The 72,089-nt window shown below is 39.1% G+C and overlaps 1 annotated feature.

Moving 5' to 3' along the window:
- Positions 1–72,089: part of a centromere (Linear centromere model derived predominantly from reads generated in PMID: 17803354. This region does not represent an actual centromere sequence, as long-range ordering of repeats and unmapped WGS contigs is not provided by the model. For details of model production, see http://arxiv.org/abs/1307.0035.) that runs on past both edges of the window.

Consider the following 72,089-nt stretch of genomic DNA (forward strand, 5'->3'; position numbering starts at 1 on the left):
CTTCGTATAAAAACTAGACAGAATGATTCTCAGAAAATCTTTTGTGATGTGTGTGTTCAACTCACAGAGTTTAACTTTTCTTCTCATAGAGCAGTTAGGAAACACTCTGTTTGTAAAGTCTGCAAGTGGATATTCAGACCTCTTTGAGGCCTTCGTTGGAAACGGGATTTCTTCATATTATGCTAGACAGAAGAATTCTCAGTAACTTCCTTGTGTTGTGTGTATTCAACTCACAGAGTTCAACGATCCTTTACACAGAGCAGACTTGAAACACTCTTTTTGTGGAATTTGCAAGTGGAGATTTCAGCCGCTTTGAGGTCAATGGCAGAAAAGGAAATATCTTCGTATAAAAACTAGACAGAATGATTCTCAGAAACTCCTTTGTGATGTGTGCGTTCAACTCACAGAGTTTAACCTTTCTTTTCATAGAGCAGTTAGGAAACACTCTATTTGTACAGTCTGCAAGTGGATATTCAGACCTCCTTGAGGCCTTCGTTGGAAACGGGATTTCTTCATATTCTGCTAGACAGAAGAATTCTCAGTAACTTCCTTGTGTTGTGTGTATTCAACTCACAGAGTTGAACGATCGTTTACACAGAGCAGACTTGAAACATTCTTTTTGTGGAATTTGCAAGTGGAGATTTCAGCCGCTTTGTGGTCAATGGTAGAATAGGAAATATCTTCCTATAGAAACTAGACAGAATCATTCTCAGAAACTGCTCTGCGATGTGTGCGTTCAACTCTCAGAGTTTAACTTTTCTTTTCATTCAGCAGTTTGGAAACACTCTGTTTGTAAAGTCTGCACGTGGATAACTTGACCACTTAGAGGCCTTCGTTGGAAAAGGGTTTTTTTCATGTAAGGCTAGACAGAAGAATTCTCAGTAACTTCCTTGTGTTGTGTTTATTCAACACACAGAGTTGAATGATCCTTTACCCAGAGCAGACTTGAAACACTCTTTTTGTGGAATTTGCAAGTGGAGATTTCAGCCGCTTTGAGGTCAATGGTAGAATAGGAAATATCTTCTTATAGAAACTAGACAAAATGATTCTCAGAAACTCCTTTGTGATGTGTGCGTTCAACTCACAGAGTTTAACCTTTCTGTTCATAGAGCTGTTAGGAAACACTCTGTTTGTAAAGTCTGCAAGTGGATATTCAGACCTCCTTGAGGCCTTCGTTGGAAACGGGATTTCTTCATATTCTGCTAGACAGGAGTAATTCCCAGTAACTTCCTTGTGTTGTGTGTGTTCAACTCATAGAGTTGAACTTTGATTTACACAGAGCAGATTTGAAACACTCTTTTTGTGGAATTTGCAAGTGGAGATTTCAAGCGCTTTGAGGCCAAAGGCAGAAAAGGAAATATCTTCGTATAAAAACTAGACAGAATCATTCTCAGAAACTGCTCTGCGATGTGTGCGTTCAACTCTCAGAGTTTAACTTTTCTTTTCATTCAGAAGTTTGGAAACACTCTGTTTGTAAAGTCTGCACGTGGATAACTTGACCACTTAGAGGCCTTCGTTGGAAACGGGTTTTTTTCACGTAAGGCTAGACAGAAGAATTCCGAGTAACTTCCTTGTGTTGTGTGCATTCAAATCACAGAGTTGAACGTTCCCTTAGACAGAGCAGATTTGAAACACTCTATTTGTGCAATTTGCAAGTGTAGATTTCAAGCGCTTTAAGGTCAATGGCAGAAAAGGAAATATCTTCGTTTCAAAACTAGACAGAAATCATTCCCACAAACTGCGTTGTGATGTGTTCATTCAACTCACAGAGCTTAACCTTTCTGTTCATAGAGCAGTTAGGAAACACTCTGTTTGTAAAGTCTGTAAGTGGATATTCTGACATCTTGTGGCCTTCGTTGGAAACGGGATTTCTTCATATTCTGCTAGACAGAAGAATTCTCAGTAACTTCCTTGTGTTGTGTGTATTCACCTCACAGAGTTGAACGATCCTTTACACAGAGCAGACGTGTAACACTCTTTTTGTGTAATTTGCAAGTGGAGATTTCAGCCGCTTTGAAGTCAAAGGTAGAAAAGGAAATATCTTCCTATAAAAACTAGACAGAATGATTCTCAGAAACTCCTTTGTGATGTGTGCGTTCAACTCACAGAGTTTAACCATTCTTTTCATAGAGCAGTTAGGAAAAACTCTGTTTGTAAAGTCTGCAAGTCGATATTCAGACCTCCTTGAGGCCTTCGTTGGAAACGCGATTTCTTCATATTCTGCTAGACAGAAGAATTCTCAGTAACTTCCTTGTGTTGTGTGTATTCAACTCACAGAGTTGAACTATCCTTTACAGAGAGCAGACTTAAAACACTCTTTTTGTGGAATTTGCAAGTGGAGATTTCAGCCGCTTTGAGGTCAATAGTAGAAAAGCAAATATCTTCGTAGAAAAACTAGACAGAATGATTCTCAGAAACTCCTTTGTGATGTGTGCGTTCAACTCACAGAGTTTAACCTTTCTTTTCTTAGAGCAGTTAGGAAACACTCTGTTTATAAAGTCTGCAAGTGGATATTCAGACCTCTTTGAGGCCTTCGTTGGAAACGGGATTTCTTCATATTCTGGTAGACAGAAGAATTCCCAGTAACTTCCTTGTGTTGTGTGTGTTCAACTCACAGAGTTGAACTTTCATTTACACAGAGCAGATTTGAAACACTCTTTTTGTGGAATTTGCAAGTGGAGATTTCAAGCGCTTTGAGGCCAAAGGCAGACAAGGAAATATCTTCGTATAAAAACTAGACAGAATCATTCTCAGAAACTGCTCTGTGATGTGTGCGTTCAACTCTCAGAGTTTAACTTTTCTTTTCATTCTACAGTTTGGAAACACTCTGTTTGTAAAGTCTGCACGTGGATATTTTGACCACTTAGAGGCCTTCGTTGGAAACGGGTTTTTTTCATGTAAGGCTAGACAGAAGAATTCCCAGTAACTTCCTTGTGTTGTGTGCATTCAACTCACAGAGTTGAACGTTCCCTTAGACAGAGCAGATTTGAAACACTCTATTTGTGCAATTTGCAAGTGTAGATTTCAAGCGTTTTAAGGTCAATGGCAGAAAAGGAAATATCTTCGTTTCAAAACTAGACAGAATCATTCCCACAAACTGCGTTGTGATGTGTTCGTTCAACTCACAGAGTTTAACCTTTCTGTTCATAGAGCAGTTAGGAAACACTCTGTTTGTAAAGTCTGCAAGTGGACATTCAGACCTCCTTGAGGCCTTCGTTGGAAACGGGATTTCTTCATATTCTGCTAGACAGAAGAATTCTCAGAATCTTCCTTGTGTTGTGTGTATTCAACTCACAGAGTTGAACGATCCTTTACACAGAGCAGACTTGAAACACTCTTTTTGTGGAATTTGCAAGTGGAGATTTCAGCCGCTTTGAGGTCCATGGTAGAAAAGGAAATATCTTTGTATAAAAACTAGTCAGAATGATTCTCAGAAACTTCTTTGTGATGTGTGCGTTCAACTCACAGAGTTTAACCTTTCTTTTCATAGAGCAGTTAGGAAACACTCTGTTTGTAAACTCTGCAAGTGGATATTCAGACCTCTTTGAGGCCTTCGTTGGAAACTGGATTTCTTCATACTATGCTAGACAGAAGAATTCTCAGTAACTTCCTTGTGTTGTGTGTATTCAACTCACAGAGTTGAACGATCCTTTACACAGAGCAGACTTGAAACACTCTTTTTGTGGAATTTGCAAGTGGAGATTTCAGCCGCTTTGAGGTCAATGGTAGAATAGGAAATATCTTCCTATACAAACTAGACAGAATGATTCTCAGAAACTCCTTTGTGATGTGTGCCTTCAACTCACAGAGTTTAACCTTTCTTTTCATAGAGCAGTTAGGAAACACTCTGTTTGTAAAGTCTGCAAGTGGATATTCCGACATCCTTGAGGCTTTCGTTGGAAACGGGATTTCTTCATATTCTGCAAGAAAGAAGAATTCTCAGTAACTTCCTTGTGTTGTGTGTATTCAACTGACAGAGTTGAACTTTCATTTAGAGAGAGCAGATTTGAAACACTGTTTTTGTGGAATTTGCAAATGGAGATTTCAAGCGCTTTGGGGCCAAAGGCAGAAAACGAAATATCTTCGTATAAAAACTAGACAGAATCATTCTCAGAAACTGCTCTGCGATGTGTGCGTTCAACTCTCAGAGTTTAACTTTTCTTTTCATTCAGCGGTTTGGAAACACTCTGTTTGTAAAGTCTGCACGTGGATAATTTGGCCACTTAGAGGCCTTCGTTGGAAACGTGTTTTTTTCATGTAAGGCTAGACAGAAGAATTCTCAGTAACTTCCTTGTGTTGTGTGGATTCAACTCACAGAGTTGAACGATCCTTTACACAGAGCGGACTTGAAACACTCGTTTTGTGGAATTTGCAAGTGGAGATTTCAGCCGCTTTGAGGTCAATGGTAGAAAAGGAAATATCTTCGTACAAAAACTAGACAGAACGATTCTCAGAAACTCCTTTGTGATGTGTGCGTTCAACTCACAGAGTTTAACCTTTCTTTTCATAGAGCAGTTAGGAAACACTCTGTTTGTAACGTCTGCAAGTGGATATTCAGACCTCCTTGAGGCCTTCGTTGGAAACGGGATTTCTTCCTATTCTGCTAGACAGAAGAATTCCCAGTAACTTCCTTGTGTTGTGTGTGTTCAACTCACAGAGTTGAACTTTCCTTTACACAGAGCAGATTTGAAACACTCTTTTTGTGGAATTTGCAGGTGGAGATTTCAAGCGCTTTGAGGCCAAAGGCAGAAAAGGAAATATCTTCGTATAAAAACTAGACAGAATCATTCTCAGAAACTGCTCTGCGATGTGTGCATTCAACTCTCAGAGTTTAATTTTTCTTTTCATTCAGCAGTTTGGAAACATTCTCTTTGTAAAGTCTGCACGTGGATATTTTGACCACTTAGAGGCCTTCGTTGGAAACGGGTTTTATTCCTGTAAGGCTAGACAGAAGAATTCCCAGTAACTTCCTTGTGTTGTGTACATTCAACACACAGATTTGAACGTTCCCTTAGACAGAGCTGATTTGAAACACTCTTTTTGTGCAATTGGCAAGTGGAGATTTCAAGCGCTTTAAGGTCAATGGCAGAAAAGGAAATATCTTCGTTTCAAAACTAGACAGAATCATTCCCACAAACTGCGTTGTGATGTGTTCGTTCAACTCACAGAGTTTAACCTTTCTGTTCATAGAGCAGTTAGGAAACACTCTGTTTGTAAAGTCTGAAAGTGGATATTCTGACATCTTGTGGCCTTCGTTGGAAACAGGATTTCTTCATATTCTGCTAGACAGAAGAATTCTCAGAATCTTCCCTTGTGTTGTGTGTATTCCACTCACAGAGTTGAACGATGGTTTACACAGAGCAGATTTGAAACACTCTTTGTGTGGAATTTGCAAGTGGAGATTTCAGCCGCTTTGAGGTCAATGGTAGAAAAGGAAATATCTTCGTATAAAAACTAGACAGAATGATTCTCAGAAACTCCTATGTGATGTGTGCGTTCAACTCACAGAGTTTAACTTTTCTTTTCAGAGAGCAGTTAGGAAACACTCTGTTTGTAAAGTCTGCAAGTGGATATTCAGACCTCTTTGAGGCCTTCGTTGGAAACGGGATTTCTTCATATTATGCTAGACAGAAGAATTCTCAGTAACTTCCTCGTGTTGTGTGTATTCAACTCACAGAGTTGAACGATCCTTTACACAGAGCAGATTAGAAACACTCTTTTTGTGGAATTTGCAAGTGGAGATTTCAGCCGCTTTGAGGTCAATGGTAGAAAAGGAAATATCTTCATAGAAAAACTAGACAGAATGATTCTCAGAAACTTCATTGTGATGTGTGCGTTCAACTCACAGAGTTTAACCTTTCTTTTCATAGAGCAGTTAGGAAACACTCTGTTTGTAAACTCTGCAAGTGTATATTCAGACCTCTTTGAGGACTTCGTTGGAAACGGGATTTCTTCATACTGTGCTAGACAGAAGAATTCTCAGTAACTTCCTTCTGTTGTGTGTATTCAACTGACAGAGTTGAACTTTCATTTAGAGAGGGCAGATTTGAAACACTGTTTTTGTGGAATTTGCAAGTGGAGATTTCAAGCGCTTTGGGGCCAAAGGCAGAAAAGGAAATATCTTCGTATAAAAACTAGACAGAATCATTCTCAGAATCTGCTCTGTGATGTGTGCGTTCAACTCTCAGAGTTTAACTTTTCTTTTCATTCTACAGTTTGGAAACACTCTGTTTGTAAAGTCTGCACGTGGATATTTTGACCACTTAGAGGCCTTCGTTGGAAACGGGTTTTTTTCATGTAAGGCTAGACAGAAGAATTCCCAGTAACTTCCTTGTGTTGTGTGCATTCAACTCACAGAGTTGAACGTTCCCTTAGACAGAGCAGATTTGAAACACTCTATTTGTGCAATTTGCAAGTGTAGTTTTCAAGCTCTTTAAGGTCAACGGCAGAAAAGGAAATATCTGCGTTTCAAAACTAGACAGAATCATTCCCACAAACTGCGTTGTGATGTGTTCGTTCATCTCACAGAGTTTAACCTTTCTTTTCATAGAGCAGTTAGGAAACAGTCTGTTTGTAAATTCTGTAAGTGGATAATTTGACATCTTGTGGCCTTCGTTGGAAACGGGATTTCTTCATATTCTGCTAGACAGAAGAATTCTCAGTAACTTCCTTGTGTTGTGTGTATTCAACTCACAGAGTTGAACGATCCTTTACACAGAGCAGACTTGAAACACTGTTTTAGTGGAATTTGCAAGTGGAGATTTCAGCCGCTTTGAGGTCAATGGTAGAATAGGAAATATCTTCCTATAGAAACTAGACCGAATGATTCTCAGAAACTGCTTTGTGATTTGTGCGTTCAACTCACAGAGTTTAACCTTTCTTTTCATAGAGAAGTTAGGAAACACTCTGTTTGTAAAGTCTGCATGTGGATATTCAGACCTCCTTGAGGCCTTCGTTGGAAACGTGATTTCTTCATATTATGCTAGACAGAAGAATTCTCAGTAACTTCCTTGTGTTGTGTGTATTCACCTCACCGATTTGAACGATCCTTTACACAGAGCAGACTTGAAACACTCTTTTTGTGGAATTTGCAAGTGGAGATTTCAGCCGCTTTGAGGTCAATGGTAGAATAGGAAATATCTTCCTATAGAAATTAGACAGAATGTTTCTCAGAAACTCCTTTCTGATGTGTGTGTTCAACTCACAGAGTTTAACCTTTCTTTTCATAGAGCAGTTAGGAAACACTCTGTTTGTAAAGTCTGCAAGTGGATATTCAGACCTCTTTGAGGCCTTCGTTGGAAACGGGTTTTTTTCATGTAAGGCTAGACAGAAGAATTCCCAGTAACTTCCTTGTGTTGTGTGTGTTCAACTCACGGAGTTGAGCTTTCATTTACACAGAGCAGATTTGAAACACTCTTTTTGTGGAATTTGCAAGTGGAGATTTCAAGCGCTTTGAGGCCAAAGGCAGAAAAGGAAATATCTTCGTATAAAAACTAGACAGAATCATTCTCAGAAACTGCTGCGTGATGTGTGCGTTCAACTCTCAGAGTTTAACTTTTCTTTTCATTCAGCGGTTTGGAAACACTCTGTTTGTAAAGTCTGCACCTGGATATTTTGACCACTTAGAGGCCTTCGTTGGAAACGGGTTTTTTTCATGTAAGGCTAGACAGAAGAATTCCCAGTAACTTCCTTGTGTTGTGTACATTCAACTCACAGAGTTGAACAGTTCCCTTAGACAGAGCAGATTTGAAACACTCTTTTTGTGCAATTGGCAAGTGGAGATTTCAAGCGCTTTAAGGTCAATGGCAGAAAAGGAAATATCTTCGTTTCAAAACTAGAGAGAATCATTCCCACAAACTGCGTTGTGATGTGTTCGTTCAACTCACAGAGTTTAACTTTTCTGTTCATAGAGCAGTTAGGATACACTCTGTTTGTAAAGTCTGTAAGTGGATATTCTGACATCTTGTGGCCTTCGTTTTAAACGGGATTTCTTCATATTCTGCTAGACAGAAGAATTCTCAGAATCTTCCTTGTGTTGTGTGTATTCAACTCACAGAGTTGAACGATGGTTTACACAGAGCAGATTTGAAACACTCTTTTTGTGGAATTTGCAAGTGGAGATTTCAGCCGCTTAGAGGTCAATGGTAGAAAAGGAAATATCTTCGTATAAAAACTAGACAGAATGATTCTCAGAAACTCCTTTGTGATGTGTGCGTTCAATTCACAGAGTTTAACCTTTCTATTCATAGAGCAGTTAGGAAACACTGTGTTTGTAAAGTCTGCAAGTGGATATTCAGACCTCTTTGAGGCTTTCGTTGGAAACGGGATTTCTTCATATTCTGCTAGACAGAAGAATTCTCAGTAACTTCCTTGTGCTGTGTGTATTCAACTCACAGAGTTGAACGATCCTTTTCAGAGAGCAGACTTTAAACACTCTTTTTGTGGAATTTGCAAGTGGAGATTTCAGCCGCTTTGAGGTCAATGGTAGAAAAGGAAATATCTTCGTATAAAGACTAGACAGAATGATTCTCAGAAACTCCTTTGTGATGTGTGCGTTCAACTCACAGAGTTTAACCTTTCTGTTCATAGAGCATTTAGGAAACACTCTGTTTGTAAAGTCTGCAAGTGGATATTCAGACCTCCTTGAGGCCTTCGTTGGAAACGGGATTTCTTCATATTCTGCTAGACAGAAGAATTCTCAGTAACTTCCTTGTGTTGTGTGTATTCAACTGACAGAGTTGAACTTTCATTTAGAGAGAGCAGATTTATAACACTGTTTTTGTGGAATTTGCAAGTGGAGATTTCAGCCGCTTTGGGGCCAAAGGCCGAAAAGGAAATATCTTCGTATAAAAACTAGACAGAAATCATTCTCAGAAACTGCTCTGCGATGTGGGTGTTCAACTCTCAGAGTTTAACTTTTCTTTTCATTCAGCAGTTTGGAAACACTCTGTTTGTAAAGTCTGCACGTGGATATTTTCACCACTTAGAGGCCTTCGTTGGAAACGGGTTTTTTTCCTGTAAGGCTAGACAGAAGAATTCCCAGTAACTTCCTTGTGTTGTGTACATTCAACTCACAGAGTTGAACGTTCCCTTAGACAGAGCAGATTTGAAACACTCTTTTTGTGCAATTGGCAAATGGAGATTTCAAGCGCTTTAAGTTCAATGGCAGAAAAGGAAATATCTTCGTTTCAAAACTAGACAGAATCATTCCCACAAACTGCGTTGTGATGTGTTCGTTCAACTCACAGGGTTTAACCTTTCTTTTCATAGAGCAGTTAGGAAACAGTCTGTTTGTCATTTCTGTAAGTGGATATTCTGACATCTTGTGGCCTTCGTTGGAAACGGGATTTCTTCATATTCTGCTAGACAGAAGAATTCTCAGCAACTTCCTTGTGTTGTGTGTATTCAACTCACAGAGTTGAACGATCCTTTGAGCAGACTTGAAACACTCTTTTTGTGGAATTTGCAAGTGGAGATTTAAGCCGCTTTGAGGTCAATTGTAGAAAAGGAAGTATCTTCGTATAAAAACTAGACAGAATGATTCTGAGAAACTCCTTTGTGATGTGTGCGTTCAACTCACAGAGTTTAACCTTTCTTTTCATAGAGCAGTTAGGAAACACTCTGTTTGTGAAGTCTGCAAGTGGATATTCAGACATCTTTGAGGCTTTCGTTGGAAACTGGATTTCTTCATATTCTGCTATACAGAAGAATTCTCAGAAACTTCCTTGTGTTGTGTGTATTCAACTCACAGAGTTGAACGATCATTTACACAGAGCAGACTTGAGACACTCTTTTTGTGGAATTTGTAAGTGGACATTTCAGCCGCTTTGAGGTCAATGGTAGAAAAGGAAATATCTTCATATAAAAACTAGACAGAATGATTCTCAGAAACTCCTTTGTGATGTGTGCGTTCAACTCACAGAGTTTAATCTTTCTTTTCATAGAGCAGTTAGGAAACACTCTGTTTGTAAAGACTGCAAGTGGATATTCAGACCTCTTTGAGGCCTTCGTTGGAAACGGGTTTTTTTCATATAAGGCTAGACAGAGAAGATTCTCAGTAACTTCCTTGTGTTGTGTGTATTCAACTCACAGAGTTGAACTTTCATTTACACAGAGCAGATTTGAAACACTCTTTTTGTGGAATTTGCAAATGGAGATTTCAAGCGCTTTGAGGCCAAAGGCAGAAAAGGAAATATCTTCGTATAAAAACTAGACAGATCATTGCTCAGAAACTGCTCTGGGATGTGTGCGTTCAACTCTCAGAGTTTAACTTTTCTTTTCATTCAGCAGTGTGGAAACACTCTGTTTGTAAAGTCTGCACGTGGATATTTTGACCACTTAGAGGCCTTCGTTGGAAACGGGTTTTTTTCCTGTAAGGCTAGACAGAAGAATTCCCAGTAACTTCCTTGTGTTGTGTACATTCAACTCACAGAGTTGAACGTTCCCTTAGACAGAGCAGATTTGAAATACTCTTTTTGTGCAATTGGCAAGTGGAGATTTCAAGCGCTTTAAGGTCAATGGCAGAAAAGGAAATATCTTGGTTTCAAAACTAGACAGAATGAATCCCACAAACTGCGTTGTGATGTGTTCGTTCAACTCACAGAGTTTAACCTTTCTGTTCATAGAGCAGTTAGGAAACACTCTGTTTGTAAAGTCTGTAAGTGGATATTCTGACATTTTGTGGCCTTGGTTGGAAATGGGATTTCTTCATATACTCCAAGACAGAAGAATTCTCAGTAACTTCCTTGTGTTGTGTGTATTCAACTCACAGAGTTGAACGATCCTTTACACAGAGCGGACTTGAAACACACTTTTTGTGGAATTTGCAAGTGGAGATTTCAGCCGCATTGAGGTCAATGGTAGAAAAGGAAATATCTTCGTATAAAAGTTAGACAGAATGATTCTCAGAAACTCCTTTGTGATGTGTGCGTTCAACTCATAGAGTTTAACTTTTCTTTTCATAGAGCAGTTAGGAAACACTCTGTTTGTAAAGACTTCAAGTGGATATTCAGACCTCTTTGAGGCCTTCGTTGGAAACGGGATTTCTTCATATTCTGCTAGACAGAAGAATTCCCAGTAACTTCCTTGTGTTGTGTGTGTTCAACTCACAGAGTTGAACTTCCGTTTACACAGAGCAGATTTGAAACACTCTTTTTGTGGAATTTGCAAATGGAGATTTCAAGCGCTTTGAGGCCAAAGGCAGAAAAGGAAATATCTTCGTATAAAAATTCGACAGAATCATTCTCAGAAACTGCTCTGCGATGTGTGCGTTCAACTCTCAGAGTTTAACTTTTCTTTTCATTCAGCAGTTTGGAAACACTCTGTTTGTAAAGTCTGCACGTGGATATTTTGACCACTTAGAGGCCTTCATTGGAAACGGGTTTCTTTCCTGTAAGGCTAGACAGAAGAATTCCCAGTAACTTCCTTGTGTTGGGTGCATTAAACTCACAGAGTTGAACGTTCCCTTAGACAGAGCAGATTTGAAACACTCTATTTGTGCAATTTGCAAGTGTAGATTTCAAGCGCTTTAAGGTCAATGGCAGAAAAGGAAATATCTTCGTTTCAAAACTAGACAGAATCATTCCCACAAACTGCGTTGTGATGTGTTCGTTCAACTCACAGAGTTTAACCTTTGTTTTCATAGAGCAGTTAGGAAACAGTCTGTTTGTAAATTCTGTAAGTGGATATTCTGACATCTTGTGGCCTTCGTTGGAAACGGGATTTCTTCATATTCTGCTAGACAGAAGAATTCTCAGTAACTTCCTTGTGTTGTGTGTATTCAAGTCACAGAGTTGAACGATCCTTTACACAGAGCAGACTTGTAACACTCTTTTTGTGGAATTTGCAAGTGGAGATTTCAGCCGCTTTGAAGTCAAAGGTAGAAAAGGAAATATCTTCCTATAAAAACTAGACAGAATGATTCTCAGAAACTCCTTTGTGATGTGTGTGTTCAACTCACAGAGTTTAACCTTTCTTTTCATAGAACAGTTAGGAATCACTCTGTTTGTAAAGTCTGCAAGTGGATATTCAGACCTCTTTGAGGCCTTCGTTGGAAACGGGTTTTTTTCATATAAGGCTAGACAGAAGAATTCCCAGTAACTTCCTTGTGTTGTGTGTGTTCAACTCACAGAGCTGAACTTTCATTTACACAGAGCAGATTTGAAACACTCTTTTTGTGGAATTTGCAAGTGGAGATTTCAAGCGCTTTGAGGCCAAAGGCAGAAAAGGAAATATCTTCGTTTCAAAACTAGACAGAATGATTCTCAGAAACTCCTTTGTGATGTGTGCGTTCAACTCACAGAGTTCAACCTTTCTTTTCATAGAGCAGTTGGGAAACACTCTGTTTGTAAAGTCTGCAAGTGCTTATTCAGACTTCTTTGAGGCCTTCGTTGGAAGCGGGATTTCTTCATATTCTGCTAGACAGAAGAATTCTCAGTAACTGCCTTGTGTTGTGTGTATTCAACTCACAGAGTTGAAGGATCCTTTACACAGAGCAGACTTGAAACACTCTTTTTGTGGAATTTGCAAGTGGAGATTTCAGCCGCTTTGAGGTCAATGGTAGAATAGGAAATATCTTCCTATAGAAACTAGACAGAATGATTCTCAGTAAACTCCTTTGTGATGTGTGCGTTCAACTCACAGAGTTTAACCTTTCTTTTCATAGAGCAGTTAGGAAACACTCTGCTTGTAAAGTCTGCAAGTGGATATTCAGCCCTCTTTGAGGCCTTCGTTGGAAACGGGTTTTTTTCATATAAGGCTAGACAGAAGAATTCCCAGTAACTTCCTTGTGTTGTGTGTGTTCAACTCACAGAGTTGAACTTTCATTTACACAGAGCAGATTTGAAACACTCTTTTTGTGGAATTTGCAAATGGAGATTTCAAGCGCTTTGAGGCCAAAGGCAGAAAAGGAAATATCTTCGTACAAAAACTAGACAGAATCATTCTCAGAAACTGCTCTGCGATGTGTGCGTTCAACTCTCAGAGTTTAACTTTTCTTTTCATTCAGCAGTTTGGAAACACTCTGTTTGTAAAGTCTGCACGTGGATAATTTGACCACTTAGAGGCCTTCGTTGGAAACGGGTTTTTTTCATGTAAGGCTACACAGAAGAATTCCCAGTAACTTCCTTGTGTTGTGTACATTCAACTCACAGAGTTGAACGTTTCCTTAGACAGAGCAGATTTGAAACACTCTTTTTGTGCAATTGGCAAGTGGAGATTTCAAGCGCTTTGAGGTCAATGGCAGAAAAGGAAATATCTTCGTTTCAAAACTAGACAGAATCATTCCCACAAACTGCGTTGTGATGTGTTCGTTCATCTCACAGAGTTTAACCTTTCTTTTCGTAGAGCAGTTAGGAAACAGTCTGTTTCTAAATTCTGTAAGTGGATATTCTGACATCTTGTGGCCTTCGTTGGAAACGGGATTTCTTCATATTCTGCTAGACAGAAGAATTCTCAGAATCTTTCCTTGTGTTGTGTGTATTCAACTCACAGAGTTGAACGATCCTTTACACAGAGCAGACTTGAAACACTCTTTTTGTGGAATTTGCAAGTGGAGATTTCAGCCGCTTTGAGGTCCATGGTAGAAAAGGAAATATCTTCGTATAAAAACTAGACAGATGATTCTCAGAAACTCTTTTGTGATGTGTGCGTTCAACTCACAGAGTTTAACCTTTCTGTTCATAGAGCCGTTAGGAAACACTCTGTTTGTAAAGTCTGCAAGTGGATATTCACACCTCCTTGTGACCTTCGTTTGAAACGGGATTTCTTCATATTCTGCTAGACAGAGGAATTCTCAGTAACTTCCTTGTGTTCTGTGTATTCAACTGACAGAGTTGAACGATCCTTTACACAGAGCAGACTTGAAACACTCTTTTTGTGGAATTTGCAAGTGGAGATTTCAGCCTCTTTGAGGTCAATGGTAGAAAAGGAAACTATCTTCGTATACAGACTAGACAGAATGATTCTCAGAAACTCCTTTGTGATGTGTGTTTTCAACTCACAGAGTTTAACCTTTCTTTTCATAGAGCAGTTAGGAAACACTCTGTTTATAAAGTCTGCAAGTGGATATTCAGACCCCTTTGAGGCCTTCGTTGGAAACGGGATTTCTTCATATTATGCTAGACAGAAGAATTCCCAGTAACTTCCTTGTGTTGTGTGTGTTCAACTCACAGAGTTGAACTCTCATTTACACAGAGCAGATTTGAAACACTCTTTTTGTGGAATTTGCAAATGGAGATTTCAAGCGCTTTGAGGCCAAAGGCAGAAAAGGAAATATCTTCGTTTCAAAACTAGACAGAATCATTCTCAGAAACTGCTGCGTGATGTGTGCGTTCAACTCTCAGAGTTTAACTTTTCTTTTCATTCAGCGGTTTGGAAACACTCTGTTTGTAAAGTCTGCACGTGGAAATTTTGACCACTTAGAGGCCTTCGTTGGAAATGGGTTTTTTTCATGTAAGGCTAGACAGAAGAATTCCCAGTAACTTCCTTGTGTTGTGTGCATTCAACTCACAGAGTTGAACGTTCCCTTAGACAGAGCAGATTTGAAACACTCTATTTGTGCAATTTGCAAGTGTAGTTTTCAAGCTCTTTAAGGTCAACGGCAGAAAAGGAAATATCTTGGTTTCAAAACTAGACAGAATCATTCCCACAAACTGCGTTGTGATGTGTTCGTTCAACTCACAGAGTTTAACCTTTCTGTTCATAGAGCAGTTAGGAAACACTCTGTTAAGTCTGTAAGTGGATATTCTGACATCTTGTGGCCTTCGTTGGAAACGGGATTTCTTCATATTCTGCTAGACAGAAGAATTCTCAGTAACTTCCTTGTGTTGTGTGTATTCAACTCACAGAGCTGAACGATCCTTTACACAGAGCAGACTTGAAACATTCTTTTTGTCGAATTTGCAAGTGGAGATTTCAGCCGCTTTGAGGTCAATGGTAGAATAGGAAATATCTTCCTATAGAAACTAGACAGAATGATTCTCAGAAAATCCTTTGTGACGTGTGCGTTCAACTCACAGAGTTTAACTTTTCTTTTCATAGAGCAGTTAGGAAACACTCTGTTTGTAAAGTCTGCAAGTGGATATTCAGACCTCTTTGAGGCCTTCGTTGGAAACGGGATTTCTTCATATTCTGCTAGACAGAAGAATTCTCAGTAACTTCCTTGTGTTGTGTGTATTCAACTCACAGAGTTGAACGATCCTTTACACAGAGCAGACTTGAAACACTCTTTTTGTGGAATTTGCAAGTGGAGATTTCTGCCTCTTTGAGGTCAATGGTAGAATAGGAGATATCTTCCTATAGAAACTAGACAGAATGATTCTCAGAAACTCCTTTTTGATGTGTGCGTTCAACTCACAGAGTTTAACTTTTCTTTTCATAGAGCAGTTAGTAAACACTCTGTTTATAAAGTCTGCAAGTGGATATTCAGACCCCTTTGAGGCCTTCGTTGGAAACGGGATTTCTTCATATTGTGCTAGACAGAAGAATTCCCAGTAACTTGCTTGTGTTGTGTGTGTTCAACTCACAGAGTTGAACTTTGATTTACACAGAGCAGATTTGAAACACTCTTTTTGTGGAATTTGCAAGTGGAGATTTCAAGCGCTTTGAGGCCAAAGGCAGAAAAGGAAATATCTTCGTATAAAAACTAGACAGAATCATTCTCAGAAACTGCTCTGCGATGTGTGCGTTCAACTCTCAGAGTTTAAATTTTCTTTTCATTCAGCAGTTTGGAAACACTCTGTTTGTAAAGTCTGCACGTGGATAATTTGACCACTTAGAGGCCTTCGTTGGAAACGGGTTTTTTCCTGTAAGGCTAGACAGAAGAATTCCCAGTAACTTCCTTGTGTTGTGTACATTCAACTCACAGAGTTGAACGTTCCCTTAGACAGAGCAGATTTGAAAAACTCTTTTTGTGCAATTGGCAAGTGGTGATTTCAGCCGCTTTGAGGTCAATGGTAGAAAAGGAAATATTTTCGTATAAAAACTAGACAGAATCATTCCCACAAACTGCGTTGTGATGTGTTCGTTCAACCCACAGAGTTTAACCTTTCTGTTCATAGAGCAGTTAGGAAACACTCTGTTTGTAAAGTATGAAAGTGGATATTCTGACATCTTGTAGCCTTCGTTGGAAACGGGATTTCTTCGTATTCTGCTAGACAGAAGAATTCTCAGTAACTTCCTTGTGTTGTGTGTATTCAACTCATAGAGTTGAACGATCCTTTACACAGAGCAGACTTGAAACACTCTTTTTGTGGAATTTGCAAGTGGAGATTTCAGCCGCTTTGAGGTCAATGGTAGAAAAGGAAATATCTTCGTATAAAGACTAGACAGAATGATTCTCAGAAAATCTTTTGTGATGTGTGCGTTCAACTCACAGAGTTTAACTTTTCTTCTCATAGAGCAGTTAAGAAACACTCTGTTTGTAAAGTCTGCAAGTGGATATTCAGACCTCTTTGAGGCCTTCGTTGGAAACGGGATTTCTTCAAATTATGCTAGACAGAAGAATTCTCAGTAACTTCCTTGTGTTGTGTGTATTCAACTCACAGAATTGAACGATCCTTTACACAGAGCAGACTTGAAACACTCTTTTTGTGGAATTTGCAAGTGGAGATTTCAGCTGCTTTGAGGTCAATGGTAGAAAAGGAAATATCTTCGTATAGAAACAAGACAGAATGATTCTCAGAAACTCCTTTGTGATGTGTGCGTTCAACTCACAGAGTTTAACCTTTCTTTTCATAGAGCAGTTAGGAAACACTCTGTTTGTAAAGTCTGCAATTGGATATTCAGACCTCTTTGAGGCCTTCGTTGGAAACGGGTTTTTTTCATATAAGGCTAGACAGAAGAATTCTCTGTAACTTCCTTGTGTTGTGTGTATTCAACTCACAGAGTTGAACGATCCTTTACACAGAGCAGACTTGAAACACTCTTTTTGTGGAATTTGCAAGTGGAGATTTCAGCCGCTTTGAGGTCAATGGTAGAATAGGAAATATCTTCCTATAGAAACTAGACAGAATGATTCTCAGAAACTCCTTTGTGATGTGTGCGTTCAACTCACAGAGTTTAACCTTTCTTTTCATAGAGCAGTTAGGAAACACTCTGTTTGTAAATTCTGCAAGTGGATATTCAGACCTCTTTGAGGCCTTCGTTGGAAACGGGTTTTTTTCATATAAGGCTAGACAGAAGAATTCTCAGAATCTTCCCTTGTGTTGTGTGTATTCAACTCACCGAGTTGAACGATCCTTTACACAGAGCAGACTTGAAACACTCTTTTTGTGGAATTTGCAAGTGGACATTTCAGCCACTTTGAGGTCCGTGGTAGAAAAGGAAATACCTTCGTATAAAAACTAGACAGAATGATTCTCAGAAAATCTTTTGTGATGTGTGCGTTCAACTCACCGAGTTTAACTTTTCTTCTCATAGAGCAGTTAGGAAACACTCTGTTTGTAAAGTCTGCAAGTGGATATTCCGACCTCTTTGAGGCCTTCGTTGGAAACGGGATTTCTTCATATTATGCTAGACAGAAGAATTCCCAGTAACTTCCTTGGGTTGTGTGTATTCAACTCACAGAGTTGAACGATCCTTTACACAGAGCAGACTTGTAACACTCTTTTTGTGGAATTTGCAAGTGGAGATTTCAGCCGCTTTGAAGTCAAAGGTAGAAAAGGAAATATCTTCCTATAAAAACTAGACAGAATGATTCTCAGAAACTCCATTGTGATGTGTGTGTCCAACTCACAGAGTTTAACCTTTCTTTTCATAGAGCAGTTAGGAAACACTCAGTTTGTAAAGTCTGCAAGAGGATATTCAGACCTCTTTGAGGCCTTCGTTGGAAACGGGTTTTTTTCATATAAGGCTAGACAGAATAATTCTCAGTAACTTCCTTGTGTTGTGTGTATTCAACTCTCAGAGTTGAACGATCCTTTACAGAGAGCAGACTTGAAACACTCTTTTTGTGGAATTTGCAAGTGGAGATTTCAGCCGCTTTGAGGTCAATGGTAGAATAGGAAATATCTTCCTATCGAAACTAGACAGAATGATTCTCAGAAACTCCTTTGTGATGTGTGCGTTCAACTCACAGAGTTCAACTTTTCTTTCCATAGAGCAGTTAGGAAACACTCTGTTTGTAAAGTCTGCAAGTGGATATTCAGACCTCTTTGAGGCCTTCGTTGGAAACGGGATTTCTTCATATTCTGCAAGACAGAAGAATTCTCAGTAACTTCCTTGTGTTGTGTGTATTCAACTCACAGAGTTGAATGATCCTTTACAGAGAGCAGACTTTAAACACACTTTTTGTGGAATTTGCAAGTGGAGACTTCAGCCGCTTTGAGGTCAATGGTAGAAAAGGAAATATCTTCGTATAAAGACTAGACAGAATGATTCTCAGAAACTTCTTTGTGATGTGTGCGTTCAACTCACAGAGTTTAACCTTTCTTTTCATAGAGCAGTTAGGAAAGACTCTGTTTGTAAAGTCTGCAAGTGGATATTCAGACCTCTTTGAGGCCTTCTTTGGAAACGGGTTTTTTTCATATAAGGCTAGACATAAGAATTCTCAGTAACTTCCTTGTGTTGTGTGTATTCAGCTGACAGAGTTGAACTTTCATTTAGAGAGAGCAGATTTGAAACACTGTTTTTGTGGAATTTGCAAGTGGAGATTTCAAGCGCTTTGTGGCCAAAGGCAGAAAACGATATATCTTCGTATAAAAACTAGACAGAATCATTCTCAGAAACTGCTCTGCGATGTGTGCGTTCAACTCTCAGAGTTTAACTTTTCTTTTCATTCAGCAGTTTGGAAACACTCTGTTTGTAAAGTCTGCACGTGGATAACTTGACCACTTAGAGGCCTTCGTTGGAAACGGGTTTTTTTCTGTAAGGCTAGACAGAAGAATTCCCAGTAACTTCCTTGTGTTGTGTGCATTCAACTCACAGAGTTGAACGTTCCCTTAGACAGAGCAGATTTGAAAAACTCTATTTGTGCAATTTGCAAGTGTAGATTTCAAGCGATTTAAGGTCAACGGCAGAAAAGGAAATATCTTCGTTTCAAAACTAGACAGAATCATTCCCACAAACTGCGTTGTGATGTGTTCGTTCAACTCACAGAGTTTAACCCTTCTGTTCATAGAGCAGTTAGGAAACACTCTGTTTGTAAAGTATGCAAGTGGATATTCAGACCTCCTTGAGGCCTTCGTTGGAAACGGGATTTCTTCATATTCTGCTAGACCGAAGAATTCTCAGTAACTTCCTTGTGTTGTGTGTATTCAACTCACAGAGTTGAACGATCCTTTACACAGAGCAGACTTGAAACACTCTTTTTGTGGAATTTGCCAGTGGAGATTTCAGCCGCTTTGAGTTCAATGGTAGAATAGGAAATATCTTCCTATAGAAACTAGAGAGAATGATTCTCAGAAAATCTTTTGTGATGTGTGCGTTCAACTCACAGAGTTTAACTTTTCTTCTCATAGAGCAGTTAGGAAACACTCTGTTTGTAAAGTCTGCAAGTGGATATTCAGACCTGTTTGAGGCCTTCGTTGGAAACGGGATTTCTTCATATTATGCTAGACAGAAGAATTCTCAGTAACTTCCTTGTGTTGTGTGTATTCAACTGACAGAGTTGAACTTTCATTTAGAGAGAGCAGATTTGAAACACTGTTTTTGTGGAATTTGCAAGTGGAGATTTCAAGCGCTTTGGGGCCAAAGGCAGAAAAGGAAATATCTTCGTATAAAAACAAGACAGAATCATTCTCAGAAACTGCTCTGCGATGTGTGCGTTCAACTCTCAGTAGTTTAACTTTTCTTTTCATTCAGCAGTTTGGAAACACTCTGTTTGTAAAGTCTGCACGTGGATATTTTGACCACTTAGAGGCCTTCTTTGGAAACGGGTTTTTTTCCTGTAAGGCTAGACAGAAGAATTCCCAGTAACTTCCTTGTGTTGTGTGCATTCAACTCACAGAGTTGAACGTTCCCTTAGACAGAGCAGATTTGAAACACTCTATTTGTGCAATTGGCAAGTGTAGATTTCAAGCGCTTTAAGGTCAATGGCAGAAGAGGAAATATCTTCGTTTCAAAACTAGACAGAATCATTCCCACAAACTGCGTTGTGATGTGTTCGTTCAACTCACAGAGTTTAACCTTTCTGTTCATAGAGCAGTTAGGAAACACTCTGTTTGTAAAGTCTGTAAGTGGATATTCTGAAATCTTGTGGTCTTCGTTGGAAACGGGATTTCTTCATATTCTGCTAGACAGAAGAATTCTCAGAAACTTCCTTGTGTTGTGTGTATTCAACTCACAGAGTTGAACGATCGTTTACACAGAGCAGACTTGAGACACTCTTTTTGTGGAATTTGTAAGTGGAGATTTCAGCCGCTTTGAGGTCAATGGTAGAAAAGGAAATATCTTCATATATAAACCAGACAGAATGATTCTCATAAACTCCTTTGTGATGTGTGCGTTCAACTCACAGAGTTTAACTTTTCATTTCATAGAGCCGTTAGGAAACACTCTGTTTGTAAAATCTGCAAGTGGATATTCAGACCTCTTTGAGGCCTTCATTGGAAACGGGATTTCTTCATATTATGCTAGACAGAAGAATTCTCAGTAACTTCCTTGTGTTGTGTGTATTCAACTCACAGAGTTGAACGATCCTTTACACAGAGCAGACTTGAAACACTCTTTTTGTGGAATTTGCAAGTGGAGATTTCAGCCGCTTTGAGGTCAATGGTAGAAAAGGAAACTATCTTCGTATAAAGACCAGACAGAATGATTCTCAGAAACTACTTTGTGATGTGTGCGTTCAACTCACAGGGTTTAACCTTTCTTTTCATAGAGCGGTTAGGAAACACTCTGTTTGTAAAGTCTGCAAGTGGATATTCAGACCTCCTTGAGGGCTTCGTTGGAAACGGGATTTCTTCATATTCTGCTAGACAGAAGAATTCTCAGTAACTTCCTTGTGTTGTGTGTATTCAACTTACAGAGTTGAACGATCCTTTACACAGAACAGACTTGAAACACTGTTTTTGTGGAATTTGCAAGTGGAGATTTCAGCCGCTTTGTGGTCAATGGTAGAATAGGAAATATGTTCCTATAGAAACTAGACAGAATGATTCTCAGAAACTCCTTTGTGATGTGTGCGTTCAACTCACAGAGTTTAACCTTTCTTTTCATAGAGCAGTTAGGAAACACTCTGTATGTAAAGTCTGCAAGTGGCTATTCAGACCTCTTTGAGGCCTTCTTTGGAAACGGGATTTCTTCATATTATGTTAGAGAGAGGAATTCTCAGGAACTTCCTTGTGTTGTGTGTATTCAACTCACAGAGTTGAACGATCCTTTACACAGAGCAGACTTGAAACACTCTTTTTGTGGAATTTGCAAGTGGAGATTTCAGCCGCTTTGAGGTCAATAGGTAGAATAGGAAATATCTTCCTATAGAAACTAGACAGAATGATTCTCAGAAACTCCTTTGTGATGTGTGCGTTCAACTCGCAGAGTTTAACCTTTCTTTTCATAGAGCAGTTAGGAAACACTCTGTTGGTAAAGTCTGCAAGTGGATATTCAGACCTCGTTGAGGCCTTCGTTGGAAACGGGATTTCTTCATATTATGCTAGACAGAAGAATTCTCAGTAACTTCCTTGTGTTGTGTGTATTCAACTCACAGAGTTGAACGATCCTTTACACAGAGCAGACTTGAAACACTCTTTTTGTGGAACTTGCAAGTGGAGATTTCAGCCGCTTTGAGGTCAATTGTAGAATAGGAAATATCTTCCTATAGAAACTAGACAGAATGATTCTCAGAAACTTCTTTGTGATGTGTGCGTTCAACTCACAGAGTTTAACCTTTCTTTTCATAGAGCAGTTAGGAAACACTCTGTTTGTAAACTCTGCAAGTGGATATTCAGACCTCTTTGAGGCCTTCGTTGCAAACGGGATTTCTTCATATTATGCCTGACAGAAGAATTCTCAGTAACTTCCTTGTGTTGTGTGTATTCAACGCACAGAGTTGAACGATCCTTTACACAGAGCATACTTGAAACACTCTTCTTGCGGAATTTGCAAGTGGAGATTTCAGCCGCTTTGAGGTCAATGGTAGAATAGGAAATATCTTCCTATAGAAACTAGACAGAATGATTCTCAGAAACTCCTTTGTGATGTGTGCGTTGAACTCACAGAGTTTAACCTTTCTTTTCATAGAGCAGTTAGGAAACACTCTGTTTGTAAAGTCTGCACGTGGATATTTGGACTTCTTTGAGGCCTTCGTTGGAAACGGGTTTTTTTCATGTAAGGCTAGGCAGCAGAATTCTCAGTAACTTCCTTGTGTTGTGTGTATTCAACTGACAGAGTTGAACTTTCATTTAGAGAGAGCAGATTTGTAACACTGTTTTTGTGGAATTTGCAAGTGGAGATTTCAAGCGATTTGCGGCCAAAGGCAGAAAAGGAAATATCTTCGTATAAAAACTAGACAGAATCATTCTCAGAAACTGCTCTGCGATGTGTGCGTTCAGCTCTCAGAGTTTAACTTTTCTTTTCATTCAGCAGTTTGGAAACACTCTGTTTGTAAAGTCTGCACGTGGATATTTTGACCACTTAGAGGCCTTCGTTGGAAACGGGTTTTTGTCATGTAAGGCTAGACAGAACAATTCCCAGTAACTTCCTTGTGTTGTGTACATTCAACTCACAGAGTTGAACGTTCCCTTAGTCAGAGCAGATTTGAAACACTCTTTTTGTGCAATTGGCAAGTGGAGATTTCAAGCGCTTAAGGTCAATGGCAGAAAAGGAAATATCTTCGTTTCAAAACTAGACAGAATCATTCCCACAAACTGCGTTGTGATGTGTTCGTTCAACTCACAGAGTTTAACATTTCTGTTCATAGAGCAGTTAGGAAACACTCTGTTTGTAAAGTCTGTAAGTGGATATTCTGACATCTTGTGGCCTTCGTTGGAAACGGGATTTCTTCCTATTCTGCTAGACAGAAGAATTCTCAGCAACTTCCTTGTGTTGTGTGTATTCAACTCACAGAGTTGAACTCTGGTTTACACAGAGCAGATTTGAAACACTCTTTTTGTGGAATTTGCAAGTGGAGATTTCAGCCGCTTTGAGGTCAATGGTAGAAAAGGAAATATCTTCGTATAAAAACTAGACAGAATGATTCTCAGAAACTCCTTTGTGATGTGTGCGTTCAACTCACAGAGTTTAACCATTCTTTTCATAGAGCAGTTAGGAAACACTCTGCTTGTAAATTCTGCAAGTGGATATTCAGACCTCCTTGAGGCCTTCGTTGGAAACGGGATTTCTTCATATTCTGCTAGACAGAAGAATTCTCACTAACTTCCTTGTGTTGTGTGTATTCAACTGACAGAGTTGAACTTTCATTTAGAGAGAGCAGATTTGAAACACTGTTTTTGTGGAATTTGCAAGTGGAGATTTCAAGCGCTTTGGGGCCAAAGGCAGAAAAGGAAATATCTTCGTATAAAAACTAGACAGAATCATTCTCAGAAACTGCTCTGCGATGTGTGCGTTCAACTCTCAGAGTTTAACTTTTCTTTTCATTCAGCAGTTTGGAAACACTCTGTTTGTAAAGTCTGCAAGTGGATAATTTGACCACTTAGAGGCCTTCGTTGGAAACGGGTTTTTTTCATGTAAGGCTAGACAGAAGAATTCTCAGTAACTTCCTTGTGTTGTGTGTATTCAATTCACAGAGTTGAACGATCCTTTACACAGAGCAGACTTGTAACACTCTTTTTGTGGAATTTGCAAGTGGAGATTTCAGCCGCTTTGAAGTCAAAGGTAGAAAAGGAAATATCTTCCTATAAAAACTAGACAGAATCATTCCCACAAACTGCGTTGTGATGTGTTCGTTCAACTCACAGCAGTTTAACCTTTCTGTTCATAGAGCAGTTAGGAAACACTCTGTGTGTAAAGTCTGCAAGTGGATATTCAGACCTCTTTGAGGCCTTCGTTGGAAACGGGATTTCTTCATATTCTGCTAGACAGAAGAATTCTCAGTAACTTCCTCGTGTTGTGTGTACTCAACTCACAGAGTTGAACGATCCTTTACACAGAGCAGACTTGAAACACTCTTTTTGTGAAATTTGCAAGTGGAGATTTCAGCCGCTTTGTGGTCAATGGTAGAATAGGAAATATCTTCCTATAGAAACTAGACAGAATGATTCTCAGAAACTTCTTTGTGATGTGTGCGTTCAACTCACAGAGTTTAACCTTCCTTTTCATAGAGCAGTTGGGAAACACTCTGTTTTTAAAGTCTGCAAGTGGATATTCAGACCTCTTTGAGGCCTTCGTTGGAAACGGGTTTTTTTCATGTAAGGCTAGACAGAAGAATTCTCAGAAACGTCCTGGTGTTGTGTGTTTTAAACTCACAGAGTTCAACGATCCTTTACACAGAGTAGACTTGAAACACTCTTTTTGTTGAATTGGCAAGTGGAGATTTCAGCCGCTTTGAGGTCAGTGGTAGAAAAGGAAATATCTTCGTATAAAAACTAGACAGAGTGATTCTCAGAAACTCCTTTGTGATGTCTGCGTTCAACTCACAGGGTTTAACCTTTCTTTTCATAGAGCAGTTAGGAAACACTCTGTTTGTAAAGTCTGCAAGTGGATATTCAGACCTCCTTGAGGCCTTCGTTGGAAACCGGATTTCTTCATATTTTGCTATACAGAATATTTCTCAGAAACTTCCTTGTGTTGTGTGTATTCAACTCACAGAGTTGAACGATCCTTTACAGAGAGCAGACTTGAAACACTCTTTTTGTGGAATTTGCAAGTGGAGATTTCAGCCGCTTTGAGGTCAATGGTAGAATAGGAAATATCTTCCTATAGAAACTAGACAGAATGATTCTCATAAACTCCTTTGTGATGTGTGCGTTCAACTCACAGAGTTTAACCTTTCTGTTCATAGAGCAGTTAGGAAACACTCTGTTTGTAAAGTCTGCAAGTGGATATTCAGACCTCTTTGAGGCCTTCGTTGGAAACGGGATTTCTTCATATTATGCTAGACAGAAGAATTCTCAGTAACTTCCTTGTGTTGTGTGTATTCAACTCACAGAGTTGAAGGATCCTTTACAGAGAGCAGGCTTGAAACACTCTTTTTGTCGAATTTGCAAGTGGAGATTTCAGCCGCTTTCAGGTCAATGGTAGAATAGGAAGTATCTTCTTATAGAAACTAGACAGAATGATTCTCAGAATCTCCTTTGAAATGTGTGCGTTCAACTCACAGAGTTTAACCTTTCTTTTCATAGAGCAGTTAGGAAACACTCTGTTTGTAAAGTCTGCAAGTGGATATTCAGACCTCTTTGAGGCCTTCGTTGGAAACGGGATATCTTCATATTATGCTAGACAGAAGAATTCCCACTAACTTCCTTGTGTTGTGTGTGTTCAACTCACAGAGTTGAACTTTCATTTACCCAGAGCAGATTTGAAACACTCTTTTTGTGGAATTTGCAAGTGGAGATTTCAAGCGCTTTGAGGCCAAAGGCAGAAAAGGAAATATCTTCGTTTCAAAACTAGACAGAATCATTCTCTGAAACTGCTCTGCGATGTGTGCGTTCAACTCTCAGAGTTTAACTTTTCTTTTCATTCAGCAGTTTGGAAACACTCTGTTTGTAAAGTCTGCACGTGGATATTTTGACCACTTAGAGGCCTTCGTTGGAAACGGGTTTTTTTCCTGTAAGGCTAGACAGAAGAATTCCCAGGAACTTCCTTGTGTTGTGTACATTCAACTCACAGAGTTGAACGTTCCCTTAGATAGAGCAGATTTGAAACACTCTTTTTGTGCAATTGGCAAGTGGTGATTTCAGCCGCTTTGAGGTCAATGGTAGAAAAGGAAATATCTTCGTATAAAAACTAGACAGAACGATTCTCAGAAACTCCTTTGTGATGTGTGCGTTCAACTCACAGAGTTTAACCTTTCTTTTCATAGAGCAGTTAGGAAACACTCTGTTTGTAAAGTCTGCAAGTGGATATTCAGACCCCTTTGAGGCCTTCGTTGGAAACGGGATTTCTTCATATTATGCTAGACAGAAGAATTCTCAGTAACTTCCTTGTGTTGTGTGTATTCAACTCACAGAGTTGAAGGATCCTTTACACAGAGCAGACTTGTAACACTCTTTTTGTGTAATTTGCAAGTGGAGATTTCAGCCGCTTTGAGGTCAATGGTAGAAAAGGAAATCTCTTCGTATAAAAACTAGACAGAATGATTCTCAGAAACTCCTTTGTGATGTGTGCCTTCAACTCACAGAGTTTAACCTTTCTTTTCATAGAGCAGTTAGGAAACACTCTGTTTGTAAAGTCTGCAAGTGGATATTCAGACCTCTTTGAGGCCTTCGTTGGAAACGGGATTTCTTCATACTGTGCTAGACAGAAGAATTCCCAGTAACTTCCTTGTGTTGTGTGTGTTCAACTCACAGAGTTGAACTTTCATTTACACAGAGCAGATTGGAAACACTCTTTTTGTGGAATTTGCAAGTGGAGATTTCAAGCGCTTTGAGGCCAAAGGCAGAAATGGAAATATCTTCGTATAAAAACTAGACAGAATCATTCTCAGAAACTGCTCTGCGATGTGTGCGTTCAACTCTCAGAGTTTAACTTTTCTTTTCATTCAGCAGTTTGGAAACACTCTGTTTGTAAAGTCTGCACATGGATATTTTGACCACTTAGAGGCCTTCGTTGGAAACGGGTTTCTTTCCTGTAAGGCTAGACAGAAGAATTCCCAGTAACTTCCTTGTGTTGTGTACATTCAACTCACAGAGTTGAACGTTCCCTTAGACACAGCAGATTTGAAACACTCTTTTTGTGCAATTGGCAAGTGGAGATTTCAAGCGCTTTAAGGTCAATGGCAGTAAAAGAAATATCTTCGTTTCAAAACTAGACAGAATCATTCCCACAAACTGCGTTGTGATGTGTTCGTTCAACTCACAGAGTTTAACCTTTCTGTTCATAGAGCAGTTAGGAAACACTCTGTTTGTAAAGTCTGCAAGTGGATATTCTGACATCTTGTGGCCTTCGTTGGAAATGGGATTTCTTCATATTCTGCTAGACAGAAGAATTCTCAGTAACTTCCTTGTGTTGTGTGTATTCAACTCACAGAATTGAACGATCCTTTACACAGAGCAGACTTGAAACACTCTTTTTGTGGAATTTGCAATTGTAGATTTCAGCCGCTTTGAGGTCAATGGTAGAAAAGGAAATATCTTCGTATAGAAACAAGACAGAATGATTCTCAGAAACTCCTTTGTGATGTGTGTGTTCAACTCACAGAGTTTAACCTTTCTTTTCATAGAGCAGTTAGTAAACACTCTGTTTATAAAGTCTGCAAGTGGATATTCAGACCCCTTTGAGTCCTTCGTTGGAAACGGGATTTCTTCATATTATGCTAGACAGAAGAATTCCCAGTAACTTCCTTGTGTTGTGTGTGTTCAACTCACAGAGTTGAACTTTCATTTACACAGAGCAGATTTGAAACACTCTTTTTGTGGAATTTGCAAGTGGAGATTTCATGCGCTTTGAGGCCAAAGGCAGAAAAGGAAATATCTTCGTTTCAAAACTAGACAGAATCATTCTCAGAAACTGCTGCGTGATGTGTGCGTTCAACTCTCAGAGTTTAACTTTTCTTTTCATTCAGCGGTTTGGAAACACTCTGTTTGTAAAGTCTGCACGTGGAAATTTTGACCACTTAGCGGCCTTCGTTGGAAACGGGATTTTTTCATGTAAGGCTAGACAGAAGAATTCTCAGTAACTTCCTTGTGTTGTGTGTATTCAACTCACAGAGTTGAACGATCCTTTACACAGAGCAGACTTGAAACACTCTTTTTGTGGAATTTGCAAGTGGGGATTTCAGCCGCTTTGAGGTCAATGGTAGAAAAGGAAATATCTTCGTATAAAGACTAGACAGAATGATTCGCAGAAACTCCTTTGTGATGTGTGCGTTCAACTCACAGAGTTTAACCTTTCTTTTCATAGAGCAGTTAGGAAACACTCTGTTTGTAAAGTCTGCAAGTGGATATTCAGACCTCCTTGAGGCCTTCTTTGGAAACGGGATTTCTTCATATTCTGCTAGACAGAAGAATTCTCAGCAACTTCCTTGTGTTGTGTGTATTCAACTCACAGAGTTGAACGATCCTTTACACAGAGCAGACTTGAAACACTCTTTTTGTGGAATTTGCAAGTGGAGATTTCAGCCGCTTTGTGGTCAATGGTAGAAAAGGAAACTATCTTCGTATAAAGACTAGACAGAATGATTCTCAGAAACTCCTTTGTGATGTGTGCGTTCAAATCACAGAGTTTAACTTTTCTTTTCATAGAGCAGTTAGGAAACCCTCTGTTTGTAAAGTCTGCAAGTGGATATTCAGACCTCTTTGAGGCCTTCGTTGGAAACGGGATTTCTTCATATTATGCTAGACAGAAGAATTCTCAGTAACTTCCTTGTGTTGTGTATATTCAACTCACAGAGTTGAATGATCCTTTACACAGAGCAGACTTGAAACTCTCTTTTTGTGGAATTTGCAAGTGGAGATTTCAGCCGCTTTGAGGTCAATGGTAGAAAAGCAAATATCTTCGTATAAAGACTAGACAGAATGATTCTCAGAAACTCCTTTGTGATGTGTGCGTTCAACTCACAGAGTTTAACCTTTCTTTTCATAGAGCAGTTAGGAAACACTCTGTTTCTAAAGTCTGCAAGTGGATATTCAGACCTCCTTGAGGCATTCGTTGGAAACGGGATTTCTTCATATTATGCTAGACAGAAGAATTCTCAGAAACTTCCTTGTGTTGTGTGTATTCAACTCACAGAGTTGAACGATCGTTTACACAGAGCAGACTTGAGACACACTTTTTGTGGAATTTGTAAGTGGAGATTTCAGCCGCTTTGAGGTCAATGGTAGAAAAGGAAATATCTTCATATAAAAACTAGACAGAATGATTCTCATAACTCCTTTGTGATGTGTGCGTTCAACTCACAGAGTTCAACCTCTCTTTTCATAGAGCAGTTGGGAAACACTCTGTTTGTAAAGTCTGCAAGTGGATATTCAGACTTCTTTGAGGCCTTCGTTGGAAACGGGATTTCTTCATATTATGCTAGACAGAAGAATTCTCAGTAACTTCCTTGTGTTGTGTTTATTCAACACACAGAGTTGAATGATCCTTTACACAGAGCAGACTTGAAACACTCTTTTTGTGGAATTTGCAAGTGGAGATTTCAGCCGCTTTGAGGTCAATGGTAGAATAGGAAATATCTTCTTATAGAAACTAGACAAAACGATTCTCAGAAACTCCTTTGTGATGTGTGCGTTCAACTCACAGAGTTTGACCTTTCTTTTCATAGAGCAGTTAGGAAACACTCTGTTTGTAAAGTCTGCAAGTGGATATTCAGACCTCTTTGAGGCCTTCGTTGGAAACGGGATTTCTTCATATTCTGCTAGACAGAATAATTCTCAGTAACTTCCTTGTGTTGTGTGTATTCAACTCACAGATATGAAGGATCCTTTACAGAGAGCAGGCTTGAAACACTCTTTTTGTCGAATTTGCAAGTGGAGATTTCAGCCGCTTTGAGGTCAATGGTAGAATAGGAAATATCTTCTTATAGAAACTAGACAGAATGATTCTCAGAAACTTCTTTGTGATGTGTGCGTTCAACTCACAGAGTTTAACCTTTCTTTTCATAGAGCAGTTAGGAAACACTCTGTTTGTAAACTCTGCAAGTGGATATTCGGACCTCTTTGAGGCCTTCGTTGGAAACGGGATTTCTTCATACTGTGCTAGACAGAAGAATTCCCAGTAACTTCCTTGTGTTGTGTGTGTTCAACTCACAGAGTTGAACTTCCATTTACACAGAGCAGATTTGAAACACTCTTTTTGTGGAATTTGCAAGTGGAGATTTCAAGCGCTTTGAGGCCAAAGGCAGAAAAGGAAATATCTTCGTTTCAAAACTAGACATAATCATTCTCAGAAACTGCTCTGCGATGTGTGCTTTCAACTCTCAGAGTTTAACTTTTCTTTTCATTCAGAAGTTTGGAAACACTCTGTTTGTAAAGTCTGCACGTGGATAATTTGACCACTTAGAGGTCTTCGTTGGAAACGGGTTTTTTTCATGTAAGGCTAGACAGAAGAATTCCCAGTAACTTCGTTGTGTTTTATGCATTCAACTCACAGAGTTGAACGTTCCCTTAGACAGAGCAGATTTGAAACACTCTCTTTGTGCAATTTGCAAGTGTAGATTTCAAGCGCTTTAAGGTCAGTGGCAGAAAAGGAAATATCTTCGTTTCAAAACTAGACAGAATCATTCCCACAAACTGCGTTGTGATGTGTTCGTTCAACTCACAGAGTTTAACTTTTCTGTTCATAGAGCAGTTAGGAAACACTCTGTTTGTAAAGTCTGCAAGTGGATATTCAGACCTCCTTGAGGCCTTCGTTGGAAACGGGATTTCTTCATATTCTGCTAGACAGAAGAATTCTCAGTAACTTCCTTGTGTTGTGTGTATTCAACTCACAGAGTTGAACGATCCTTTACACACAGCAGACTTGAAACACTCTTTTTGTGGAATTTGCAAGTGGAGATTTCAGCCGCTTTGAGGTCAATGGTAGAAAAGGAAACTATCTTCATATAAAGACTAGACAGAATGATTCTCAGAAACTCCTTTGTGATGTGTGTGTCCAACTCACAGAGTTTAACCTTTCTTTTCATAGAGCAGTTAGGAAACACTCTGTTTGTAAAGTCTGCAAGAGGATATTCAGACCTCTTTGAGGCCTTCGGTGGAAACGGGTTTTTTTCATATAAGGCTAGACAGAATAATTCTCAGTAACTTCCTTGTGTTGTGTGTATCCAACTCACAGAGTTGAAGGATCCTTTACAGGGAGCAGGCTTGAAACACTCTTTTTGTCGAATTTGCAAGTGGAGATTTCAGCCGCTTTGAGGTCAATGGTAGAATAGGAAATATCTTCTTATAGAAACTAGACAGAATGATTCTCAGAAACTCCTTTGTGATGTGTGCGTTCAACTCACAGAGTTCAACCTTTCTTTTCATAGAGCAGTTAGGAAACACTCTGTTTGTAAAGTCTGCAAGTGGATATTCAGACATCTTTGAGGCTTTCGTTGGAAACGGGATTTCTTCATATTCTGCTAGAAAGAAGAATTCTCAGAATCTTCCTTGTGTTGTGTGTATTCAACTCACAGAGTTGAACGATCCTTCACACAGAGCAGACTTGAAACACTCTTTTTGTGGAATTTGCAAGTGGAGATTTCAGCCACTTTGAGGTCCATGGTAGAAAAGGAAATATCTTCGTATAAAAACTAGACAGAATAATTATCAGAAAATCCTTTGTGATGTGTGCGTTCAACTCACAGAGTTTAACTTTTCTTTTCATAGAGCAGTTAGGAAACACTCTGTTTGTAAAGTCTGCAAGTGGATATTCAGACCTCCTTGAGGCCTTCGTTGGAAACGGGATTTCTTCATATTCTGCTAGACAGAAGAATTCTCAGTAACTTCCTTGTGTTGTGTGTATTCAACTCACAGAGTTGAACGATCCTTTACACAGAGCAGACTTGAAACACTCTGTTTGTGAAATTTGCAAGTGGAGATTTCAGCCGCTTTGAGGTCAATAGTAGAAAAGGAAATATCTTCGTAGAAAAACTAGACAGAATGATTCTCAGAAACTCCTTTGTGATGTGTGTGTTCAACTCACAGAGTTTAACCTTTCTTTTCATAGAGCAGTTCGTAAACACTCTGTTTGTAAAGTCTGCAAGTGGATATTCAGACCCCTTTGAGGCCTTCTTTGGAAACGGGATTTCTTCATATTATGCTAGACAGAAGATTTCCCAGTAACTTCCTTGTGTTGTGTGTGTTCAACTCACAGAGTTGAACTTTCATTTACAGAGAGCAGATATGAAACACTCTTTTTGTGGAATTTGCAAATGGAGATTTCAAGCGCTTTGAGGCCAAAGGCAGAAAAGGAAATATCTTCGTATAAAAACTAGACAGAATCATTCTCAGAAAATCCTCTGTGATGTGTGCGTTCAACTCTCAGAGTTTAACATTTCTTTTCATTCAGCAGTTTGAAAACACTCTGTTTGTAAAGTCTGCACGTGGATATTTTGACCACTTAGAGGCCTTCTTTGGAAACGGGTTTTTTTCATGTAAGTGTAGACAGAAGAATTCCCAGTAACTTCCTTGTGTTGTGTGCATTCAACTCACAGAGTTGAACGTTCCCTTAGACAGAGCAGATTTGAAACACTCTTTTTGTGCAATTTGCAAGTGGAGATTTCAAGCGCTTTAGGGTCAATGGCAGAAAAGGAAATATCTTCGTTTCAAAACTAGACAGAATGATTCTCAGGAACTCCTTTGTGATGTGTGCGTTCAACTCACAGAGTTTAACCTTTCTTTTCATAGAGCAGTTAGGAAACACTCTGTTTGTAAAGTCTGCAAGTGGATATTCAGACCTCCTTGAGGCCTTCGTTGGAAACGGGATTTCTTCATATTCTGCTAGACAGAAGAATTCTCAGTAACTTCCTTGTGTTGTGTGTATTCAACTCACAGAGTTGAACGATCCTGTACACAGAGCAGACTTGAAACACTCTTTTTGTGGAATTTGCAAGTGGAGATTTCAGCCGCTTTGAGGTCAATGGTAGAATAGGAAATATCTTCCTATAGAAACTAGACAGAATGATTCTCAGAAACTCCTTTGTGATGTGTGCGTTCAACTCACAGAGTTTAACCTTTCTTTTCATAGAGCAGTTAGGAAACACTCTGTTTGTAAAGTCTGCAAGTGGATATTCAGACCTCCTTGAGGCCTTCGTTGGAAACGAGATTTCTTCATATTATGCTAGACAGAAGAATTCTCAGTAACTTCCTTGTGTTGTGTGTATTCAACTCACAGAGTTGAACGATCCTTTACACAGAGCAGACTTGAAACACTCTTCTTGTGGAATTTGCAAGTGGAGATTTCAGCCGCTTTGAGGTCAATGGTAGAATAGGAAATATCTTCGTATAAAAACTAGACAGAATGATTCTCAGAAACTCCTTTGTGATGTGTGCGTTCAACTCACAGAGTTTAACTTTTCTTTTCATAGATCAGTTAGGAAACACTCTGTTTGTAAAGTCTGCAAGTGGATATTCAGACCTCTTTGAGGCCTTCGTTGGAAACGGGATTTCTTCATATTCTGCTAGACAGAAGAATTCTCAGAATCTTCCTTGTGTTGTGTGTATTCAACTCACAGAGTTGAACGATCCTTTACACAGAGCAGACTTGAAACACTCTTTTTGTGGAATTTGCAAGTGGAGATTTCAGCTGCTTTGACGTCCATGGTAGAAAAGGAAATATCTTCGTATAAAAACTAGACAGAATGATTCTGAGAAACTCCTTTGTGATGTGTGCATTCAACTCACAAAGTTTATCCTTTCTTTTCATAGAGCAGTTAGGAAACACTCTGTTTGTAAAGTCTGCAAGTGGATATTCAGACCTCCTTGAGGCCTTCGTTGGAAACGGGATTTCTTCATATTCTGCTAGACAGAAGAATTCTCAGTAACTTCCTTGTGTTGTGTGTTTTCAACTCACAGAGTTGAACGATCCTTTACACAGAGCAGACTTGAAACACTCTTTTTGTGGAATTTGCAAGTGGAGATTTCAGCCGCTTTGAGGTCAATGGTAGAATAGGAAATATCTTCCTACAGAAACTAGACAGAATGATTCTCAGAAACTCCTTTGTGATGTGTGCGTTCAACTCACACAGTTTAACCTTTCTTTTCATAGAGCAGTTAGTAAACACTCTGTTTGTAAAGTCTGCAAGTGGATATTCAGACCTCCTTGAGGCCTTCGTTGGAAACGGGATTTCTTCATATTATGCTAGACAGAAGAATTCCCAGTAACTTCCTTGTGTTGTGTGTGTTCAACTCACAGAGTTGAACTTTCATTTACACAGAGCAGATTTGAAACACTCTTTTTGTGGAATTTGCAAATGGAGATTTCAAGCGCTTTGAGGCCAAAGGCAGAAAATGAAATATCGTCGTATAAAAACTAGACAGAATCATTCTCAGAAACTGCTCTGCGATGTGTGCGTTCAACTCTCAGAGTTTAACTTTTCTTTTCATTCAGCAGTTTGGAAACACTCTGTTTGTAAAGTCTGCGCGTGGATAATTTGACCACTTAGAGGCCTTCGTTGGAAACGGGTTTTTTTCATGTAAGGCTAGACAGAAGAATTCTCAGTAACTTCCTTGTGTTGTGTGTATTCAACTCTCAGAGTTGAACGATCCTTTACAGAGAGCAGACTTTAAACACTCTTTTTGTGGAATTTGCAAGTGGAGATTTCAGCCGCTTTGAGGTCAATGGTAGAAAAGGAAATATCTTCGTATAAAGACTAGACAGAATGATTCGCAGAAACTCATTTGTGATGTGTGTGTTCAACTCACAGAGTTTAACCTTTCTTTTCATAGAGCAGTTAGGAAACACTCTGTTTGTAAAGTCTGCAAGTGGATATTCAGACCTCTTTGAGGCCTTCGTTGGAAACGGGTTTTTTTCATATAAGGCTAGACAGAAGAATTCTCGGTAACTTCCTTGTGTTGTGTGTATTCAACTGACAGAGTTGAACTTTCATTTAGAGAGATCAGATTTGAAACACTGTTTTTGTGGAATTTGCAAGTGGAGATTTCAAACGCTTAGGGGCCAAACGCAGAAAAGGAAATATATTCGTATAAAAACTAGACAGAATGATTCTCAGAAACTCCTTTGTGATGTGTGCGTTCAACTCACAGAGTTTAACCTTTCTGTTCATAGAGCAGTTAGGAAACACTCTGTTTGTAAAGTCTGCAAGTGGATATTCAGACCTCCTTGAGGCCTTCGTTGGAAACGGGGTTTCTTCATATTCTGCTGGAGAGAAGAATTCTCAGCAACTTCCTTGTGTTGTGTGTATTCAACTCACAGAGTTGAACGATCCTTTACACAGAGCAGACTTGAAACACTCTTTTTGTGGAATTTGCAAGTGGAGATTTCAGGCGCTTTGAGGTCAATGGTAGAAAAGGAAACTATCTTCGTATAAAGACTAGACAGAATGATTCTCAGAAAATCCTTTGTGATGTGTGCGTTCAAATCTCAGAGTTTAACTTTTCTTTTCATAGAGCAGTTAGGAAACACTCTGTTTGTAAAGTCTGCAAGTGGATATTCAGACCTCTTTGAGGCCTTCGTTGGAAACGGGATTTCTTCATATTATGCTAGACAGAAGAATTCTCAGTAACTTCCTTGTATTGTGTGTATTCAACTGACAGAGTTGAACTTTCATTTAGAGAGAGCAGATTTGTAACACTCTTTTTGTGGAATTTGCAAGTGGAGATTTCAAGCGCTTTGCGGTCAATGGCAGAAAACGAAATATCATCGTATAAAAACTAGACAGAATCATTCTCAGAAACTGCTCTGCGATGTGTGCGTTCAACTCTCAGAGTTTAACTTTTGTTTTCATTCAGCAGTTTGGAAACACTCTGTTTGTAAAGTCTGCACGTGGATATTTTGACCACTTAGAGGCCTTCGTTGGAAACGGGTTTTTATCCTGTAAGGCTAGACAGAAGAATTCTCAGTAACTTCCTTGTGTTGTGTGTATTCAACTCACAGAGTTCAACGATGCTTTGCACAGAGGAGACTTGAAACACACTTTTTGTTGAATTTGCAAGTGGAGATTTCAGCCGCTTTGAGGTCAATGGTAGAATAGGAAATATCTTCCTATAGAAACTAGACAGAATGATTCTCAGAAACTCCTTTGTGATGTGTGCGCTCAACTCACAGAGTTTAACCTTTCTTTTCATAGAGCAGTTAGGAAACACTCTGTTTGTAAAGTCTGCAAGTGGATATTCAGACCTCTTTGAGGCCTTCGTTGGAAACGGGATTTCTTCATATTCTGCTAAACAGAAGAATTCTCAGTAACTTCCTTGTGTTGTGTGTATTCAACTCACAGAGTTGAACGATCCTTTACACAAAGCAGACTTGAAACACTCTTTTTGTGGAATTTGCAAGTGGAGATTTCAGCCGCTTTGAGGTCAATGTTAGAATAGGAAATATCTTCCTATAGAAACTAGACAGAAATGATTCTCAGAAACTCCTTTGTGATGTGTGCGTTCAACTCACAGAGTTTAACCTTTCTTTTCATAGAGTAGTTAGGAAACACTCTGTTTGTAATGTCTGCCAGTGGATATTCAGACCTCTTTGAGGCCATCGTTGGAAACGGGATTTCTTCATATTATGCTAGACAGAAGAATTCCCAGTAACTTCCTTGTGTTGTGTGTGTTCAACTCACAGAGTTGAACTTTCATTTACACAGAGCAGATTTGAAACACTCTTTTTGTGGAATTTGCAAGTGGAGATTTCACGCGCTGTGAGGCCAAAGGCAGAAAAGGAAATATCTTCGTATAAAAACTAGACAGAATCATTCTCAGAAACTGCTCTGCGATGTGTGCGTTCAACTCTCAGAGTTTAACTTTTCTTTTCATTCAGCAGTTTAGAAACACTCTGTTTGTAAAGTCTGCACGTGGATATTTTGACCATTTAGAGGCTTTCGTTGGAAACGGGTTTTTTTCTTGTAAGGCTAGACAGAAGAATTCCCAGGAACTTCCTTGTGTTGTGTACATTCAACTCACAGAGTTGAACGTTCCCTTAGACAGAGCAGATTTGAAACACTCTTTTTGTGCAATTGGCAAGTGGTGATTTCAGCCGCTTTGAGGTCAATGGTAGAAAAGGAAATATCTTCGTATAAAAACTAGACAGAATGATTCTCAGAAACTTCATTGTGACGTGTGCGTTCAACTCACAGAGTTTATCCTTTCTTTTCATAGAGCAGTTAGGAAACACTCTGTTTGTAAAGTCTGCAAGTGGATATTCAGACCTCTTTGAGGCCTTCGTTGGAAACGGGATTTCTTCATACTGTGCTAGACAGAAGAATTCTCAGTAACTGCCTTGTGTTGTGTGTATTCAACTCACAGAGTTGAACGATCCTTTACACAGAGCAGACTTGAAACACTCCTTTTGTGGAATTTGCAATTGGAGATTTCAGCCGCTTTGAGGTCAATGGTAGAATAGGAAATATCTTCCTATAGAAACTAGACAGAATGATTCTCAGAAACTCCTTTGTGATGTGTGTGTTCAACTCACAGAGTTTAACCTTTCTTTTCATAGAGCAGTTAGTAAACACTCTGTTTATAAATCTGCATGTGGATATTCAGATCTCTTTGAGGCCTTCGTTGGAAACGGGATTTCTTCATATTATGCTAGACAGAAGAATTCTCAGTAACTTCCTTGTGTTGTGTGTATTCAACTGACAGAGTTGAACTTTCATTTACAGAGAGCAGATTTGAAACACTGCTTTGTGGAATTTGCAAGTGGAGATTTCAAGCGCTTTGGGGCCAAAGGCAGAAAAGGAAATATCTTCGTATAAAAACTAGACAGAATGATTCTCAGAAACTCCTTTGTGACGTGTGCGTTCAACTCACAGAGTTTAACTTTTCTTTTCATAGAGCAGTTAGGAAACACTCTGTTTGTAAAGTCTGCAAGTGGATATTCAGACCTCTTTGAGGCCTTCGTTGGAAACGGGATTTCTTCATATTCTGCTAGACAGAAGAATTCTCCCTAACTTCCTTGTGTTGTGTGTATTCAACTCACAGAGTTGAACGATCCTTTACACAGAGCAGACTTGAAACACACTTTTTGTGGAATTTGCAATTGGAGATTTCAGCCGCGTTGAGGTCAATGGTAGAAAAGGAAATATCTTCGTATAAAAACTAGACAGAATCATTCTCAGAAACTTCTTTGTGATGTATGCGTTCAACTCACAGAGTTTAACCTTCCTTTTCATAGAGCAGTTAGGAAACCCTCTGTTTGTAAACTCTGCAAGTGGATATTCAGACCTCTTTGAGGCCTTCGTTGGAAACGGGATTTCTTCATACTATGCTAGACAGAAGAATTCCCAGTAACTTCCTTGTGTTGTGTGCGTTCAACTCACAGAGTTGAACTTTGATTTACACAGAGCAGATTTGAAACACTCTTTTTGTGGAATTTGCAAGTGGAGATTTCAAGCGCTTTGAGGCCAAAGGCAGAAAAGGAAATATCTTCGTATAAAAACTAGACAGAATCATTCTCAGAAACTGCTGCTTGATGTTTGCGTTCAACTCTCAGAGTTTAACTTTTCTTTTCATTCAGCGGTTTGGAAACACTCTGTTTGTAAAGTCTGCACGTGGATATTTTGACCACTTAGAGGCCTTCGTTGGAAACGGGTTTTTTTCATGTAAGGCTAGACAGAAGAATTCCCAGTAACTTCCTTGTGTTGTGTACATTCAACTCACAGAGTTGAACGTTCCCTTAGACAGAGCAGATTTGAAACACTCTTTTTGTGCAATTGGCAAGTGGAGATTTCAAGAGTTTTAAGGTCAATGGCAGAAAAGGAAATATCTGCGTTTCAAAACTAGACAGAATCATTCCCACAGACTGCGTTGTGATGTGTTCGTTCAAATCACAGAGTTTAACCTTTCTTTTCATAGAGCAGTTAGGAAACAGTCTGTTTGTAAATTCTGTAAGTGGATTTTCTGACAACTTGTGGCCTTCGTTGGAAACGGGATTTCTTCATATTCTGCTAGACAGAAGAATTCTCAGTAACTTCCTTGTGTTGTGTGTATTCAACTCACAGAGTTGAACGATCCTTTACACAGAGCAGACTTGAAACACTCTTTTTGTGGAATTTGCAAGTGGAGATTTCAGCCGCTTTGAGGTCAAAGGTAGAATAGGTAATATCTTCCTATAGAAACTAGACAGAATGATTCTCAGAAACTCCTTTGTGATGTGTGCGTTCAACTCACAGAGTTTAACCTTTCTGTTCACAGAGCAGTTAGGAAACACTCTGTTTGTAAAGTCTGCAAGTGGATATTCAGACCTCCTTGAGGCCTTCGTTGGAAACGGGATTTCTTCGTATTCTGCTAGACAGAAGAATTCTCAGTAACTTCCTTGTGTTGTGTGTATTCAACTGACAGAGTTGAACGATCCTTTACACAGAGCAGACTTGAAACACTCTTTTTGTGGAATTTGCAAGTGGAGATTTCAGCCGCTTTGAGGTCAATGGTAGAAAAGGAAATATCTTCGTATAAAGACTAGACAGAATCATTCTCAGAAACTGCTCTGCGATGTGTGCGTTCAACTCTCAGAGTTTAACTTTTCTTTTCATTCAGCAGTTTGGAAACACTCTGTTTGTAAAGTCTGCACGTGGATATTTTGACCATTTAGAGGCCTTCGTTGGAAACGGGTTTTTTTCTTGTAAGGCTAGACAGAAGAATTCCCAGGAACTTCCTTTTGTTGTGTACATTCAACTCACAGAGTTGAACGTTCCCTTAGACAGAGCAGATTTGAAACACTCTTTTTGTGCAATTGGCAAGTGGTGATTTCAGCCGCTTTGAGGTCAATGGTAGAAAAGGAAATATCTTCGTATAAAAACTAGACAGAATGATTCTCAGAAACTCCTTTGTGATGTGTGTGTTCAACTCACAGAGTTTAACCTTTCTTTTCATAGAGCAGTTAGGAAACACTCTGTTTGTAAAGTCTGCAAGTGGATATTCAGACCTCTTTGAGGCCTTCGTTGGAAACGGGTTTTTTTCATATTAGGCTAGACAGAAGAATTCCCAGTAACTTCCTTGTGTTGTGTGTGTTCAACTCACAGAGTTGAACTTCATTTAAACAGAGCAGATTTGAAACACTCTTTTTGTGGAATTTGCAAGTGGAGATTTCAAGCGCTTTGAGGCCAAAGGCAGAAAAGGAAATATCTTCGTAAAAAAATAGAAAGAATCATTCTCAGAAACTGCTCTGCGATGTGTGCGTTCAACTCTCAGAGTTTGACTTTTCTTTTCATTCAGCAGTTTGGAAACACTCTGTTTGTAAAGTCTGCACGTGGAAAATTTGACCACTTAGAGGCCTTCATTGGAAACGGGTTTTTTTCATGTAAGGCTAGACAGAAGAATTCTCAGTAACTTCCTTGTGTTGTGTGTATTGAACTCACAGAGTTGAACGATCCTTTACACAGAGCAGACTTGTAACACTCTTTTTGTGGAATTTGCAAGTGGAGATTTCAGCCACTTTGAAGTCAAAGGTAGAAAAGGAAATATCTTCCTATAAAAACTAGACAGAATCATTCCAAGAAACTGCGTTGTCATGTGTTCGTTCAACTCACAGAGTTTAACCTTTCTGTTCATAGAGCAGTTAGGAAACACTCTGTAAAGTTTGTAAGTGGATATTCTGACATCTTGTGGCCTTCGTTGGAAACGGGATTTCTTCATATTCTGCTAGACAGAAGAATTCTCAGTAACTTCCTTGTGTTGTGTGTATTCAACTCACAGAGTTGAACGATCCTTTACACAGAGCAGACTTGAAACACTCATTTTGTGGAATTTGCAAGTGGAGATTTCAGCCGCTTTGAGGTCAATGGTAGAAAAGGAAACTATCTTCATATAAAGACTAGACAGAATGATTCTGAGAAACTCCTTTGTGATGTGTGCATTCAACTCACAGAGTTTAACCTTTCTTTTCATAGAGCAGTTAGGAAACACTCTGTTTGTAAAGTCTGCAAGTGGATATTCAGACCTCCTTGAGGCCTTCGTTGGAAACGGGATTTCTTCATATTCTGCTAGACAGAATAATTCTCAGTAACTTCCTTGTGTTGTGTGTATTCAACTCACAGAGTTGAAGGATCCTTTACAGAGAGCAGGCTTGAAACACTCTTTTTGTCGAATTTGCAAGTGGAGATTTCAGCCGCTTTGAGGTCAATGGTAGAATAGGAAATATCTTCTTATAGAAAGTAGACAGAACGATTCTCAGAAACTCCTTTGTGATGTGTGCGATCAACTCACAGAGTTTAACCTTTCTTTTCATAGAGCAGTTAGGAAACACTCTGTTTGTAAAGTCTGCAAGTGGATATTCAGACCTCCTTGAGGCCTTCGTTGGAAACGGGATTTCTTCATATTCTGCTAGACAGAAGTATTCTCAGTAACTTCCTTGTGTTGTGTGTATTCAACTCACAGAGTTGAACGATCCTTTACAAAGAGCAGACTTGAAACACTCTTTTTGTGGAATTTGCAAGTGGAGATTTCAGCCGCTTTGAGGTCCATGGTAGAAAAGGTAATATCTTCCTATAAAGACTAGACAGAATGATTCTCAGAAACTCCTTTGTGATGTGTGCGTTCAACTCACAGAGTTTAACCTTTCTGTTCATAGAGCAGTTAGGAAACACTCTGTTTGTATAGTCTGCAAGTGGATATTCAGACCTCCTTGAGGCCTTCGTTGGAAACGGGATTTCTTCATATTCTGCTAGACAGAAGAATTCTCAGTAACTTCCGCGTGTTGTGTGTATTCAACTCAGAGAGTTGAACGATCCTTTACACAGAGCAGACTTGAAACACTCTTTTTGTGGAATTTGCAAGTGGAGATTTCTGCCGCTTTGAGGTCAATGGTAGAAAAGGAAATATCTTCCTATAAAAACTAGACAGAATGATTCTCATAAACTCCTTTGTGATGTGTGCATTCAACTCACTGAGTTTCACCTTTCTTTTCATAGAGCAGTTAGGAAACACTCTGTTTGTAAAGTCTGCAAGTGGATATTCAGACCTCCTTGAGGCCTTCGTTGGAAACGGGATTTCTTCATATTCTGCTAGACAGAAGAATTCTCAGTAACTTCCTTGTGTTGTGTGTATTCAACTCACAGAGTTGAACGATCCTTTACACAGAGCAGACTTGAAACACTCTTTTTGTGGAATTTGCAAGTGGAGATTTCAGCTGCTTTGAGGTCAATGGTAGAAAAGGAAATATCTTCGTATAAAGACTAGACAGAAATCATTCTCAGTAAACTGCTCTGCGATGTGTGCGTTCAACTCTCAGAGTTTAACTTTTCTTTTCATTCAGCAGTTTGGAAACACTCTGTTTGTAAAGTCTGCACGTGGATAACTTGACCACTTAGAGGACTTCGTTGGAAACGGGTTTTTTTCCTGTAAGGCTAGACAGAAGAATTCCCACTAACTTCCTTGTGTTGTGTACATTCAACTCACAGAGGTGAACGTTCCCTTAGACAGAGCAGATTTGAAACACTCTTTTTGTGCAATTGGCAAGTGGAGATTTCAAGCGCTTTAAGGTCAATGGTAGAAAAGGAAATATCTTCGTTTCAAAACTAGACAGAATGATTCTCAGAAACTCCTTTGTGATGTGTGCGTTCAACTCACAGAGTTTAACCTTTCTTTTCATAGAGCATTTGGGAAACGCTCTGTTTGTAAAGTCTGCAAGTGGATATTCAGACTTCTTTGAGGTCTTCGTTGGAAGCGGGATTTCTTCATATTCTGCTAGACAGAAGAATTCTCAGTAACTTCCTTGTGTTGTGTGTATTCAACTCACAGAGTTGAACGATCCTTTACACAGAGCAGACTTGAAACACTCTTTTTGTGGAATTTGCAAGTGGAGACTTCAGCCGCTTTGAGGTCAATGGTAGAATAGGAAATATCTTCCCATAGAAACTAGACAGAATGATTCTCAGAAACTCCTTTGTGATGTGTGCGTTCAACTCACAGAGTTTAACCTTCCTTTTCATAGAGCAGTTAGGAAACACTCTGTTTGTAAAGTCTGCAAGTGTATATTCAGACATCCTTGAGGCTTTCGTTGGAAACGGGATTTCTTCATATTCTGCTAGAAAGAAGAATTCCCAGTAACTTCCTTGTGTTGTGTGTGTTCAACTCACAGAGTTGAACTTTCATTTACACAGAGCAGATTTGAAACACTCTTTTTGTGGAATTTGCAAGTGGAGATTTCAAGCGCTTTGAGGCCAAAGGCAGAAAAGGAAATGTCTTCGTTTCAAAACTAGACAGAATCATTCTCAGAAACTGCTCTGCGATGTGTGCGTTCAACTCTCAGAGTTTAACTTTTCTTTTCATTCAGAAGTTTGGAAACACTCTGTTTGTAAAGTGTGCACGTGGATAACTTGAACACTTAGAGGCCTTCGTTGGAAACGGGTTTTTTTCATGTAAGGCTAGACAGAAGAATTCCCACTAACATCCTTGTGTTGTGTGTGTTCAACTCACAGAGTTGAACTTTCATTTACACAGAGCAGATTTGAAAGACTCTTTTTGTGCAATTTGCAAATGGAGATTTCAAGCGCTTTGAGGCCAAAGACAGAAAAGGAAATATCTTCGTTTCAAAACTAGACAGAATCATTCCCACAAACTGCGTTGTGATGTGTTCGTTCAACTCACAGAGTTTAACCTTTCTGTTCATAGAGCAGTTAGGAAACACTCTGTTTCTAAAGTCTGTAAGTGGATATTCTGACATCTTGTGGCCTTCGTTGGAAACGGGGTTTCTTCATATTCTGCTAGACAGAAGAATTCTCAGTAACTTCCTTGTGTTGTGTGTATTCAACTCACACCGTTGAACGATCCTTTATACAGAGCAGACTTGAAACACTGTTTTTGTGGAATTTACAAGTGGAGATTTCAGCCGATTTGAGGTCAATGGTAGAAAAGGAAATATCTTCCTATAGAAACTAGACAGAATGATTCTCAGAAACTCCTTTGGGATGTGTGTGTCCAACTCACAGAGTTTAACCTTTCTTTTCATAGAGCAGTTAGGAAACACTCTGTTTGTAAAGTCTGCAAGAGGATATTCAGACCTCTTTGAGGCCTTCGTTGGAAACGGGTTTTTTTCATATAAGGCTAGACAGAAGAATTCCCAGTAACTTCCTTGTGTTGTGTGTGTTCAACTCACAGAGTTGAACTTTCATTTACACAGAGCAGATTTGAAACACTCTTTTTGTGGAATTTGCAGGTGGAGATTTCAAGTGCTTTGAGGCCAAAGGCAGAAAAGGAAATATCTTCGTATAAAAACTAGACAGAATGATTCTCAGAAACTCCTTTGTGATGTGGGTGTTCAACTCACAGTGTTTAACCTTTCTTTTCATAGAGCAGTTTGGAAACACTCTGTTTGAAAAGTCTGCACGTGTATAATATGACCACTTAGAGGCCTTCGTTGGAAACGGGTTTTTTTTCATGTAAGGCTAGACAGAAGAATTCCCAGTAACTTCCTTGTGTTGTGTGCATTCAACTCACAGAGTTGAACGTTCCCTTAGACAGAGCAGATTTGAAACACTCTATTTGTGCAATTTGCAAGTGTAGTTTTCAAGCTCTTTAAGGTCAACAGCAGAAAAGGAAATATCTTCGTTTCAAAACTAGACAGAATCATTCCCACAAACTGCGTTGTGATGTGTTCGTTCAACTCACAGAGTTTAACCTTTCTTTTCATAGAGCAGTTAGGAAACAGTGGGTTTGTAAATTCTGTAAGTGGATATTCTGACATCTTGTGGCCTTCGTTGGAAACGGGATTTCTTCATATTCTGCTAGACAGAAGAATTCTCAGAAACTTCCTTGTGTTGTGTGTATTCAACTCACAGAGTTGAACGATCCTTTACACAGAGCAGACTTGAAACACTCTTTTTGTGGAATTTGCAAGTGGAGATTTCTGCCGCTTTGAGGTCAATGGTAGAATAGTAAATATCTTCCTATAGAAACTAGACAGAATGGTTCTGAGAAATCCTTTGTGAGGTGTGCGTTCAACTCACAGAGTTTAACCTTTCTTTTCATAGAGCAGTTAGGAAACACTCTGTTTTTAAAGTCTTCAAGTGGATATTCAGACCTCCTTGAGGCCTTCGTTGGAAACGGGATTTCTTCATATTATGCTAGACAGAAGAATTCTCAGTAACTTCCTTGTGTTGTGTGTATTCAACTCACAGAGTTGAACGATCCTTTACACAGAGCAGACTTGAAACACTCTTTTTGTGGAATTTGCAAGTGGAGATTTCAGCCGCTTTGAGGTCAATAGTAGAAAAGGAAATATCTTCATAGAAAAACTAGACAGAATGATTCTCAGAAACTCCTTTGTGCTGTGTGCGTTCAGCTCACAGAGTTTAACCTTTCTTTTCATAGAGTAGTTAGGAAACACTCTGTTTGTAAAGTCTGCAAGTGGATATTCAGACATCTTTGAGGCCTTCGTTGGAAACGGGATTTCTTCATATTCTGCTAGACAGAAGAATTCTCAGTAACTTCCTTGTGTTGTGTGTATTCAACTGACAGAGTTGAACTTTCATTTAGAGAGAGCAGATTTGTAACACTGTTTTTGTGGAATTTGCAAGTGGAGATTTCAAGCGCTTTGGGGCCAAAGGCAGAAAAGGAAATATCGTCGTATAAAAACTAGACAGAATCATTCTCAGAAACTGCTGCGTGATGTGTGCGTTCAACTCTCAGAGTTTAACTTTTCTTTTCATTCAGCGGTTTGGAAACACTCTGTTTGTAAAGTCTGCACGTGGAAATTTTGACCACTTAGAGGCCTTCTTTGGAAACGGGTTTTTTTCATGTAAGGCTAGACAGAAGAATTCCCAGTAACTTCCTTGTGTTGTGTGCATTCAACTCACAGAGTTGAACGTTCCCTTAGACAGAGCAGATTTGAAACACTCTATTTGTGCAATTTGCAAGTGTAGTTTTCAAGCTCTTTAAGGTCAACGGCAGAAAAGGAAATATCTTCGTTTCAAAACTAGACAGAATGATTCTCAGAAACTCCTTTGTGATGTGTGTGTTCAACTCACAGAGTTTAACCTTTCTTTTCATAGAGCAGTTACTAAACACTCTGTTTATAAAGTCTGCAAGTGGATATTCAGACCCCTTTGAGGCCTTCGTTGGAAACGGGATTTCTTCATATTATGCTAGACAGAAGAATTCTCAGTAACTTCCTTGTGTTGTGTGTATTCAACTCACAGAGTTGAACGAACCTTTACACAGAGCAGACTTGAAACACTCTTTTTGTGGAATTTGCAAGTGGAGATTTCATCCCCTTTGAGGTCAATGGTAGAAAAGGAAATATCTTCGTATAAAAACTAGACAGAATGATTCTCATAAACTTCTTTGTGATGTGTGCGTTCAACTCACAGAGTTTAACCTTTCTTTTCATAGAGCAGTTAGGAAACACTCTGTTTGTAAACTCTGCAAGTGGATATTCAGACCTCTTTGAGGCCTTCGTTGGAAACGGGATTTCTCCATACTGTGCTAGACAGAAGAATTCCCAGTAACTTCCTTGTGTTGTGTGTGTTCAACTCACAGAGTTGAACTTTCATGTACACAGAGCAGATTTGAAACACTCTTTTTGTGGAATTTGCAAATGGAGATTTCAAGCGCTTTGAGGCCAAAGGCAGAAAAGGAAATATCTTCGTATAAAAACTAGACAGAAATCATTCTCAGAAACTGCTCTGCGATGTGTGCGTTCAACTCTCAGGAGTTTAACTTTTCTTTTCATTCAGCAGTTTGGAAACACTCTGTTTGTAAAGTCTGCACGTGGATATTTTGACCACTTAGAGGCCTTCGTTGGAAACGGGTTTTTTTCCTGTAAGGCTAGACAGAAGAATTCCCAGTAACTTCCTTGTGTTGTGTACATTCAACTCACAGAGTTGAACGTTCCCTTAGACAGAACAGATTTGAAACACTCTTTTTGTGCAATTGGCAAATGGAGATTTCAAGCGCTTTGAGGTCAATGGTAGAAAAGGAAATATCTTCGTTTCAAAACTAGACAGAATCATTCCCACAAACTGCGTTGTGATGTGTTCGTTCAACTCACAGAGTTTAACCTTTCTTTTCATAGAGTAGTTAGGAAACAGTCTGTTTGAAAATTCTGTAAGTAGATATTCTGACAGCTTGTGGCCTTCGTTGGAAACGGGATTTCTTCATATTCTGCTAGACAGACGAATTCTCAGTAACTTCCTTGTGTTGTGTGTATTCAACTCACAGAGTTGAACGATCCTTTACACAGAGCAGACTTGTAACACTCTTTTTGTGGAATTTGCAAGTGGAGATTTCAGCCCCTTTGAAGTCAAAGGTAGAAAAGGAAATATCTTCCTATAAAAACTAGACAGAATGATTCTCAGAAACTTCTTTTTGATGTGTGCGTTCAACTCACAGAGTTTAACCTTTCTTTTCATAGAGCAGTTAGGAAACACTCTGTTTGTAAACTCTGCAAGTGGATATTCAGACCTGTTTGAGGCCTTCGTTGGAAACGGGATTTCTTCATACTATGCTAGACAGAAGAATTCTCAGTAACTTCCTTGTGTTGTGTGTATTCAACTCACAGAGTTGAACGATCCTTTACACAGAGCGGACTTGAAACACACTTTTTGTGGAATTTGCAAGTGGAGATTTCAGCCGCGTTGAGGTCAATGGTAGAAAAGGAAATATCTTCGTTTCAAAACTAGACAGAATGATTCTCAGAAACTCCTTTGTGATGTGTGCGTTCAACTCACAGAGTTTCACTTTTCTTTTCATAGAGCAGTTAGGAAACACTCTGTTTGTAAAGTCTGCAAGTGGATATTCAGACCTCTTTGAGGCCTTCGGTGGAAACGGGATTTCTTCATATTATGCTAGACAGAAGAATTCCCAGTAACTTCCTTGTGTTGTGTGTGTTCAACTCACAGAGTTGAACTTTCATTTACACAGAGCAGATTTGAAACACTCTTTTCGTGAAATTTGCAAGTGGAGATTTCAAGCGCTTTGAGGCCAAAGGCAGAAAAGGAAATATCTTCGTATAAAAACTAGACAGAATAATTCTCAGAAACTGCTCTGTGATGTGTGCGTTCATCTCTCAGAGTTTAACTGTTCTTTTCATTCAGCAGTTTGGAAACACTCTGTTTGTAAAGTCTGCACGTGGATATTTTGACCACTTAGAGGCCTTCGTTGGAAACGGGTTTTTTTCATGTAAGGCTAGACAGAAGAATTCCCAGTAACTTCCTTGTGTTGTGTACATTCAACTCACAGAGTTGAACGTTCCCTTAGACAGAGCAGATTTGAAACACTCTTTTTGTGCAATTGGCAAGTGGAGATTTCAAGCGCTTTAAGGTCAATGGCAGAAAAGGAAATATCTTCGTTTCAAAGCTAGACAGTATGATTCTCAGAAACTTCTTTGTGATGTGTGCGTTCAACTCACAGAGTTTAACCTTTCTTTTCATAGAGCAGTTAGGAAACACTCTGTTTGTAAACTCTGCAAGTGGATATTAAGACCTCTTTGAGGCCTTCGTTGGAAACGGGATTTCTTCATACTGTGCTAGACAGAAGAATTCTCAGTAACTTCCTTGTGTTGTGTGTATTCAACTCACAGAGTTGAACGATCCTTTACACAGAGCGGAATTGAAACACTCTTTTTGTGAAACTTGCAAGTGGAGATTTCAGCCGCGTTGAGGTCAATGGTAGAAAAGGAAATCTCTTCGTATAAAAACTAGACAGAGTGATTCTCAGAAACTCCTTTGTGATGTCTGCGTTCAACTCACCGAGTTTAACCTTTCTTTTCATAGAGCAGTTAGGAAACACTCTGTTTGTAAAGTCTGCAAGTGGATATTCAGACCTCCTTGAGGCCTTCGTTGGAAACGGGATTTCTTCATATTCTGCTATACAGAAGAATTCCCAGTAACTTTCCTTGTGTTGTGTGTGTTCAACTCACAGAGTTGAACTTTCATTTACACAGAGCAGATTTGAAACACTCTTTTTGTGGAATTTGCAAGTGGAGATTTCAAGCGCTTTGAGGCCAAAGGCAGAAAAGGAAATATCTCCGTTTCAAAACTAGACAGAATCATTCTCAGAAACTGCTCTGCGATGTGTGCGTTCAACTCTCAGAGTTTAACTTTTCTTTTCATTCAGCAGTTTGGAAACACTCTGTTTGTAAAGTCTGCACGTGGATATTTTGACCATTTAGAGGCCTTCGTTGGAAACGGGTTTTTTTTCTTGTAAGGCTAGACAGAAGAATTCCCAGGAACTTCCTTGTGTTGTGTACATTCAACTCACAGAGTTGAACGTTCCCTTAGACAGAGCAGATTTGAAACACTCTTTTTGTGCAATTGGCAAGTGGTGATTTCAGCCGCTTTGAGGTCAATGGTAGAAAAGGAAATATCTTCGTATAAAAACTAGACAGAATCATTCCCACAAACTGCGTTGTGATGTGTTCGTTCAACTCACAGAGTTTAACCTTTCTGTTCATAGAGCAGTTAGGAAACACTCTGTTTGTAAAGTCTGCAAGTGGATATTCAGACCTCTTTGAGGCCTTCGTTGGAAACGGGATTTCTTCATATTCTGCTAGACAGAAGAATTCTCAGTAACTTCATTGTGTTGTGTGTATTCAACTCACAGATTTCAACGATCCTTTACACAGAGCAGACTTGAAACACTCTTTTTCTGGAATTTGCAAGTGGAGATTTCAGCCGCTTTGAGGTCAATGGTAGAATAGGAAATATCTTCCTATAGACACTAGACAGAATGATTCTCAGAAACTCCTTTATGATGTGTGCGTTCAACTCACAGAGTTTAACCTTTCTGTTCATAGAGCAGTTAGGAAACACTCTGTTTGTAAAGTCTGCAAGTGGATATTCAGACCTCCTTGAGGCCTTCGGTGGAAACGGGATTTCTTCATATTCTGCTAGACAGAAGAATTCTCAGTAACTTCCTTGTGTTGTGTGTATTCAACTCACAGAGTTGAACGATCCTTTACACAGAGCAGACTTGAAACACTCTTTTTGTGGAATTTGCAAGTGGAGATTTCAGCCGATTTGAGTTCAATGGTAGAATAGGAAATATCTTCCTATAGAAACTAGACAGAATGATTCTCAGAAACTCCTTTGTGATGTGTGCGTTCAACTCATAGAGTTTAACCTTTCTTTTCATAGAGCAGTTAGGAAACACTCTGTTTGTAAAGTCTGCAAGTGGATATTCAGACCTCTTTGAGGCCATCGTTGGAAACGGGATTTCTTCATATTCTGCTAGAGAGAAGAATTCTCAGTAACTTCCTTGTGTTGTGTGTATTCAACTCACAGAGTTGAACGATCCTTTACACAGAGCAGACTTGAAACTCTCTTTTTGTGGAATTTGCAAGTGGAGATTTCAGCCGCTTTGAGGTCAATAGTAGAAAAGTAAATATCTTCGTAGAAAAACTAGACAGAATGATTCTCAGAAACTCTTTTGTGATGTGGGCGTTCAACTCACAGAGTTTAACCATTCTTTTCATAGAGCAGTTAGGAAACACTCTGTTTGTAAAGTCTGCATGTGGATATTTGGACTTCTTTGAGGCCTTCGTTGGAAACGGGTTTTTTTCATGTAAGGCTAGACAGAAGAATTCTCAGTAACTTCCTTGTGTTTTGTGTATTCAACTCACAGAGTTGAACGATCCTTTACACAGAGCAGACTTGAAACACTCTTTTTGTGGAATTTGCAAGTGGATATTTCAGCCGCTTTGAGTTCAATGGTAGAATAGGAAATATCTTCCTATAGAAACTAGACAGAATGATTCTCAGAAACTCCTTTGTGATGTGTGCGTTCAACTCACAGATTTCAACCTTTCTTTTCATAGAGCAGTTGGGAAACACTCTGTTTGTAAAGTCTGCAAGTGGATATTCAGACTTCTTTGAGGCCTTCGTTGAAAGCGGGATTTCTTCATATTCTGCTAGACAGAAGAATTCTCAGTAACTTCCTTGTGTTGTGTGTATTCAACTCACAGAGTTGCACGATCGTTTACACAGAGCAGACTTGAAACACTCTTTTTGTGGAATTTGCAAGTGGAGATTTCAGCCGCTTTGAGGTCAATAGTAGAAAAGGAAATATCTTCGTAGAAAAACTACACAGAATGATTCTCAGAAACTCCTTTGTGATGTGGGTGTTCAACTCACAGAGTTTAACCTTTCTTTTCATAGAGCAGTTAGGAAACACTCTGTTTGTAAAGTCTGCAAGTGGATATTTTCACCTCTTTGAGGCCTTCATTGGAAACGGGTTTTTTTTCATGTAAGGCTAGACAGAAGAATTCTCAGTAACTTCCTTGTGTTGTGTGTATTCAACTGACAGAGTTGAACTTTCATTTAGACAGAGCAGATTTGAAACACTCTTTTTCTGGAATTTGCAAGTGGAGATTTCAAGCGCTTTGAGGCCAAAGGCAGAAAAGGAAATATCTTCGTATAAAAACTACACAGAATCATTCTCAGAAACTGCTCTGCGATGTGTGCGTTCAACTCTCAGAGTTTAACTTTTCTTTTCATTCAGCAGTTTGGAAACACTCTGTTTGTAAAGTCTGCACGTGGATATTTTGACCATTTAGAGGCCTTCGTTGGAAACGGGTTTTGTCCTTGTAAGCCTAGACAGAAGAATTCCCAGTAACTTCCTTGTGTTGTGTGCATTCAACTCACAGAGTTGAACGTTCCCTTAGACAGAGCAGATTTGAAACACTCTATTTGTGCAATTTGCAAGTGTAGTTTTCAAGCTCTTTAAGGTCAACGGCAGAAAAGGAAATATCTTGGTTTCAAAACTAGACAGAATGATTCTCAGAAACTCCTTTGTGATGTGTGCGTTCAACTCACAGAGTTTAACCTTACTGTTCATAGAGCAGTTAGGAAACACTCTGTTTGTAAAGTCTGCAAGTGGATATTCAGACCTCTTTGAGGCCTTCGTTGGAAACGGGATTTCTTCATATTATGCTAGACAGAAGAATTCTCAGTAACTTCCTTGTGTTGTGTGTATTCAACTCACAGAGTTGAACGATCCTTTACACAGAGCAGACTTGAAACACTCTTTTTGTGGAATTTGCAAGTGGAGATTTCAGCCGCTTTGAGTTCAATGGTAGAATAGGAATTATCTTCCTACAGAAACTAGACAGAATGATTCTCAGAAACTCCTTTGTGATGTGTGTGTTCAACTCACAGAGTTTAAGCTTTCTTTTCATAGAGCAGTTAGTAAACACTCTGTTTATAATGTCTGCAAGTGGATATTCAGACCCCTTTGACGCCTTCGTTTGAAACGGGATTTCTTCATATTATGCTAGACAGAAGAATTCTCAGTAACTTCCTTGTGTTGTGTGTATTCAACTGACAGAGTTGAACTTTCATTTAGAGAGAGCAGATTTGAAACACTGTTTTTGTGGAATTTGCAAGTGGAGATATCAAGCGCCTTGGGGCCAAAGGCAGAAAAGGAAATATCTTCGTATAAAAAGTAGACAGAATGATTCTCAGAAACTTCTTTGTGATGTGTGCGTTCAACTCACAGAGTTTAACCTTTCTTTTCATAGAGCAGTTAGGAAACACTCTGTTTGTAAACTATGCAAGTGGATATTCAGACCTCTTTGAGGCCTTCGTTGGATACGGGATTTCTTCATACTATGCTAGACAGAAGAATTCTCAGTAACTTCCCTTGTGTTGTGTGTATTCAACTCACAGAGTTGAACGATCCTTTACACAGAGCAGACTTGAAACATTCTTTTTGTGGAATTTGCAAGGGGAGATTTCAGCCGCTTTGAGGTCAATGGTAGAATAGGAAATATCTTCCTATAGAAACTAGACAGAATGATTTTCAGAAACTGCTTTGTGATGTGTGCGTTCAACTCACAGAGTTTCACCTTTCTTTTCATAGAGCAGTTAGGAAACACTCTGTTTGTAAAGTCTACAAGTGGATATTCAGACCTCTTTGAGGCCTTCGTTGGAAACGGGATTTCTTCATATTATGCTAGACAGAAGAATTCTCAGTAACTTCCTTGTGTTGTGTGTATTCAACTGACAGAGTTGAACTTTCATTTGGAGAGAGCAGATTTGAAACACTGTTTTTTTGGAATTTGCAAGTGGAGATTTCAAGCGCTTTGGGGCCAAAGGCAGAAAAGGAAATATCTTCGTATAAAAACTAGACAGAATCATTCTCAGAAACTGCTCTGTGATGTGTACGTTCAACTCTCAGCAGTTTAACTTTTCTTTTCATTCAGCAGTTTGGAAACACTCTGTTCGTAAAGTCTGCACGTGGATAATTTGACCACTTAGAGGCCTTCGTTGGAAACGGGTTTTTTTCATGTAAGGCTAGACAGAAGAATTCTCAGTAACTTCCTTGTGTTGTGTGTATTCAACTCACAGAATTGAACGATCCTTTACACAGAGCAGACTTGAAACACTCTTTTTGTGGAATTTGCAAGTGGAGATTTCAGCCGCTTTGAGGTCAATAGTAGAAAAGGAAATATCTTCGTAGAAAAACTAGACAGAATGATTCTCAGAAAATGTTTTGTGATGTGTGCGTTCAACTCACAGAGTTTAACTTTTCTTCTCATAGAGCAGTTAGGAAACACTCTGTTTGTAAAGTCTGCAAGTGGATATTGAGACCTCTTTGAGGCCTTCGTTGGAAACGGGATTTCTTCATATTATGCTAGACAGAAGAATTCTCAGTAACTTCCTTGTGTTGTGTGTATTCAACTGACAGAGTTGAACTTTCATTTAGAGAGAGCAGATTTGAAACACTGTTTTTGTGGAATTTGCAAGTGGAGATTTCAAGCGCTTTGAGGTCAATGGTAGAATAGGAAATATCTTCCTATAGAAACTAGACAGAATCATTCTCAGAAACTGCTGCGTGATGTGTGAGTTCAACTCTCAGAGTTTAACTTTTCTTTTCATTCAGCGGTTTGGAAACACTCTGTTTGTAAAGTCTGCACGTGGAAATTTTGACCACTTAGAGGCCTTCGTTGGAAACGGGTTTTCTTCATGTAAGGCTAGACAGAAGAATTCCCAGTAACTTCCTTGTGTTGTGTACATTCAACTCACAGAGTTGAACGTTCCCTTAGACAGAGCAGATTTGAAACACTCTTTTTGTGCAATTGGCTAGTGTTGATTTCAGCCGCTTTGAGGTCAATTGTATAAAAGGATATATCTTCATATAAAAACTAGACAGAATGATTCTCAGAAACTCCTTTGTGATGTGTGCGTTCAACTCACAGAGTTTAACCTTTCTTTCCATAGAGCAGTTAGGAAACACTCTGTTTGTAAAGTCTGCAAGTGGATATTCAGACCTCTTTGAGGCCTTCGTTGGAAACGGGTTTTTTTCTTATAAGGCTAGACAGAAGAATTCTCAGTAACTTCCTTGTGTTGTGTGTATTCAACTCACAGAGTTGAACGATCCTTTACACAGAGCAGACTTGAAACACTCTGTTTGTGGAATTTGCAAGTGGAGATTTCAGCCGCTTTGAGGTCAATAGTAGAAAAGGAAATATCTTCGTAGAAAAACTAGACAGAATGATTCTCAGAAACTCCTTTGTGATGTGTGCGTTCAACTCACAGAGTTTAAACTTTCTTTTCATAGAGCAGTTAGGAAACACTCTGTTTGTAAAGTCTGCAAGTGGATATTCAGACCTCTTTGAGGCCTTCGTTGGAAACGGGTTTTTTTCATATAAGGCTAGACAGAAGAATTCCCAGTAACTTCCTTGTGTTGTGTGTGTTCAACTCACAGAGTTGAACTTTCATTTACACAGAAAAGATTTGAAACACTCTTTTTGTGGAATTTGCAAGTGGAGATTTCAAGCGCTTTGAGGCCAAAGGCAGAAAAGGAAATATCTCCGTTTCAAAACTAGACAGAATCATTCTCAAAAACTGCTCTGCGATGTTTGCGTTCAACTCTCAGAGTTTAACTTTTCTTTTCATTCAGCAGTTTGGAAACACTCTGTTTGTAAAGTCTGCACGTGGATAACTTGACCACTTAGAGGACTTCGTTGGAAACGGGTTTTTTTCCTGTAAGGCTAGACAGAAGAATTCCCAGTAACTTCCTTGTGTTGTGTACATTCAACTCACAGAGTTGAACGTTCCCTTAGACAGAGCAGATTTGAAACACTCTTTTTGTGCAATTGGCAAATGGAGATTTCAAGCGCTTTAAGTTCAATGGCAGAAAAGGAAATATCTTCGTTTCAAAACTAGACAGAATCATTCTCAGAAACTGCTCTGCGATGTGTGCGTTCAACTCTCAGAGTTTAACTTTTCTTTTCATAGAGCAGTTAGGAAACAGTCTGTTTGTCAATTCTGTAAGTGGATATTCTGACATCTTGTGGCCTTCGTTGGAAACGGGATTTCTTCATATTCTGCTAGACAGAAGAATTCTCAGAATCTTCCTTGTGTTGTGTGTATTCAACTCACAGATTTGAACGATCCTTTACACAGAGCAGACTTGAAACACTCTTTTTGTGGAATTTGCAAGTGGAGATTTCAGCCGCTTTGAGGTCCATGGTAGAAAAGGAAATATCTTCGTATAAAAACTAGACAGAATGATTCTCAGAAACTCCTTTGTGATGTGTGCGTTCAACTCACAGAGTTTAACCTTTCTTTTCATAGAGCAGTTAGGAAACACTCTGTTTGTAAAGTCTGCAAGTTGATATTCAGACCTCTTTGAGGCCTTCGTTGGAAACGGGATTTCTTCATATTATGCTAGACAGAAGAATTCTCAGTAACTTCCTTGTGTTGTGTGTATTCAACTCACAGAGTTGAACGATCCTTTACACAGAGCAGACTTGAAACACTCTTTTTATGGAATTTGCAAGTGGAGATTTCAGCCGCTTTGAGGTCAATGGTAGAAAAGGAAATATCTTCGTATAAAAACTAGACAGAATGATTCTCATAAACTCCTTTGTGATGTGTGCGTTCAACTCACAGAGTTTAACCTTTCTTTTCATAGAGCAGTTAGGAAACACTCTCTTTGTGAAGTCTGCAAGTGGATATTCAGACCTCCTTGAGGCCTTCGTTGGAAACGGGATTTCTTCATATTCTGCTAGACAGAAGAATTCTCAGTAACTTCCTTGTGTTGTGTTTATTCAACTCACAGAGTTAATGATCCTTTACACAGAGCAGACTTGAAACACTCTTTTTGTGGCATTTGCAAGTGGAGATTTCAGCCGCTTTGAGGTCAATGGTAGAAAAGTAAATATCTTCGTATAAAGACTAGACAGAATCATTCTCAGAAACTGCTCTGCGATGTGTGCGTTCAACTCTCAGAGTTCAACTTTTCTTTTCATTCAGCAGTGTGGAAACACTCTGTTTGTAAAGTCTGCACGTGGATATTTTGACCACTTAGAGGCCTTTGTTGGAAACGGGTTTTTTTCCTGTAAGGCTAGACAGAAGTTTTCCCAGTAACTTCCTTGTGTTGTGTACATTCAACTCACAGAGTTGAACGTTCCCTTAGACAGAGCAGATTTGAAACACTCTTTTTGTGCAATTGGCAAATGGAGATTTCAAGCGCTTTAAGGTCAATGGCAGAAAAGGAAATATCTTCGTTTCAAAACTAGACAGAATCATTCCCACAAACTGCGTTGTGATGTGTTCGTTCAACTCACAGAGTTTAACCTTTCTGTTCATAGAGCAGTTAGGAAACACTCTGTTTGTAAAGTCTGTAAGTGGATATTCTGACATCTTGTGGCCTTCGTTGGAAACGGGATTTCTTCATATTATGGTAGACAGAAGAATTCTCAGTAACTTCCTTGTGTTGTGTGTATTCAACTCACAGAGTTAAACGATCCTTTACACAGAGCAGACTTGAAACACTCTTTTTGTGGAATTTGCAAGTGGAGATTTCAGCCGCTTTGAGGTCAATGGTAGAAAAGGAAACTATCTTCATATAAACACTAGACAGAATGATTCTCAGAAACTCCTTTGTGATGTGTGTGTTCAACTCACAGAGTTTAACCTTTCTTTTCATAGAGCAGTTAGTAAACACTCTGTTTATAAAGTCTGCAAGTAGATATTCAGACCCCTTTGAGGCCTTCGTTGGAAACGGGATTTCTTCATATTATGCTAGACAGAAGAATTCTCAGTAACTTCCCTTGTGTTGTGTGTATTCAACTCACAGAGTTGAACGATCCTTTACACAGAGCAGAGTTGAAACATTCTTTTTGTGGAATTTGCAAGTGGAGATTTCAGCCGCTTTGAGGTCAATGGTAGAATAGCAAATATCTTCCTATAGAAACTAGACAGAATGATTCTCAGAAACTCCTTTGTGATGTGTGCATTCAACTCACAGAGTTTAACCTTTCTTTTCATAGAACAGTTAGGAAACACTCTGTTTGTAAAGTCTTCAGGTGGATATTCAGACCTCTTAGAGGCCTTCGTTGGAAACAGGATTTCTTCATATTATGCTAGACAGAAGAATTCTCAGCAATCTTCCTTGTGTTGTGTGTATTCAACTCACAGAGTTGAACGATGGTTTACACAGAGCAGATTTGAAACACTCTTTTTGTGGAATTTGCAAGTGGAGATTTCAGCCGCTTTGAGGTCAATGGTAGAAAAGGAAATATCTTCCTATAAAAACTAGACAGAATGATTCTCAGAAACTCCTTTGTGATGTGTGCGTTCAACTCACAGAGTTTCACTTTTCTTTTCATAGAGCAGTTACGAAACACTCTGTTTGTAAAGTCTTCAAGTGGATATTCAGACCTCTTTGAGGCCTTCGTTGGAAACGGGATTTCTTCATATTCTGCTACACAGAAGAATTCTCAGTAACTTCCTTGTGTTGTGTGTATTCAACTCACAGAGTTGAACGATCCTTTACACAGAGCAGACTTGAAACACTCTTTTTGTGGAATTTGCAAGTGGAGATTTCAGCCGCTTTGAGGTCAATGGTAGAAAAGGAAACTATCTTCATATAAAGACTAGACTGAATCATTCTCAGAAACTGCTCTGTGATGTGTGCATTCAACTCTCAGAGTTTAACTTTTCTTTTCATTCAGCAGTTTGGAAACACTCTGTTTGTAAAGTCTGCACGTGGATAATTTGACCACTTAGAGGCCTTCGTTGGAAACGGGTTTTTTTCATGTAAGGCTAGACAGAAGAATTCTCAGTAACTTCCTTGTGTTGTGTGTATTCAACTCACACAGTTGAACGATCCTTTACACAGAGCAGACTTGTAACACACTTTTTGTGGAATTTGCAAGTGGAGATTTCAGCCGCTTTGAAGTCAAAGGTAGAAAAGGAAATATCTTCCTATAAAAACTAGACAGAATGATTCTCAGAAACTCCTTTGTGATGTGTGCGTTCAACTCACAGAGTTTAACCTTTCTTTTCATAGAGCAGTTAGGAAACACTCTGTTTGAAAAGTCTGCAAGTGGATATTCAGACCTCTTAGAGGCCTTCGTTGGAAACGGGATTTCTTCATATTATGCTAGACAGAAGAATTTTCAGTAACTTCCTTGTGTAGTGTGTATTCAACTCACAGAGTTGAACGATCCTTTACACAGAGCAGACTTGAAACACTCTTTTTGTGGAATTTGCAAGTGGAGATTTCAGCCGCTTTGAGGTCAATGGTAGAAAAGGAAATATCTTCGTATAAAGACAAGACAGAATGATTCTCAGAAACTCCTTTGTGATGTGTGCGTTCAACTCACAGAGTTTAACCTTTCTTTTCATAGAGCACTTAGGAAACACTCTGTTTGTAAAGTCTGCAAGTGGATATTCAGACCTCTTTGAGGCCATCGTTGGAAACGGGATTTCTTCATATTCTGCTAGACAGAAGAATTCTCAGTAACTTCCTTGTGTTGTGTGTATTCAACTCACAGAGTTGAACGATCCTTTACACAGAGCAGACTTGAAACACTCTTTTTGTGGAATTTGCAAGTGGAGATTTCACCCGCTTTGAGGTCAATGGTAGAAAAGGAAATATCTTCGTATAAAGACTAGACTGAATGATTCTCAGAAACTCCTTTGTGATGTGTGCGTTCAACTCACAGAGTTTAACCTTTCTTTTCATAGAGCAGTTAGGAAACACTCTGTTTGTAAAGTCTGCAAGTGGATATTCAGACCTCCTTGAGGCCTTCATTGGAAACAGGATTTCTTCATATTCTGCTAGACAGAAGAATTCTCAGTAACTTCCTTGTGTTGTGTGTATTCAACTCACAGAGTTGAACGATCCTTTACAGCAGAGCAGACTTGAAACACTCTTTTTGTGGAATTTGCAAGTGGAGATTTCAGCCGCTTTGAGGTCAATGGTAGAAAAGGAAATATCTTCCTATAAAGACTAGACAGAGTGATTCTCAGAAACTCCTTTGTGATGTCTGCGTTCAACTCACAGAGTTTAACCTTTCTTTTCATAGAGCAGTTAGGAAACACTCTGTTTGTAAAGTCTGCAAGTGGATATTCAGACCTTCTTGAGGCCTTCGTTGGAAACGGGATTTCTTCATATTATGCTAGACAGAAGAATTCTCAGTAACTTCCTTGTGTTCTCTGTATTCAACTCACAGAGTTGAACGATCCTTTACAGAGAGCAGACTTGAAACACTCTTTTTGTGGAATTTGCAAGTGGAGATTTCAGCCGCTTTGAGGTCAATGGTAGAAAAGGAAATATCTTCGTATAAAGACTAGACAGAATGATTCTCAGAAACTCCTTTGTGATGTGTGCGTTCAACTCACAGAGTTTAACCTTTGTTTTCATAGAGCAGTTAGGAAACACTCTGTTTGTAAAGTCTGCAAGTGGATATTCAGACATCTTTGAGGCCTTCGTTGGAAACGGGATTTCTTCATGTTCTGCTGGACAGAAGAATTCTCAGAATCTTCCTTGTGTTGTGTGTCTTCAAGTCACAGAGTTGAACAATGGTTTACACAGAGCAGATTTGAAACACTCTTTTTGTGGAATTTGCAAGTGGAGATTTCAGCCGCTTTGAGGTCAATGGTAGAAAAGGAAATATCTTCGTATAAAAACTAGACAGAATGATTCTCAGAAACTCCTTTATGATGTGTGCGTTCAACTCACAGAGTTTAACCTTTCTTTTCATAGAGCAGTTAGGAAACACTCTGTTTGTAAACTCTGCAAGTGGATATTCAGACCTCTTTGAAGCCTTGGTTGGAAACGGGATTTCTTCATATTATGCCTGAGAGAAGAATTCTCAGTAACTGCCTTGTGTTGTGTGTATTCAACTCACAGAGTTGAATGATCCTTTACACAGAGCAGACTTGAAACACTCCTTTTGTGGAATTTGCAAGTGGAGATTTCAGCCGCTTTGAGGTCAATGGTAGAATAGGAAATATCTTCCTATAGAAACTAGACAGAATGATTCTCAGAAACTCCTTTGTGATGTGTGTGTTCAACTCACAGAGTTTAACCTTTCTTTTCATGGAGCAGTTAGGAAACACTCTGTTTGTAAAGTCTGCAAGGGGATATTCAGACCTCTTTGAGGCTTCCGTTGGAAACGGGATTTCTTCATATTCTGCTAGACAGAAGAATTCTCAGTAACTTCATTGTGTTGTGTGTATTCAACTCACAGAGTTGAACGATCCTTTACACAGAGCAGACTTGAAACACTCTTTTTGTGGAATTTGCAAGTGGAGATTTCAGCCGCTTTGAGGTCAATGGTAGAAAAGGAAATATCTTCGTATAAAGACTAGACAGAATGATTCTCAGAAACTCCTTTGCGATGTGTGCATTCAACTCACAGAGTTTAACCTTTCTTTTCACAGAGCAGTTAGGAAACACTCTGTTTGTAAAGTCTGCAAGTGGATATTCAGACCTCCTTGAGGCCTTCGTTGGAAACGGGATTTCTTCATATTATGCTAGACAGAAGAATTCTCAGAAACTTCCTTGTGTTGTGTGTTTTCAACTCACAGAGTTGAACGATGGTTTACACAGAGTAGACTTGAAACACTCTTTTTGTGTAATTTGCAAGTGGAGATTTCAGCCGCTTTGAGGTCAATGGTAGAAAAGGAAATATCTTCGTATAAAAAGTAGACAGAATGATTCTCAGAAACTCCTTTGTGATGTGTGCGTTCAACTCACAGAGTTTAACTTTTCTTTTCATAGAGCAGTTAGGAAACACTCTGTTTGTAAAATCTGCAAGTGGATATTCAGACCTCTTTGAGGCCTTCGTTGGAAACGGGATTTCTTCATATTATGCTAGACAGAAGAATTCCCAGTAACTTCCTTGTGTTGTGTGTGTTCAACTCACAGAGTTGAACTTTCATTTACACAGAGCAGATTTGAAACACTCTTTTTGTGGAATTTGCAAGTGGAGATTTCAAGCGCTTTGAGGCCAAAGGTAGAAAAGGAAATATCTTCGTATAAAAACTAGACAGAATCATTCTCAGAAACTGCTGCGTGATGTGTGCGTTCAACTCTCAGAGTTTAACTTTTCTTTTCATTCAGCGGTTTGGAAACACTCTGTTTGTAAAGTCTGCACGTGGATATTTTGACCACTTAGAGGCCTTCGTTGGAAACGGGTTTCTTGCATGTAAGGCTAGACAGAAGAATTCCCAGTAACTTCCTTGTGTTGTGTGTATTCAACTCACAGAGTTGAACGTTCCCTTAGACGGAGCAGATTTGAAACACTCTATTTGTGCAATTTGCAAGTGTAGATTTCAAGCGCTTTAAGGTCAATGGCAGAAAAGGAAATATCTTCGTTTCAAAACTAGACAGAATCATTCCCACAAACTGCGTTGTGATGTGTTCGTTCAACTCACAGAGTTTAACCTTTCTGTTCATAGAGCAGTTAGGAAACACTCTGTTTGTAAAGTCTGTAAGTGGATATTCTGACATCTTGTGGCCTTCGTTTTAAACGGGATTTCTTCATATTGTGCTAGACAGAAGAATTCTCAGTAACTTCCTTGTGTTGTGTGTATTCAACTCACAGAGTTGAACTATCCTTTACAGAGAGCAGACTTCAAACACTCTTTTTGTGGAATTTGCAATTGGATATTTCAGCCGCTTTGAGGTCAATGGTAGAAAAGGAAATATCTTCGTATAAAGACTAGACAGAATGATTCTCAGAAAATCTTTTGTGATGTGTGCGTTCAACTCACAGAGTTTAACTTTTCTTCTCATAGAGCAGTTAGGAAACACTCTGTTTGTAAAGTCTGCAAGTGGATATTCAGACCTCTTTGAGGCCTTCGTTGGAAACGGGATTTTTTCATATTATGCTAGACAGAATAATTCTCAGTAACTTCCTTGTGTTCTGTGTATTCAACTCACAGAGTTGAACGATCCTTTACAGAGAGCAGACTTGAAACACTCTATTTGTGGAATTTGCAAGTGGAGATTTCAGCCGCATTGAGGTCAATGGTACAAAAGGAAATATCTTCGTATAAAGACTAGACAGAATGATTCTCAGAAACTCCTTTGTGATGTGTGCGTTCAACTCACAGAGTTTAACCTTTCTTTTCATAGAGCAGTTAGGAAACACTCTGTTTCTAAAGTCTGCAAGTGGATATTCAGACATCCTTGAGGCTTTCGTTGGAAACGGGATTTCTTCATATTCTGCTAGAAAGAAGAATTCTCAGTAACTTCCTTGTGTTGTGTGTATTCAACTCACAGTGTTGAACGATCCTTTACACAGAGCAGACTTGAAACACTCTTTTTGTGGAATTTGCAAGTGGAGATTTCAGCCGCTTTGAGTTCAATGGTAGAATAGGAAATATCTTCTTATAGAAACTAGACAGAATGATTCTCAGAAACTCCTTTGTGATGTGTGCGTTCAACTCACAGAGTTCAACCTTTCTTTTCATAGAGCAGTTGGGAAACACTCTGTTTGTAAAGTCTGCAAGTGGATATTCAGATTTCTTTGAGGCCTTCGTTGGAAGCGGGATTTCTTCATGTTCTGCTAGACAGAACAATTCTCAGTAACTTCCTTGTGTTGTGTGTATTCAACTCACAGAGTTGAACGATCCTTTACACAGAGCAGACTTGAAACACTCTTTTTGTGGAATTTGTAAGTGGAGATTTCAGCCGCTTTGAGGTCAATAGTAGAAAAGGAAATATATTCGTAGAAAAACTAGACAGAATGATTCTCATAAACTCCTTTGTGATGTGTGCGTTCAACTCACAGAGTTTAACCTTTCTTTTCATAGAGCAGTTAGGAAACACTCTGTTTGTAAAGTCTGCAAGTGGATATTCAGACCTCGTTGAGGCCTTCGTTGGAAACGGGATTTCTTCATATTCTGCTAGACAGAAGAATTCTCAGTAACTTCCTTGTGTTGTGTGTATTCAACTCACAGAGTTGAACGATCCTTTACACAGAGCAGACTTTAAATACTCTTTTTGTGGAATTTGCAAGTGGAGATTTCAGCCGCTTTGAGTTCAATGGTAGAATAGGAAATATCTTCCTATAGAAACTAGACAGAATGATTCTCAGAAACTCCTTTGTGATGTGTGCGTTCAACTCACAGAGTTTAACCTTTCTTTTCATAGAGCAGTTAGGAAACACTCTGTTTGTATAGTCTGCAAGTGGATATTCAGACCTCTTTGAGGCCTTCGTTGGAAACGGGTTTTTTTCATATAAGGCTAGACAGAAGAATTCTCAGTAACTTCCTTGTGTTGTGTGCTTTCAACTCACAGAGTTCAACGATCCTTTACACAGAGCAGATTAGAAACACTCTTTTTGTGGAATTTGCAAGTGGAGATTTCAGCCACTTTGAGGTCAATGGTAGAAAAGGAAATATCTTCGTATAAAAACTAGACAGATTGATTCTCAGAAAATCTTTTGTGATGTGTGCGTTCAACTCACAGAGTTTAACTTTTCTTCTCATAGAGCAGTTAGGAAACACTCTGTTTGTAAAGTCTGCAAGTGGATATTCAGACCTCTTTGAGGCCTTCGTTGGAAACGGGATTTCTTCATATTATGCTAGACAGAAGAATTCTCAGTAACTTTCCTTGTGTTGTGTGTATTCAACTCACAGAGTAGAACGATCCTTTACACAGAGCAGACTTGAAACACTCTTTTTGTGGAATTTGCAAGTGGAGATTTCAAGCGCTTTGAGGCCAAAGGCAGAAAAGGAAATATCTTCGTATAAAAACTAGACAGAATGATTCTCAGAAACTCCTTTGTGATGTGTGCGTTCAACTCACAGAGTTGAAGTTTTCTTTTCTTAGAGCAGTTAGGAAACACTCTGTTTGTAAAGTCTGCAAGTGGATATTCAGAACTCTTTGAGGCCTTCGTTGGAAACGGGGTTTCTTCATATTCTGCTAGACAGAAGAATTCTCAGTAACTTCCTTGTGTTGTGTGTATTCAACTCACAGAGTTGAACGATCCTTTACACAGAGCAGACTTGAAACATTCTTTTTGTGGAATTTGCAACTGGAGATTTCAGCCGCTTTGAGGTCAACGGTAGAATAGGAAATATCTTCCTATAGAAACTAGACACAATGATTCTGAGAAACTCCTTTGTGATGTGTGCGTTCAACTCACAGAGTTTAACCTTTCTTTTCATAGAGCAGTTAGGAAACACTCTGTTTGTAAAGTCTGCAAGTGGATATTCAGACCTCCTTGAGGCCTTCGTTGGAAACGGGATTTCTTCATATTATGCTAGACACAATAATTCTCAAGTAACTTCCTTGTGTTGTGTGTATTCAACTCACAGAGTTGAACGATCCTTTACAGAGAGCAGACTTGAAACACTCTTTTTGTTGAATTTGCAAGTGGAGATTTCAGCCGCTTTGAGGTCAATGGTAGAAAAGGAAACTATCTTCGTATAAAGACTAGACAGAATGATTGTCAGAAACTCCTTTGTGATGTGTGCGTTCAATTCACAGAGTTTAACCTTTCTTTTCATAGAGCAGTTAGGAAACACTCTGTTTGTAACGTCTGCAAGTGGATATTCAGACATCTTTGAGGCTTTCGTTGGAAACGGGATTTCTTCATATTCTGCTATACAGAAGAATTCCCAGTAACTTCCTTTTGTTGTGTGTGTTCAAGTCACAGAGATGAACTCTCATTTACACAGAGCAGATTTGAAACTCTCTTTTTGTGGAATTTGCAAATGGAGATTTCAAGCGCTTTGAGGCCAAAGGCAGAAAAGGAAATATCTTCCTATAAAAACTAGACAGAATCATTCTCAGAAACAGCTCTGTGATGTGTGCGTTCAACTCTCAGAGTTTAACTTTTCTTTTCATTCAGCAGTTTGGAAACACTCTGTTTGTAAAGTCTGCACGTGGATATTTTGACCACTTAGAGGCCTTCGTTGGAAACGGGTTTTTTTTCACGTAAGGCTAGACGGTAGCATTCCCAGTAACTTCCTTGTGTTGTGTGCATTCAACTCACAGAGATGAACGTTCCCTTAGACAGAGCAGATTTGAAACGCTCTATTTGTGCAATTTGCAAGTGTAGATTTCAAGCGCTTTAAGGTCAATGGCAAAAAAGGAAATATCTTCGTTTCAAAACTAGACAGAATCATTCCCACAAACTGCGTTGTGATGTGTTCGTTCAACTCACAGAGTTTAACCTTTCTGTTCATAGAGCAGTGAGGAAACACTCTGTTTGTAAACTCTGTAAGTGGATATTCTGACATCTTGTGGCCTTCGTTGGAAAAGGGATTTCTTCATATTCTGCTAGACTGAAGAATTCTCAGTAACTTCCTTGTGTTGTGTGTATTCAACTCACAGAATTGAACGATCCTTTACACAGAGCAGACTTGAAACACTCTTTTTGTGGAATTTGCAAGTGGAGATTTCAGCCGCTTTGAGGTCAATGGTAGAAAAGGAAATATCTTCGTATGGAAACAAGACAGAATGATTCTCAGAAACTCCTTTGTGATGTGTGCGTTCAACTCACAGAGTTTAACCTTTCTTTTCATAGAGCAGTTGGGAAACACTCTGTTTGTAAAGTCTGCAAGTGGATATTCCGACATCCTTGAGGCTTTCGTTGGAAATGGGATTTCTTCATATTCTGCTAGAAAGAAGAATTCTCAGTAACTTCCTTGTGTTGTGTGTATTCAAAGGACAGAGTTGAACTTTCATTTAGAGAGAGCAGATTTGAAACACTGTTTTTGTGGAATTTGCAATTGGAGATTTCAAGCGCTTTGGGGCCAAAGGCAGAAAAGGAAATATCTTCGTATAAAAACTAGACAGAATCATTCTAAGAAACTGCTGCGTGATGTGTGCGTTCAACTCTCAGAGTTTAACTTTTCTTTTCATTCAGCGGTTTGGAAACACTCTGTTTGTAAAGTCTGCACGTGGATATTTTGACCACTTAGAGGCCTTCGTTGGAAACGGGTTTTTTTCATGTAAGGCTAGACAGAAGAATTCCCAGTAACTTCCTTGTGTTGTGTACATTCAACACACAGAGTTGAACGTTCCCTTAGACAGAGCAGATTTGAAACACTCTTTTTGTGCAATTGGCAAGTGGAGATTTCAAGCGCTTTAAGGTCAATGGCAGAAAAGGAAATATCTTCGTTTCAAAACTAGACAGAATGATTCTCAGAAACTCCTTTGTGATGTGTGCGTTCAACTCACAGAGTTTAACCTTTCTTTTCATAGAGCAGTTAGGAAACACTCTGTTTGTAAAGTCTGCAAGTGGATATTCTGACCTCTTTGAGGCCTTCGTTGGAAACGGGATTTCTTCATATTCTGCTAGACAGAAGAATTCTCAGTAACTTCCTTGTGTTGTGTACTTTCAACTCACAGAGTTGAACGTTCCTTTACACAGAGCAGATTAGAAACACTCTTTTTGTGGAATTTGCAAGTGGAGATTTCAGCCGCTTTGAGGTCAATGGTAGAAAAGGAAATATCTTCATAAAAAAACTAGACAGAATGATTCTCAGAAACTCCTTTGTGATGTGTGCGTTCAACTCACAGAGTTTAACCTTTCTTTTCATAGAGCAGTTAGGAAACACTCCGTTTGTAAAGTCTGCAAGTGGATATTCAGACCTCCTTGAGGCCTTCGTTGGAAACGGGATTTCTTCATATTATGCTAGACAGAAGAATTCTCAGTAACTTCCTTGTGTTGTGTGTATTCAACTCACAGAGTTGAACGATCCTTTGCACAGAGCAGACTTGAAACACTCTTTTTGTGGAATTTGAAAGTGGAGATTTCAGCCGCTTTGAGGTCAATGGTAGAATAGGAAATATCTTCCTATAGAAACTAGACAGAATGATTCTCAGAAACTCCTTTGTGATGTGTTCGTTCAACTCACAGAGTTCAACTTTTCTTTTCATAGAGCAGTTGGGAAACACTCTGTTTGTACAGTCTACAAGTGGATATTCAGACCTCTTTGAGGCCTTCGTTGGAAACGGGATTTCTTCATATTCTGCAAGACAGAAGAATTCTCAGTAACTTCCTTGTGTTGTGTGTATTCAACTCACAGAGTTGAACGATCCTTTACACAGAGTAGACTTGAAACACTCCTTTTGTGGAATTTGCAAGTGGAGATTTCAGCCGCTTTGAAGACAATGGTAGAATAGGAAATATCTTCCTATAGAAACTAGACAGAATGATTCTCAGAAACTCCTTTGTGATGTGTGCGTTCAACTCACAGAGTTTAACTTTTGTTTTCATAGAGCAGTTAGGAAACACTCTGTTTGTAAAGTCTTCAAGTGGATATACAGACCTCTTTGAGGCCTTCGTTGGAAACGGGATTTCTTCATATTCTGCTAGACAGAATAATTCTCAGTAACTTCCTTGTGTTGTGTGTATTCAACCCACAGAGTTGAACGATCCTTTACAGAGAGCAGACTTGAAACACTCTTTTTGTGGAATTTGCAAGTGGAGATTTCAGCCGCTTTGGGTCAATGGTAGAATAGGAAATATCTTCCTATAGAAACTAGACAGAATGATTCTCAGAAACTCCTTTGTGATGTGTGTGTTCAACTCACAGAGTTTAACCTTTCTTTTCATAGAGCAGTTAGTAAACACTCTGTTTATAAAGTCTGCAAGTGGATATTCAGACCCCTTTCAGGCCTTCGTTGGAAACGGGATTTCTTCATATTCTGCTAGACAGAAGAATTCCCAGTAACTTCCCTTGTGTTGTGTGCATTCAACTCACAGAGTTGAACGTTCCCTTAGACAGAGCAGATTTGAAACACTCTATTTGTGCAATTTGCAAATGTAGATTTCAAGCGCTTTAAGGTCAATGGCAGAAAAGGAAATATCTTCGTTTCAAAACTAGACAGAATCATTCCCACAAACTGCGTTGTGATGTGTTCGTTCAACTCACAGAGTTTAACCTTTCTGTTCATAGAGCAGCTAGGAAACACTCTGTTTGTAAAGTCTGTAAGTGGATATTCTGACATCTTGTGGCCTTCGTTGGAAACGGGATTTCTTCATATTCTGCTAGACAGAAGAATTCTCAGAATCTTCCTTGTGTTGTGTCTATTCAACTCACAGAGTTGAACGATCCTTTACACAGAGCAGACTTGAAACACTCTTTTTGTGGAATTTGCAAGTGGAGATTTCAGCCGCTTTGAGGTCCATGGTAGAAAAGGAAATATCTTCGTATAAAAACTAGACAGATTGATTCTCAGAAACTCCTTTGTGATGTGTGCGTTCAACTCACAGAGTTTAACCTTTCTTTTCATAGAGCAGTTAGGAAACACTCTGTTTGTAAAGTCTGCAAGTGGATATTCAGACCTCTTTGAGGCCTTCGTTGGAAACGGGATTTCTTCATATTCTGCTAGACAGAAGAATTCTCAGTAACTTCCTTGTGTTGTGTGTATTCAACTCACAGAGTTGAACGATCCTTTACACAGAGCAGACTTGTAACACTCTTTTTGTGGAATTTGCAAGTGGAGATTTCAGCCGCTTTGAAGTCAAAAGTAGAAAAGGAAATATCTTCCTATAAAAACTAGACAGAGTGATTCTCAGAAACTCCTTCGTGATGTCTGCGTTCAACTCACAGAGTTTAACCTTTCTTTTCATAGAGCAGTTAGGAAACACTCTGTTTGTAAAGTCTGCAAGTGGATATTCAGACCTCCTTGAGGCCTTCGTTGGAAACGGGATTTCTACATATTATGCTAGACAGAAGAATTCTCAGTAACTTCCTTGTGTTGTGTGTATTCAACTGACAGAGTTGAACTTTCATTTAGAGAGAGGAGATTTGAAACACTGTTTTTGTGGAATTTGCAAGTGGAGATTTCAAGCGCTTTGGGGCCAAAGGCAGAAAAGGAAATATCTTCGTATAAAAACTAGACAGAATCATTCTCAGTAACTGCTCTGTGATGTGTGCGTTCAACTCTCAGAGTTTAACTTTTCTTTTCATTCACCAGTTTGGAAACACTCAGTTTGTAAAGTCTGCACGTGGATATTTTGACCACTTAGGGGTCTTCGTTGGAAACGGGTTTTTTTCATGTAAGGCTAGACAGAAGAATTCCCAGTAACTTCCTTGTGTTGTGTGCATTCAACTCACAGAGTTGAACGTTCCCTTAGGCAGAGCAGATTTGAAACACTCTATTTGTGCAATTTGCAAGTGTAGATTTCAAGCGCTTTAAGGTCAACGGCAGAAAAGGAAATATCTTCGTCTCAAAACTAGACAGAATCATTCCCACAAACTGCGTTGTGATGTGTTCGTTCAACTCACAGAGTTTAACCTTTCTGTTCATAGAGCAGTTAGGAAACACTCTGTTTGTAAAGTCTGTAAGTGGATATTCTGACATCTTGTGGCCTTCGTTGGAAACGGGATTTCTTCATAGTCTGCTAGACAGAAGAATTCTCAGTAACTTCCTTGTGTTGTGTGTATTCAACTCACAGAGTTGAACGATCCTTTACACAGAGCAGACTTGAAACACTCTTTTTGTGGAATTTGCAAGTGGAGTTTTCAGCCGCTTTGAGGTCAATGGTAGAATAGGAAATATCTTCCTATAGAAACTAGACAGAATGATTCTCAGAAACTCCTTTGTGATGTGTGCGTTCAACTCACAGAGTTTAACTTTTCTTTTCATAGAGCCGTTAGGAAACACTCTGTTTGTAAAGTCTGCAAGTGGATATTCAGACCTCTTTGAGGCCTTCTTTGGAAAAGGGATTTCTTCATATTATGCTAGACAGAAGAATTCTCAGCAACTTCCTTGTGTTGTGTGTATTCAACTCACAGAGTTGAACGATCCTTTACACAGAGCAGACTTGTAACACTCTTTTTGTGGAATTTGCAAGTGGAGATTTCAGCCGCTTTGACGTCAAAGGTAGAAAAGGAAATATCTTCCTATAAAAACTAGACAGAATGATTCTCAGAAACTCCTTTGTGATGTGTGCGTTCAACTCACAGAGTTTAACCTTTCTTTTCATAGAGCAGTTAGGGAACACTCTGTTTGTAAAGTCTGCAAGTGGATATTCAGACCTCTTTGAGGCCTACGTAGGAAACGGGATTTCTTCATATTATGCTAGACAGAAGAATTCTCAGAAACTTCCTTGTGTTGTGTGTATTCAACTCACAGAGTTGAACGATCCTTTACACAGAGCAGACTTGAAACACTCTTTTTCTGGAATTTGCAAGTGGAGATTTCAGCCGCTTTGAGGTCAATGGTAGAATAGGAAATATCTTCCTATAGATACTAGACAGAATGTTTCTCATAAACTCCTTTGTGATGTGTGCATTCAACTCAAAGACTTTAACCTTTCTTTTCATAGAGCAGTTAGGAAACACTCTGTTTGTAAAGTCTGCAAGTGGATATTCAGACCTCCTTGAGGCCTTCGTTGGAAACGGGATTTCTTCATATTCTGCTAGACAGAAGAATTCTCAGTAACTTCCTTGTGTTGTGTGTATTCAACTCACAGAGTTGAACGATCCTTTACACAGAGCAGACTTGAAACACTCTTTTTGTGGAATTTGCAAGTGGAGATTTCAGCCGCTTTGAGGTCAATGGTAGAATAGGACATATCTTCCTATAGAAACTAGACAGAATGATTCTCAGAAACTCCTTTGTGATGTGTGCGTTCAACTCACAGAGTTTAACCTTACTGTTCATAGAGCAGTTAGGAAACACTCTGTTTGTAAAGTCTGCAAGTGGATATTCAGACCTCCTTGAGGCCTTCGTTGGAAACGGGATTTCTTCATATTCTGCTAGACAGAAGAACTCTCAGAATCTTCCTTGTGTTGTGTGTATTCAACGCACAGAGTTGAACGATCCTTTACACAGAGCAGACTTGAAACACTCTTTTTGTGGAATTTGCAAGTGGAGATTTCAGCCGCTTTGAGGTCCATGGTAGAAAAGGAAATATCTTCGTATAAAAACTAGACAGAATGATTCTCAGAAACTTCATTGTGATGTGTGCGTTCAACTCACAGAGTTTAACCTTTCTTTTCATAGAGCAGTTAGGAAACACTCTGTTTGTAAAGTCTGCAAGTGGATATTCAGACATCCTTGAGGCTTTCGTTGGAAACGGGATTTCTTCATATTCTGCTAGAAAGAAGAATTCTCAGTAACTTCCTTGTGTTGTGTGTATTCAACTCACAGAGTTGAACGATCCTTTACACAGAGCAGACTTGAAACACTGTTTTTGTGGAATTTGCAAGTGGAGATTTCAGCCGCTTTGAAGTCAATGGTAGAATAGGAAATATCTTCCTATAGAAACTAGACAGAATGATTCTCAGAAACTCCTTTGTGATGTGTGCGTTCAACTCACAGAGTTTAACCTTTCTTTTCATAGAGCAGTTAGGAAACACTCTGTTTGTAAAGTCTGCAAGTGGATATTCAGACCTCCTTGAGGCCTTCGTTGGAAGCGGGATTTCTTCATGTTCAGGTAGACAGAAGAATTCTCAGTAACTTCCTTGTGTTGTGTGTATTCAACTCACAGAGTTGAACGATCCTTTACACAGAGCAGACTTCAAACACTCTTTTTGTGGAATTTGCAAGTGGAGATTTCAGCCGCTTTGAAGTCAATGGTAGAATAGGAAATATCTTCCTATAGAAACTAGACAGAATGATTCTCAGAAACTCCTTTGTGATGTGTGCGTTCAACTCACAGAGTTTAACCTTTCTTTTCTCAGAGCAGTTAGGAAACACTCTGTTTGTAAAGTCTGCAAGTGGATATTCAGACATCTTTGAGGCTTTCGTTGGAAACGGGGTTTCTTCATATTCTGCTAGACAGAAGAATTCTCAGTAACTTCCTTGTGTTGTGTGTATTCAACTCACAGAGTTGAACGATCCTTTACACAGAGCATACTTGAAACACTCTTTTTGTGGAATTTGCAAGTGGAGATTTCAGCCGCTTTGAGGTCAATGGTAGAATAGGAAGTATCTCCCTATAGAAACTAGACAGAATGATTCTCAGAAACTCCTTTGTGATGTGTGCGTTCAACTCACACAGTTTAACCTTTCTTTTCATAGAGCTGTTAGGAAACACTCTGTTTGTAAAGTCTGCAAGTGGATATTCAGACCTCCTTGAGGCCTTCGTTGGAAACGGGATTTCTTCATATTATGCTAGACAGAAGAATTCCCAGTAACTTCCATGTGTTGTGTGTGTTCAACTCACAGAGTTGAAATTTCATTTACACAGAGCAGATTTGAAACACTCTTTTTGTGGAATTTGCAAATGGAGATTTCAAGCGGTTTGAGGCCAAAGGCAGAAAAGGAAATATCTTCGTATAAAAACTAGAC

Source organism: Homo sapiens, chromosome 19, assembly GCF_000001405.40.
Source record: "Homo sapiens chromosome 19, GRCh38.p14 Primary Assembly".
In the NCBI taxonomy this organism is placed as follows: domain Eukaryota; kingdom Metazoa; phylum Chordata; class Mammalia; order Primates; family Hominidae; genus Homo; species Homo sapiens.